General features: G+C 45.8%; 1 protein-coding gene and 1 long non-coding RNA gene across 3 annotated transcripts; one reads left to right on the forward strand and one right to left on the reverse strand.

Annotated features, from left to right (window-relative positions):
- Positions 1-24562: 24562 nt before the first annotated feature.
- Positions 24563-49378, reverse strand: CIMAP1C (ciliary microtubule associated protein 1C). 2 transcript variants are annotated; one of them, XM_083712245.1, is made up of 5 exons: positions 49124-49378; positions 30269-30438; positions 29131-29241; positions 28380-28493; positions 24563-25702 (listed from the first exon to the last, which is right to left on the reverse strand). In XM_083712245.1, exons 1-5 carry the CDS (start codon positions 49234-49236, stop codon positions 25218-25220), a joined length of 993 nt encoding a protein of 330 aa, XP_083568371.1. In that variant the 5' UTR covers positions 49237-49378; the 3' UTR covers positions 24563-25217. The 2 variants fall into 2 exon arrangements, with proteins under 2 accessions (XP_083568371.1, XP_083568372.1); XM_083712246.1 differs by having other exon boundaries at positions 49086-49378.
- Positions 27590-30499, forward strand: LOC310831577. The gene is made up of 2 exons (XR_014557911.1): positions 27590-28289; positions 30264-30499. It is a non-coding gene; the product is annotated as an uncharacterized lncRNA (long non-coding RNA).
- Positions 49379-72089: the final 22711 nt, after the last annotated feature.

Here is a 72089-nt window from a genome sequence, read left to right on the forward strand (position 1 = left end):
TCAAACATGTTTGAGGTGTAGTTTCATGGCGGTTGTGTCCGGGACAACTTCGGAGGTCCAGATGGGCTCAGAGGTGGTATCTGGTCTGGTCTGTTGGGCCCGATCCTGACCCCGATCTGGTCCGGTCTGTTGGGCCTGATCCTGACCCCGATCTGGTCCGGTCTGTTGGTCCTCGTCCTCGTTGATGTAGGAGGTTGCGGCGGGTGGCGGGGCATCAAAGGTGTAGTCCTCTCCCTGGCTCTCCTGCGCCTCCTGGGGTGGTGGTGCTGCCTTGCACCTAGTGTGATGTAGTCAGGCGTTCTTTTCTCCCACCTTCACAGCAGTAGGCGAGGTTAGAAGTACTTGGTACAGGCCCTCCCAGGCAGGTTGAAGGGGCAGCTTCTGGTACACTTTAACCAGGATCCAGTCCCTCGGGTGGAAGGAGTGTGCTGGGACGTTGATTGGTAGATTCTGTCCCTCTATGGCAGCATACTTGTGGAGATGTTGTAGCTGTTTTTGGAGCTGAATGACATAATTAGTAAGTTCTGCTTCCTCCATCTCAAGTTCTAAGAGGGGAAATAAAGTATTATAAACAGGGGGAGGGGGTCTCCCAAACAGAAGTTCAAAGGGGGACAGTTTTAACGGTCCAGTGGGGGCACTCCGAATATTATGGAGAACTAGTGGGAGTGCATTTACCCATTTTAGTCTGGTGGTACTACAAAGTTTCCCTATCTGTACCTTTACCTCTTGATTCATGCTCTCTACTTGTCCTGATGAGGCTGGGTGGTAGGGTGTATGGAATTCCCACTTTATTCGAAGAGCTTGGGCCTCCTGTTGGACTACCTCTGCAGTAAAGTGGGTTCCCCTGTCACTGTCCAGTCGATGGAGTACTCCATACCGGGGAATGATATCTTGTAAAAGGGCCCTGGCGAGTACTGAAGCGGTTGCCTTCTTGCAAGGGAATCCCTCCACCCAGGAGGAGAATTTGTCCACTATGATTAGGGCATGTTTGAACCCCTGACACTGGGGTAAGTCGATGAAATCCAGCTGTAAACTCTCAAAGGGAACAAAAGCCCAAGGCCTGGCTCCTGGGGGTCTTTTAGGCTCCCATTTGGGGTTGAAGTTTTGGCATGTTATGCAATTCTTTGAGGCTGCTGTGGCTGCAGCCGCTATCCCTGGAGCATACCAGCACCTTTGGACGTGGTCTTCCCTTTCCCCAATGTGTCTGTTGGTGGAGGACCCTCACAAATTTTGGAGTCCAGGCTTTTGGCATGACAGTTCTGCCGTCTGGGAGCCAGACACCATCTGTTTTGTTGGCGCCCATGGATTCCCACATTGTTTTTCCCTCTTCAGTGGCCGATTGGTACATTTGTTTGAAGTCAATGTCGGCAGGGAGTTGTATACCTTGGAACTCAGTCTCGTCCTCTGAGGTGCGTAGTGAGGCCATTTGGGCTGCCCTGTTGGCTTGCCTGTTACCTTTGGAGACTGAGTCCCTCCCCTTTGTATGTGTTCTGCAGTGGACGACAGCTATTGCTTTGGGCATGTGGATGGCTGTTAGTAACCTTTCCACTAGGGCGGCGTGGGAGAGCTGAGAACCAGCTGCGGTCAGGAAGCCTCTTTGGAGCCATATATGGCCAGTTGTGTGTACTAGTCCGAAGCAATATTTGCTGTCAGTGTAAATGGTTGTCCTTCTTCCTTCGCTAATCTCACAAGCCCTTATGAGGGCAATTAACTCTGCCACCTGGGCACTATATTGAGGGTTTATAGGGTTGGCTTCTAAGACTTCGAAGTCAGAGACTACGGCATATCCAGTCTTCCTTTCCCCATTTATGACTTTGGAACTGCCGTCTGTGTAGAGTATTAGATCAGGGTTTGCTAGAGGGAGGTGGTCTAAATCTTCTCGGGGTTTCTCAGCTTGGTGGACTATCTTTGTACAATCATGGTGCAGGGTGCCATCATCTGGGAGGGTGTAGGAGTGCAAATATCCAGAGATGTAGTGATCAGGTAGGATTGCTATGAGGAATTATAACAGATATAGGGTAAGCCATCTGTCAGCAATGAAAGCATTGCGTTGACTGGGTTTAAACTATTTTGATATGATTCTTGATCAATCTACACCCCTGCATCCCTGTTCTATTCCTCTCTTCTTCACATGTCATGTACACAGCAGTTGCTTCGCCAGGCAGGCATCCTGGGCCATAAAGATAGTGGGCAAGTTTCTTTGAAGCAGTTTCTTATATATTAATCTTAGGATGTTACTCTTAGGTCCAGGAAACAAATCTCACATGAAGGTTGTCAGGGGTTCAGGAGCAGAGACACAGGAGGGGGAGCAAATGGAGAGTGAGGAGGAGGAATCCGAGTGGGGTGGAGGCAGTGACAGTGGCCAGAGTCATTCCACGAGCCTCTCCAGCGAATCGGAAGATTCACAGAAGGGAGCGCCGATGGCCAGGGCAAGGGGGGCTCCAGGGGGAAAACCCCAGGAGGAAGGGGCCAGCAGGGACTCCCTGAGCAGCAGTTGGAAATCAGGACCAGCTTCCCCACCAGAGCGCAGTAGGGAGGGGGAGTCCCAGGAATCGGGACCAGTGTTCTCACCACCAGCGAGAGGAGATGAGTCAGGTTTGACCACGCCCACATCGGAGAGCGGGGAAACGGTCAGGAGGAAGGTTACCGGCTGGGCGCGCACGCCAAGTTCAAATGTACAGGCGAGCGGCACAGCAGGGAGCCCGGATAGGGAGCCAGGTCCTAAAGCCCGCCGGAAGGAAGGGCAAGACTCAGGGGGGTCAGCATCAGAAGAGTCCAGGAAGGAGGAAACCCCAGGGGGCAGAAGGACCCAGAGGAGGAAGGAACAGCGCAGGAGGTGGAGCCGGGCTAGGATCTTGAACTGGTGCGGAAGGGATAGTGACTCAGAGGGGACTTCGCCGATCTAGAGTCTAGACGTAGGGCTGCGCGCTCTGGGGTTTGAAATGGAAACTAAACTTCAATAAAGACTTTTGTACATTACATCAACCGGGCGTTGGTCCTCTGTGAGCTGGGACCTAGAGGCAGTCCTGACAAAGGTGATAATGATCCTTCTTATCATATGTACTGATTGTTTATTACCTCTAGGGTTGCCAGATGCTCTTCTTTGTAGTTCTGTTCTTTTTTTACCCCAGAAATATTTGTGCTTAATTAGTTTTAGTAGTTTAACTTGTCCCCACCTGGGTTTGTGGAAATGCTCAAAAGAAATCTGATTGGTTCTTATGAACACTCTGTAAAAAGTTCTTTTGTGAATAAAACGGCCTGGGCCAGGGGCTGCACATGGACAGGCACAGAGAGAGAGAGACGATTTATACGCACCCTTCTCAGAGTCTTGCTGGTTCAAGCCTCTGTGTGTATTCTTATTAATCAAAGTTCAATCCTTCCTTTACTTTGCGAACGCAACAGGAGGGGTAGTAAGGTTGCTGGGTTTAGGGAGTTGACCCGTTTAATAGTGACATTGGATGGAGTGAACAGGAGGGCTTCATAATGGTTTAGACATGGGTTTGAGAAGTGGTGGCAGCCCCTTAGAGTTAGAAGGGTTGAGACCGCGTGGGGAACATGGATTGTGATCTCATGTCCTAACACTGTCTCTTGAGCCTTTTGAAGGAGGAGCGCAGAGGCAGCAATGGCTCTCAAGCAACTCACTGCTCCCTTTGCAGTATTGAGTTGTAGACTGTAATATGCCACTGGCCTTTCTTGATCTCAGAAGGGCTGGATAAGAACTCCTGAGGCTGCCCCCATTTGTTCATGAATGAATAGGTTGAAAGGGATGCGATAGTCCGGGAGGCCCAAGGCGGGGGAAGATCGTAATTCCCTCTTAAGGCGTTCAAAGGAGTTATAGGCTTCCTCTCCCCAAACAAGTTCATCAGGATGATCTTGGTGATCATAGCTGACTGGGGTTTAGTTATTTCGCTGTAGCCGGTAATCCAAGCTTGACAGAAGCCTGCCATACCAAGGAAGCCCCGCAAAGGGGGATTTTGGTGACTGCCTCTATTCTGTCAGTTGCTAGGCTTCGGGTGCCTATCCCCAGGATATGTCTGAGGTATTTTACTTCCTGCTTTCAGTATTGCAGCTTCCTAGGGGACACCTTGTGTCCTTTATATGCTAGCTCGAGAAGGAGGTGTTTTGTGTCTAATTTACACGCCCCCTCGCTGGTAGAACATATTAAAATGTCATCTACATAGAGCAGATAGGTAGACCAGACGGATGTACATCCTGTAAATCCTGGTGTAATATTGCAGAAAATATAGCGGGTGATTCCGGATAACCCTGGGGTAGTCTGGTCCAGGTTAGTTAACTAGGTCCCCAGGTGAAGGCAAAGAGGAATTGACTATCAGGGGCTAGAGGGATACTGAAGAACGCAGAGCATAGATCTGCAGCGCTGTACCATGTAGTTCCTGTCAGGATTGCATTTAGAAGGTGCTGAACAAATTGTTCATTCACCCACAAATAGCAAAGCGAAGTGTACTAAGCCTAAACAAAGCAAAACAGGTTGTTTTGGGTTCCATCTACATAGAAAGAAGAATCTTGGATTTCAAGTCGTGTTCTTTGGTGTTAATGCACATTTACCCAGAAATCGCAAAGTGTATGTAATGAGACCAAAATAACAAAATACTGTTGTCAGAGCTGCCTCTAGGTCCCAGCTCACAGAGGACCAACGCTAGGCTGTGGTAATGTACAAAAGTCTTTATTAAAGTCCAATTTCCATTTCAAAGCCACAGCGTGCAGCACTACGTCTTGAACTCTAGATCGGCAAAGTCCCGTCTGAGTCTCCTCCCCCCTGACACCAGCTTAAGATCCTAGCCCTGCTCCACCTCTTGCGCTGCTCTCTCCTCCTCTGGGTCCTTCTGCCCGCTGGGGCATTGCCCTTTCTGGACTCTTCCGACGCTGAGTCGCTTAGCTCCTCCCCCTGCCTCCGGCGGGCTTTAGGACCCGGTTCCCAATCCTCATTCTCTGCTGTCCCGTGCTCCTGTACATTTGAACTTGCCTCTCGCGCCAACCCAGTGACCTTTCTCCTAACCGTCATACTACTTGTGTCACTGCTTCCCCCTTCCGGGACGCTGGCCGGATCTGACCTCCCCCCCGTTGTCTGACTCTCCGATGGAGGCGTGGTCAGCCCTGTCTCGTCTTCTCTTCCTGGTGGGGAATGCACTGGCCCCGATGCTTGGGACTCTTCCCCCCCACTCCGCTCTGGTGGGGAAGCTGGTCCTGATTTCCAACTACTGCTCTGGGAGTCCCTGCTGCTGCCTTGCTCCTGGGGCGTTCCCCTTGGGAACCCCCTACCCCTGGCCACCGGCGCCCCCTTCTGTGAATCTTCCGATTCGCTGGAGAGGCTCATGGAATCCCTCGGACCACTGTCATCTCCTACGCTCCCCTCGGATTCCTCCCCCTCGCTCTCCATCTCCTCTCTCCCCTGTGCCTCTGCTCCTGAACCCCTGACAACTGTCTTTTCGCTTCCATATGCGTAGAAATAAGACAAATAAGCTTTGATTGGGCTTATTTCAATTCGCATGGTGTTCTTTGGGTGTGCACCAGAATCACCCCCAACCAAAGCAAAAAGGTGTTTTGGCTTCCATCTACATAAAAAGAAGATGATAAAGCTCTGATTGGGCTTATTTCAAATTGGTGTTTTTGAGGTTAGAATGCACATTCACCCAAAAATCGCAGAGTGAAATATTTGTTATCAGCCCAAATCAAGCATAGGTGTTTTGGTTCCATCTCAATAGAAAGAGGACCAATAAGCTTTGATTGTTCTTTCGGTGTTCATTCACCCACAAATAGCAAAACAAAGTGTAATAAGGCTAAACAAAGCAAAACAGGTTGTTTTGGGTTCCATCTACATAGAAAGAAGAATCCTCTGTGGGCCTGAGGTGTTTGAGATCGCCTGAGCATTGATTGCGCCTGAAGCAGTCCAGGCAGCACTGTGGGACACGATTCAAGAGAAGCTCCTCAACCACTATGCGCCAAAGCCGTCCAAGATTGCTGCCCGCCATGCATTCTACCACCGGAACCAGTCAATTAACAACTACACTGCCACCCTCCGACAGGCTGCAATGCACTGCAAGTTCCGAGACTTAGATGATGCCCTGATGGATCGAATCGTCTTCGGGGTCCGGGACATCCGTCTGCAACGGTGTCTCCTTGCCAAACCAGACCTCACGCTGCAGAAAGCCATTGAGGAGGCCATGGCCTCGGAAGCTGCTGATCCTCAAGCCAGCAGCCCGCATCTTGCTAGGAAGCCAGTTCCAGTGCATCACGAAGAGGTCAGGAGTGAGGAGGCATCCTCAAGTGAAGACGATGACGTGCACCAGACAAAGTGGGAGCACAGGAAGTTCCAACAGAAGTCCAAAGGTCAATCAGAATGTGCCGGCTGCGGAGGCAACCATTCCTGTGCCAATTGTCAATTCAGAGATGCCATCTGTCGGAAGTGTTCCAGAAGGGGCCACATTGCTAAGGTCTGCCAATCGGCTCCGTCCGGCACCCCCCTTCACCGACTCGCAAGTCCAAGTCTTCACTCCAGTCCGCCAAGGAAAGCTGTTTCGCTCTCACCAACCGCCACTGCCTGTCTGGAACCACTATTGGCCAAACCGACTCGCCTACGTGACGCAAGCTAAACGTCACGGTGCTCATTGAAGGAGCTCCATGTGACATGGAGATTGACACTGGGTCTGCCCTGTCCATCGTGTCTTGGAGCACCATCAAAAGACTGGTACCCAGAGTGTCTAAAAGGCAACTCGACTCTCACCGCGTACACCTGAGAGACTACCAGGGAAACGACATTCCCGTGGTAGGCGTTGGCTGGTTCCGGATCGCCTTCAAGGATTTTTCAGGCCTGCTCTGACTGGTGGTGGTCGAAGGTCAGCGGCCAAGCCTCCTAGGGCTAGACTGGTTTGATGGAAGTCACCGGCATCAACTGCATCTCTAATGCAGAGACTGAGGGTCTGGTCAAAGACTTTGCTGAGGTTTTTGACGGCACTTGGCGCAATATACAGGTACGCCTTTAGCCTTGATCCACAAGTTGCCCCCATCAAGCTAAAGCCACGCCGGGTTCCCTTTGCTCTCAAGGCTAAGGTGGACGAACAACTGGACAAGCTGATCGCCCAAGGAGTTTTGGAGCCAGTTGACCACGCCAAGTGGGAAACCCCCATCAAGCCTGTCAAGCCAGACGGGTCGGTGACAATCTGCGCTAACTACAAGTGCACGATCAACAGGGCACTTCAGCAGCACGCTTATCTGGTTCCTGTTGTCCAACACCTGCTGCATTCCCTGGGTGAGGGTAAGGTCTTTGCTAAGCTGGACCTTGCCCAAGCCTATCAACAATTGCCCATTGATGATGCCACTGCTGAAGCCCAGACGATCCAAGAAGGGGCATTCCGTTGCCGCCAGTTGCAGTTTGGGGTGAGTGTGACTACTGGCATCTTCCAAAGCCTTATGGAGCGTCTCCTGCAAGGGCTTCCGGGCATGGTACCGTATTTTGATGACGTCTTGGTGTCTGCAGACTCACACCAGCAGCTGTTCGAGCGCCTCCGCACCGTGCTGACCAGGTTCCAGGAGGCCGGGCTCAAGGTAAAGTGCCAGATCGCCGTTCCACAGGTGGAGTTCCTGGGCTATCTTATTGATGCCTCCGGCCTTCACCCGACCACATCCAAGATCCGCACTATCCAGCAGGCCCCCATCCCAAAGAACAAGACGGAGTTGCAGGCATTCCTGGGACTGCTGAACTTTTATAACATGTCCCTGCCCCACAACACCACGGTGGCTGAGCCTCTCCACCGACTCCTCAGCACGAAGACACGTTGGTCCTGGGGTCATTGGGAGATGGCGGCTTTCAACACGGTCAAGGCTCTCCTTTCATTGGACAGTGTGCTGGTACAGTACAGTGAAGCCAGGCCGCTGGTCCTTACCTGCGACGCCTCACCTTCTGGCATCGGCGCTGTCCTTAGTCACCGTTTTCCAGACGGAAGAGAAGCACCACTCGCCTACTTTTCCAGGACGCTATCTCTGACTGAACGGAATTACAGCCAGCTCGACAAGGAGGCACTGGCACTTGTGGCTGGAGTGAAGAGGTTCCATGAATACCTCTACGGCAGGACTTTCGACCTCATCACCGACCATAAGCCGCTCCTGGGGCTCCTCGCCGGTGATCGACCAACTCCACCTGTCCTCTCGCCACGCATGCTGCGATGGACTGTTTTCCTGGCTACCTACCATTACCAGCTCGTCCATCACCCGGGGAAATCAATGGGCCATGCTGACGCCCTCAGCCATTGCCCTCTTCCAGCATTTGTGGAAGACCCAGCTCCTGCTTCATCGCTTCTCCTGACTGAGGATCTTCCAGCAGCGCCTGTATCGGCTGCCACTGTGGCCTCCGCATCTGCCGAGGATCACACCATCGGCTCATCGTGGCTGTCTGCTGTGGAGAGACCGTGTCGTGATTCCCCAAAGACTCTGTCAACGCATCCTTGAAGCTCTGCACGTTGGCCACCCGGGAATCATCAAAATGAAGGCGTTGGCTTGGTATTACGTCTGGTGGCCTAACATGGATGATGCCATCACTTCCTGGGTTTCCGCCTGTCAAGCATGCCAAGAATCGAGGCCCGCACCACCGGCAGCTAAGGGACACACCTGGGAGACGCCCAAGACACCCTGGTCAAGGGTGCACATCGATCTGGTCGGCCCCTTTCGCGGCCGGACCTTTATGGTAGTGGTGGACGCCTATTCCAAATGGCTGGAGGTGGCCCTGATGCCCTCCACCACTACCCAGGAAGTTATACGGGTGCTGCGAGGCCTCTTTGCAACGCATGGGTGTTTTGATGTTCTCATCTCTGACAACGGACCGCAGTTCACCTCAGGCACTTTTGAGCAATACCTTTTGGGACTGGGCATCCGCCATGCCCTAACAGCACCATTTCATCCATCCAGCAACGGGCAAGCAGAGAGAATAGTGCGCTCAGTAAAAGAGGCACTGGCACGCCTGGACCAGGGAGACTGGCATGAGCAGGTTGCTGAATACTTGTTCGTGCAACACATCAACACATTACCCCTCATGCAGCCACAGGGCGGAGTCCTGCTGAACTGCTTATGGGTCGCCACCTCAGGTCTCCGCTTGACCGGCTACACCCGAACTTTGCCGTGGCCAAACCCCCAGGCTGTGTCAACGCGCCACGATCATTTGTTCCAGGAAACCAGGTCTTTGCCCAGAACTTTGTGGGGGACATTCCTTGGGTGCCAGCCACAGTAGTGGGAGTCACTGGACCTCGCTCATACCAGGTGGCACTCGAAGACGGACGTTTGTGGCACCAGCACATAGACCAGCTTAGGCGCAGGGTTGGGGACTTGGACACTACCGCAGTGCCCCCAACTACGCTCATGGCTCTGGAACAGACACTTAAATATGACATAATAGGCATCACTGAAACCTGGTGGGATAAGTCCCACGATTGGAATGTAATAATGGAGGGATACAATCTATTTCAGGGACGCAGGTGGCGCTGTGGGTTAAAGCCTCAGCGCCTAGGACTTGCTGATCGAAAGGTCGGCGGTTCGAATCCCTGCGGCGGGGTGCGCTCCCGCTGCTCAGTCCCAGCGCCTGCCAACCTAGCAGTTCGAAAGACCTCCGGGTGCAAGTAGATAAATAGGGACCGCTTACCAGCGGGAAGGTAAACGGCGTTTCCGTGTGCAGCTCTGGCTCGCCAGAGCAGCGATGTCACGCTGGCCACGTGACCCGGAAGTGTCTCTGGACAGCGCTGGCCCCTGGCCTCTTAAGTGAGATGGGCGCACAACCCCAGAGTCTGTCAAGACTGGCCCGTACGGGCAGGGGTACCTTTACCTTTACCTTACAATCTATTTCATAGAAACAGACCAGACAAGAAAGGAGGAGGAGTGGCGTTATATGTCAGGGATGTGTATACCTGTGAAGAGAGCCAAGATGTAGAACCTCAAAGCCAAAGTGAGAGCATTTGGGTGAAAATTAAGGGAGAGAAGAATAACAGTGACCTCATTGTGGGAGTTTACTATAGATCCCCAAGCCAAACGGAGGACATAGATGATGCCTTCCTGGAACAGATGGCCAAGCATGCAAAAGGAAGGGAGATAGTAGTAATGGGGGACCTCAATTACCCGGATATTTGTTGGATGTCAAACTCAGCCAAGAGCCTAAGGTCAAACAGATTCCTCACTGGCCTTGGAGACAACTTCATTGTCCAGAAAGTGATAGAAGCAACAAGAGGAACAGCCATTTTAGATCTGGTCCTAACCAATGTTGATGACCTGGTTAGTGGGGTAGAAGTGGAAGGATAATGATCCTTCCACTTCTACCCCACTAACCAGGCGCGAGTGATCATGCTCTTCTGAAGTTTACTATACAGCGGAAAGGAGCAGCCAAGCATACTAGGACTCAATTTCTTGACTTTAAGAAAGCCGACTTCATAAAACTTAGGGAAGTGCTGGGTGAGATCCCATGGACAGTAATACTAAAAGGAAAGGGAGTTCATGATGGCTGGGAGTTTGTTAAGAGGGAGATAGTAAAAGCACAACTTCAGGCAATACCAATGAGAACGAAACATGGAAGGTGCCTAAAGAAGCCAGGGTGGCTTTTAACTGAGTTAAGATTAAAAAAGGATGTGTACAAAAAATGGAAAAGGGGGAAACCACCAAAGAGGAATTCAAACAAATAGCCAGCACGTGTAGACACAAAGTCAGAAAAGCTAAAGCACAGAATGAACTCAGGCTTGCTAGAGAGGTTAAAAGCAACAAAAAAGGCTGTCAGAGCGGCCCGAGGTCCCAGCTCACAAAGGACCAACGCCAGTTCCTTGTTATATACAAAAGTCTTTATTGAAGTTCAGTTTCGATTTCAAAGCCGTGGCGCGCAGCTCTACGTCTCAACCTCTAGACCGCTGAAGCTCCGTCTGAATCTCCTCTCCCCAGACACCAGTTTAAGACTCTAGCCTTGCTCCACCTCTTCCTTTGCTCTTTCCTCCTCTGGGCCCGCCTGTCCGCTGGGGTCTCGCTCTTTCTAGACTCTTCTGACGCTGAGTCCCCTGAGTCTTCCCCCTCCCTCCGGCGGGCTTTAGGACCTGGTTCCCAATCCGGGTTTCCTGCTGTGCCGCTTGCCTGTACATTCGAACTTGGCGCGCGCGCCCAGCCGGCAACCTTCCTCCTGACCGTTACACTGCTCCTGTCACTGCTTCCCCCTTCGGAGAGGCTAGCTGGACCTGACTTCCCCTCCGTTCCCTCACTCTGTGATGGAGGCGTGGCCAGCCCTGATTCGTCTTCTCTCCCTGCTGGAGGAGAAGCTGGCCCTGATACATGGGACTCTTCCCCCCCACTACGCTCTGGTGGGGGAACTGGTCCTGATCTCCCGCTGCTGCTTTGGGAGTCCCCGCTGGCCCCTTGCTTCTGGTGTGTCCCCCCTGGGACCCCCCTTGCCCTGGTCATCAGCGCCCCCCTCTGGGAATCTTCTTATTCGCTGGAGAAGCTCATGGAATCTCTCGGGCTACTTTCATACTCCCCTACGCTGCCCTCCGATTCTTCCCCTTCGCTCTCCATTTCCTCTCTCCCCTGTGCCTCTGCTCCTGAGCCCCTGACAAAGGCTTTTATGGGTATGTTCGTAGCAAAAGGAAGAACAAAGAAACAGTGGGGTCACTCAGAGGAGAAGATGGTGAAATGCAAACGGGGGACACAGAAAGGGCTGAACTCCTCAATGCCTTCTTTGCCTCAGTCTTCTCTGATAAAGAAAACAATGCCTGACCTGAAGAATTTGGAGCAAATGATTCAGCAGAGGAAACACAGCCCAGAATAACTAAGAAGAAGAAGAAGAGTTTGGATTTGATATCCCGCATTTCACTCCCCTTCAGGAGTCTCAAAGCGGCTAACATTCTCCTTTCCCTTCCTCCCCCACAACAAACACTCTGTGAGGTAAGTGGGGCTGAGAGACTTCAAAGAAGTGTGACTAGCCCAAGGTCACCCAGCAGCTGCATGTGGAGGAGCGGAGACTCGAGATAGTACAAGAATACTTGGCTAGTCTAGATGTATTCAAGTCTCCAGGGCCAGATGAACTGCATCCAAGAGTATTAAAAGAACTGACAGATGTTGTCAGGGGTTCAGAAGGAGAGACACAGGAGGGGGAGCAAATGGAGAGTGAGGAGGAGGAGTACGAGGGGGGCGCAGGCAGTGACAGTGGCCAGAGTTATTCCACAAGCCTCTCTAGCGAATCGGAGGACTCACAGAAGGGAGCCCCAGTGGCCAGAGCGAAGGGGGCTCCAGGGGGGAAGCCCCAGGAGGAAGGGGCTAGCGGGGAGTCCCTGAGCAGCAGTTGGAGATCAGGACCAGCGTCTCCACCAGAGCGCAGTGGGGAGGGGGAGTCCCAGGAGTCGGGACCAGTGTCCTCACCACCAGAGGGAGGAGAGGAGTCAGGTTTGGCAACGCCCACATCAGGAAGCGGGGAAACGGTCAGAAGGAAAGTCACCGGCTGGGCGCGCGCGCCAAGTTCAAATGTACAGGAGCGCGGCACAGCGGGGAGCCCGGGAAGGGAGCCAGGTCCTAAAGCCCGCCGGAGGGAGGGGCAAGACTCAGGAGGCTCAGCGTCAGAGGAGTCCAGGAAGCAGGGAACCCCAGAGGGCAGAAGGACCCAGCGAAGGAAAGAACAGCGCAAGAGGTGGAGCCGGGCTAGAATCTTAAACTGGTGTGGGTGGAGCAGTGAGTCAGAGGGGACTTAGCCGGTCTAGCGTCAAGACGTGGGTCTGCGCGCCCAGAGCTTGGAAATGGAAACTAAACTTTAATAAAGACTTTTGTATATAACATCCACTGGGCGTTGGTCCTCTGTGAGCTGGGACCTAGCGGCAGTCCTGACAGTAAGTCCCCTCTCACATTTTCCACCAATTCTACAACTTCGTGGAGTGTGGGAAAGCAGCGAGGGGTGAAGATTGGTGCTTCGCGAGCTCACGAAAACCAGGGAAATGACTACCGAAGAGAAGATAGCGAGTCTGCAAAACGCAGTGACGCAGCTGACTGCAGAAATTGCGGCGTCCAGAAAGAAGGAGCAGGAAGCAGCTGTTACCTGCCAGGATCTGCGAACCAGGTTAGAAGTGCTAACTACACAGAGGCTACCGGCCACCAGACCAGAAGGGATTGGGCTGGGGAACAGAGGAGGGAGCCTTGTGTCTCACTTCAGTGGGGACCTGCAGGAGTATCCTAACTTCAGAGCAGATGTACTATATGCACTGCAACTACTTGACAAGGACTTTAAAAATGAGGAAGAAAGAGTGGGATTTATTGTTTCGCATTTACGGGGAGAGGCGAAAACGTGGCTGCGCAATCTCTGGAGAGATAAGGATCCAGCCCTCCAAAATGCGGGTGCCTTCCTTAAAGTGATGGATGCGTGTTTTTTGTCTGAGATTGATGTGGATATCGCTAGGAAACAGATTCACGGACTAAGACAAGGTAGAGCCACTGTAAGGCAATATCACTCCCGCTTTCTTGCATTGGTGAACGCACTGGGGTGGGAGAGAGATTCGCCTGCCGTCAGAGATCTGTTCTGGGAGGGGCTAAACGGAGCTGTGAAAGACGAAATTGCAAGGGGGGAGAGACCCCAAACCACCAAGGACATTGTGGAGAGGGCACTCACCATTGGGGTTAGGCTGGAAGGACGCTCTTGGGACAAAGAGGAGGGGCATTGGGGCCGCACGCCAACGAAAGCACCACCCCCCTTTCCCAAGGAAGCGGCGCGCGCTCGATCCATGCCTCCGCTGGGAGGAGGAGAGGAGCCGATGGAGATAGGTGGTGCTAAGGCTCAGTCCACAGCCGGAGCCCTAACGCCGGGAGCAGTCAAAATGAAGCCTCCTAGAGGGACCAGGAAGTGCTACATCTGCGACAGTGCTCAGCACATGGCGAAAGAGTGTCCCCAGCGGTTTCACAAGCACACTGCAGCCGCAGCGACAGTAACAGAAGCAGTTCAGCAGAGTGAATCACAGCAGGAAAACTCCACTGTCTGGCTGGAAATGGAATCACTGGGGGCCAGCCAGACAAGTCAGTGAAGCAATCCCCAGTAAGGTTACAGCCCACAGACCCCCTCCCACCCAAACCAGTAGTGCAGCTCACCGCATCCCTTCAACTTCCCAATGGGCTCACTGTAGAGATCCCCATTACGATTGACTCTGGGAGCAATGCAGATTTTATAGGCATGGACTTCATCCAGCAACATGGCATAGCCCTTCTGCCAGCGACGGTACCTCTGAACGTTGTCACGGTGGACGGCAGGGAGCTACTGGGAGGGCAAGTGCTGCAGCAGACGCCGCCAATGGTGATGCGCATTGGTAATCACCGCGAAGTCATCAGCTTCAACGTCACCCGCCTGTCAGACACGCCCATTGTGTTGGGCATGAGTTGGCTGGACAGGCACAGCCCGGCATTGGCATGGTACCAGCGTCAACTGACCTTCTGCTCCTCCTACTGCGCAGAACACTGCATCCTCGTTAACCAAGAAGATGAGGGGCACGAAGACGGACCACAGCTGCACTTAGGCATGTTGCAAGCGGTACCCAACAAGTACAAAGAGTTTTTGGAGGTCTTCTGCGAGAAGGAAGCGGACAAGCTGCCTCCCCACAGACCCTACGACTGCAAGATTGACCTCCTGCCGGGGGCGACGCTCCCGACGGGGAAGCTGTATTCCATGTCTGAGGATGAATTGCAGGAGCTCAGGGAGTTCATAGATCACAACTTGAAGCGGGGATTCATCCGAGAGTCCAAGGCGGTGGGGGGCAGCCCTGTATTCTTTGTAAAGAAGCGGGACACGCCCCAAAAGAGGCTTGTAGTTGATTACCACGTCTTAAATGCGAAAACTAAGCCCTCAGCCTTCCCTATGCCCAAGATCGATGACCTGCTGGCGACGGTGAGGAAGGGTCGCATCTTTACCAAGTTGGATCTGCGCGGAGCGTACAATCTCATTCGCGTGAGGGAAGGTGATGAGTGGAAAACGGCCATGTTTACGCCGCTGGGCACCTATGAATATAGAGTTATGCCTTTTGGATTACAAAATGGCTCCCACTGTTTTCAAGCATTCATGCATCATGTCTTGGCGGGTCTTCTCTACAAGAAGTGCGTCTGCTTCCTGGACGACATCCTCATCTTCTCGGAGTCGCCGGAGGCTCACGAGAGAGATGTCAGGGAAGTCCTGCAGCGGCTGCGGGAGCACCGGCTTTACGCCAAGCTGGAGAAGTGCCAGTTCGACAAGACGGAGGTGGACTTCCTGGGCTACAAACTGTCCGACATGGGACTCGCCATGGACAGTACCAAGGTACGGGCAGTGCTGGACTGGAAGAGCCCACGCAATCGAAAGGAAGTCCAGAGGTTTGTCGGCTTTGCCAACTTTTATCGCAAGTTCATCAAGGGTTTCGCCATGCAGACAGCGGCCATCACTGACACCCTCAGTTCCAAGAAGAAGTTCATCTGGACGGAGCAGGCAGAGCAGTCCTTTCAGAAGCTCAAGCACCTCTTCGCGTCCGAGGAACACCTGCTACACGTGAACCCCAGCAGGCCCATGAGAGTGGAGACGGATGTGTCAGACAGGGCCGTGGGGGCCGTCCTGTTGCAGCAAACCCACCAGGGGGACTGGAGGCCGTGCGCTTTCTACTCCAGGAAACTCAGCAAGTCGGAGCAGAACTACACCATCTGGGACATGGAGTTACTGGCCATACATGCAGCCTTCAAGGCGTGGCGGCATTTCCTCGTCGGGGCCAAACACACGGTGCAGGTCCGTACAGACTATAAGAACTTGGAGTACTGGCGCACGGCGAGGTTCCTGAACCAGAGGCACATCTGCTGGGCGGAGTTCTTTGCAGATTTCGACTTCAGGATAGAATACATCCCTGGAAACAACAACATCATGGCGGACGCGCTGTCCAGGAAACCGCAGTATCTCGAAGAAGAGGCGCCGGCGGCGGCCAAGCATATTTTCGCACCAAAGGCGTGGGCATGTGCGTCAGCCACGGTGGACCTGGACGCGGTGCGTCGCGCGCTGCAGACGGACTCCTTCGCGCGAGCCAAGATGGAGGAGGTGCGTAGCGGAACGGCGAGGGACGACGACTTCCAAATACGCGACGGCCTGCTCATCCGCAAAGGAGCCCTCTACGTGCCGGGAGACAACCTCCGCGCGAGGGTCCTGCAACAGCTGCACGACGCGCCCAGCGCGGGACACTTCGGCAAGGAGAAGACGGTGGACCTAGTGGCCAGAGACTTTTGGTGGCCCAAGATGAGGGGGGATGTCGCGGAATACGTCAGGAGGTGCGACACCTGCCAAAGGGCCAAACCAGTACACCAGCCGCCGGCGGGCCTCTTGGAACCGCTACAGACACCGTTCGAGCCGTGGGAGAGGGTGGCCCTGGACTTTGTCACGGATCTGCCCAGCTCGAGAGGCAAGACGGCAGTACTCGTGGTAGTAGACTTGTTCACCAAGATGGCCCACTTCATTCCTTGCGCGAAGGTGGCCACAGCCGAGCAGACCGCCAGGCTGTTTATAGACCACGTGTTCAAGGTGCACGGCCTACCACGGTCCATCCTGTCCGACAGGGGGCGCCAGTTCATATCCAACTTCTGGCAAAAGCTGATGGGTTTCCTGAACGTCAAGGTCAGCCTGGCGTCGGCGCGACACCCGCAGACTAACGGACAGGCGGAGAGAGTCAACGCCATCATGCAGCAGTACCTGAGATGCTACGCGAACCAGCAGCCCTCGACCTGGGTGGACTACCTACCGCTAGCCGAGTTTGCCTACAACAACACGAAACACGTGTCCACGGGGGTGACACCGTTTTTCGCCAACAATGGGCGGCATCCCAGAACCTTCCCGGGTTTGGAGAAAGTGAGGGAGGGGGAGCCGCAGGGAGCAGAGGCCGTGGCAGCGGAGTTGCAGGAGATCCACGAGCAGCTCAGGAGGCAGTTAGAGATGGCGAAACAGGCTTACAAAGTGCAGGCAGACCGACACAGGAGGGTTGGGGAAGATATCCGGGTAGGAGACTGGGTCTGGTTAGCAGCCCAGGCAGTTCCGGCCAGATCGTTGGCCAAGAAGAAGCTCGGGCACAAGCAGCTAGGGCCTTACCAAATAGAGGCGCAGATCAACCCAGTGGCCTTCCGTTTAACACTCCCGGAGGGGTCCAGAATGCACCCGGTCTTTCATAGATCAGTGCTCACACCCTACAAAGAGCCCCACAGGTTTCAGGCACCAGGGACAGCGCCAGGCCCGCTCAGGGAAGCGCCCAAAAAGGGGGGGTCGCCGAGAAGGGGGCCACTCAACGAAGCCACTGAGATTTTAGACTCAAGGTGGGGGGAGGACGGGATTGAATATCTTCTCGCCACAGAGGACACCCCGGCCAGCGCCAACAGGTGGGTGCCGGATTACGCATTGGAGGAGCAGTTGCTCAAGGAAGAATTCCATACACTTTTCCCGCACAAGCCTATGCCGGCGGGCTTTTTCGATGATTGTCTGTTCACACCCACACTCTCGGCCAGCACTTTCCGGGGTTTCTCGTCAGCGGAGGACTCGGCTCCGGGAGGCAGCTCCCCAGAGGGCTCGCTCTCAGGGTTTGGCACGGGGGGATCTTATTGGTGGGAGGATCAACCCGAAGTGGGATGGCGCAGAGACGTGCCGGAGGGACCCTGCGAAGTGGCGGCACCTCAGGCGACAGGGGGAGAAGGGGTTGTGAGTGATTTGGGGGCGGCCTCAGATTTCGAACACACCGCCCAGGAGATGGAAGCGGAGGGAATCGCAGTAGACGAGCCCATGGAGGACTTTCCGGACTTCTCACGATGGCTGCACGCCTCGGGGGACGAACTGTATCCTGAACTCACCCCGACAACTCTAGAGCACCCGGAACCCGCACCTGAAGAGGGGGAAGGGGGAAGGGGGGGCTTCGAGGGGGGGATGGATGTCAGGGGTTCAGAAGGAGAGACACAGGAGGGGGAGCAAATGGAGAGTGAGGAGGAGGAGTACGAGGGGGGCGCAGGCAGTGACAGTGGCCAGAGTTATTCCACAAGCCTCTCTAGCGAATCGGAGGACTCACAGAAGGGAGCCCCGGTGGCCAGAGCGAAGGGGGCTCCAGGGGGGAAGCCCCAGGAGGAAGGGGCCAGCGGGGAGTCCCTGAGCAGCAGTTGGAGATCAGGACCAGCGTCTCCACCAGAGCGCAGTGGGGAGGGGGAGTCCCAGGAGTCGGGACCAGTGTCCTCACCACCAGAGGGAGGAGAGGAGTCAGGTTTGGCAACGCCCACATCAGGAAGCGGGGAAACGGTCAGAAGGAAAGTCACCGGCTGGGCGCACGCGCCAAGTTCAAATGTACAGGAGCGCGGCACAGCGGGGAGCCCGGGAAGGGAGCCAGGTCCTAAAGCCCGCCGGAGGGAGGGGCAAGACTCAGGAGGCTCAGCGTCAGAGGAGTCCAGGAAGGAGGGAACCCCAGAGGGCAGAAGGACCCAGCGAAGGAAAGAACAGTGCAAGAGGTGGAGCCGGGCTAGAATCTTAAACTGGTGTGGGTGGAGCAGTGAGTCAGAGGGGACTTAGCCGGTCTAGCGTCAAGACGTGGGTCTGCGCGCCCAGAGCTTGGAAATGGAAACTAAACTTTAATAAAGACTTTTGTATATAACATCCACTGGGCGTTGGTCCTCTGTGAGCTGGGACCTAGCGGCAGTCCTGACAAATGTGATCTCAGAACCACTGGCAGTCATCTTTGAGAATTCCTGGAGAACAGGCGAAGTCCCTGCAGACTGGAGGAGGGCAAATGTTGTCCCTATTTTCAAAAAGGGGAAAAGAGAGGGCCCAAATAATTACCGCCCAGTCAGTCTGACATCAATACCAGGGAAGATTCTGGAGCAGATCATTAAGCAAACAGTCTGTGAGCACCTAGAAAGGAATCCTGTGATCACCAATAGTCAGCATGGATTTCTGAAAAATAAGTCATGTCAGACTAACCTGATCTCGTTTTTTGACAGAATTACAAGCCTGGTAGATGAAGGGAACACGGTGGATGTAGCCTACCTTGATTTCAGCAAAGCATTTGACAAGATGCCCCATGATATTCTTGTAAAGAAGCTGGTAAAATGCGGTCTTGACTATGCTACCACTCAGTGGATTTGTAACTGGCTGACTGACTGAACCCAAAGGGTGCTCATCAATGGTTCCTCTTCATCCTGGAGAAGAGTGACTAGTGGGGTGCCACAGGGTTATGTCTTGGGCCCAGTCATATTCAACATCTTTATCAACGACTTGGATGATGGTCTCAAGGGCATCCTGATCAAATTTGCAGATGACACCAAACTGGGAGGGGTGGCTAACACCCCAGAGGACAGGATCACACTTCAAAACGATCTTGACAAATTAGAGAACTGGGCCAAAACAAACAAGATGAATTTTAACAGGGAGAAATGTAAAGTATTGCACTTGGGCAAAAAAAATGAGAGGCACAAATACAAGATGGGTGACACCTGGCTTGAGTACATGTGAAAAGGATCTAGGAGTCTTGGTTGACCACAAACTTGACATGAGCCAACAGTGTGACGCGGCAGCTAAAAAAGCCAATGCAATTCTGGGCTGCATCAATAGGAGTATAGCATCTAGATCAAGGAAAGTAATAGTGCCACTGTATTCTGCTCTGGTCAGACCTCACCTGGAGTACTGTGTCCAGTTCTGGGCACCACAGTTCAAGAAGGACACTGACAAACTGGAACGTGTCCAGAGGAGGGCAACCAAAATGGTCAAAGGCCTGGAAACGATGCCTTATGAGGAACGGCTAAGGGAGCTGGGCATGTTTAGCCTGGAGAAGAGGAGGTTAAGGGGTGATATGATAGCCATGTTCAAATATATAAAAGGATGTCACATAGAGGAGGGAGAAAGGTTGTTTTCTGCTGCTCCAGAGAAGCGGACACGGAGCAATGGATCCAAACTACAAGAAAGAAGATTCCACCTAAACATTAGGAAGAACTTCCTGACAGTAAGAGCTGTTTGACAGTGGAATTTGCTGCTAAGGAGTGTGGTGGAGTCTCCTTCTTTGGAGGTCTTTAAGCAGAGGCTTGACAACCATATGTCAGGAGTGCTCTGATGGTGTTTCCTGCTTGGCAGGGGGTTGGACTCGATGGCCCTTGTGGTCTCTTCCAAATCTATGATTCTATGATTCTACGAGGCTCCACCTACAACTCTCTCGCAAACTGCAGGTGTGGAGCCGAACGAAGCTGCTTCAGGGGGTCTGACGGACTTCCCACAGACTCAGACCACTGCCGTGCCTGACATTCCACCAACTCCACTTGTGGAGGTTCCATCCACAGCAGCGGTCCCAGGGGACTTGGTTTCTAGGGTCGCTCCACAGCCTCAGCAAGCGGAAGAACTTGCTGACAGTAAGAGCTGTTCGACAGTGGAATTTGCTGCCAAGGAGTGTGGTGGAGTCTCCTTCTTTGGAGGTCTTTAAGCAGAGGCTTGACAGTCATATGTCAGGAGTGCTCTGATGGTGTTTCCTGCTTGGCAGGGAGTTGGCTCGATGGCCCTTGTGGTCTCTTCCAACTCTATGATTCTATGATTCTATGATTCTAAGAATCGGGCAGCCCACTGGACCTGGGTACCGCTCCCCGGCAGTCTGGCAGAGTTTCCAAGCGCCCAACTTATTTAAAGGACTATGTTGTTGGACATGTAATACTGTTGGTCTAATGGAAGTATGTGAAATGTAACCAATATGCTTTTGTGCCTAATTGAACCATTACGTGTAGTGCTGTATAAAAGGAAACCATTACGATTGTAACTAACGCCTTATCTCGGTGAGGAGGGGTGTTATGTACTGAAGTTCTCACCCTGGGCCAGCAGGAGGATACTGTAGATAGTTATGCAAATAAGGGATCAAAAGTGACGTTCAGTGATTGGATAGTTTTAGAAAGTTGTTACAATTATGTGTACTGGAGCTCTATATAAGCAGGCTTACTGAACCCTTCAGCTCAGTTCTGTTCTGGCCTCTGAATAAACAAGAGCTGTTTGAAGAATCGCTGCGTAGTCTGATATGTTTACCCACAACTTAACACTAACCATAACCCTAAACGAAACAAGACCCTAACGCTAAGCCTCTGCCTAACCCTGACCCTGACAACCCCTTCATCTTACCCTTACCTTCTAATTCTAACCCCTAACCTTTTCCCACTAACCCTAACCCTAACCATCTCCCCCCAACCCAAACCCTCTTCCCATAACCCTAACACCCTAACCCTAAACCATACACTCTAAGCCTAAGCTTCACCCTAACTCTAACCCTAATGCTACCCCCAACACTAACCCTAAACGAAACAGAACCCCCAAGCCAACCTTAACCCTAACCCTAAACAAAACAAGATTTCTGAGATTCTAATGGTATTGTGTCAATTTTATGTTATTGATAATTTCAAAAAGGAAGCAAATCACTTTTAACCAAGGAAACCCAGGAGGAGACACAAAAACAATGAAAAACTATCACCATAATGACAAATTCACCACAAAACCTGAAAGAAGCAGAATAACCCAAAACAAAGAAGAAACATCAGAATCATTAAAACCAATTGAGGTGAAGCAGAGTCACCCTTAATAGAACAAACAACACCAAGAAAAGCAAAATCACTAGAAACATGACTTGCACACAATACATAGCAGATAAGTTTACACTGGTTTGGTTGTTTCTGGTGAAATTGCTTTTCAGTATTTAACTTGTTTCTTTGGGTTCTTTTCATGTAGTTTCTGTTTGGGGTGGTTTCCTTGGTTTGGGGTGGTTTACTTGCTTTTCAAAATTATCAGACATAAATATGACACTAATACCATCAGAAGGGCAAAAATTGGAAACCCACCCCAGAAATGACAAAACACCGGAGGATACACAAAAATGGTGAAAAGCCATCGCCAAAATGCCAAATTCTCCACAAAACACGATAGAAGCAGAATAACCCAAACCACAGAAAAAACCGTCATAATCATTGAGGAGAAGCAGAACACGCAACACAAGGAAAATCAAAATAACTAGAAACATAACATGTACGCAATATTTGCATATCAGTTTATACTGGTTTGAGGGTTTCTAATGAATTTGCTTTTTTCTTTGGGTTCTTTTCAAGTAGTTTGTTTGGGGTGGTTTCCTTGGTTTGGGGTGGTTTGCTTGCTTTTCGAAATTATCAGACATAAATATGACACGATACCATCAGAAGCACAAAAATTGGAATCCCCTCCCAGTAATGACAAGACACCAGTTTAGGGGGTTCTAATAAATTTGCTTCTCAGTATTTTGCTTGGTGTTCACAGGACCACAAGGTGATTGCTGTTATGTGTCGCCCTCTAGTGGCACCTTTAAAGATATTTATGTATCGCCACTGCATCGAGGCCTCTATTGCACGTGAAAGTTATGCCATGAAGCACACCTTGCAATCAATTTTTATTGACTGGAAATAGAGCTACTGCTGCTTACAGCGTCCCTGGGATCATTTCCCTCTCCTAAAATGATGTTAGCTGCGCTTTTTTCCCTCTCTTCCACCATGGAGTCCTACATGGAGGCACTTCCGCTAGTTATTTCCATCTCCTAAAATGGCGCCGGCGACGCTTTCTGCCCTCTTCCAAAATGGACTCACTTCCGTGGTTATTTCCCTCTCCTAAAATGGTGCCGGCGGCGCTTTCTTCCCTCTTCTATATTCCCTCACATCCGGAGCTCGAAGCAGGGACTGCCCACCCACCGAGCTCGGGGCACAGGCGCTGGGCTTGCTTCTATCTCCTCCCTGTCCCCGGGGGCTCTTTTCAAAAACCTCTTGCCCCAGCCCCAACGAGGTAATCGTCTCTTCCCGGTACAATGTATAATTTATTACCTTTCTTAAGATAGCTCCTTTTTAGGTCCCAAAATAATCTGCCAATGGTCATGGCCAATAGGCTTTACCTTGATGCTGCTAATGACCTACCATGCTAAATTTTACCAAAGACTAAAGAAAAATGCATTTTAAGAACAGAGGCTAATTTGGAAGCTGTCTTACATATGGAAAGCTTTCCTTTTCCAGACTTTAGAAGTTTTACGCATGCACACATTTAAAAAAGGTGTTTGATGAATTAATGGTTAAAAAGATAAACATAAAGGTAAAGGGTCCAGTCCATTAGGTCCAGTCGTGGCCGACTCTGGGGTTGCGGCGCACATCTCGCTTTATTGGCTGAGGGAGCTGGCGTACAACTTCCGGGTCATGTGGCCAGCATGACTAAGCCGCTTCTGGCGAACCAGAGCAGCTCACGGAAACGCCGTTTACCTACTTATTTATCTACTTGCACTTTGACGTGCTTTCAAACTGCTAGGTTGGCATACAGAGCTGTAAAAGCATTATTTTTAAAAAAGTGAACAGCCTATATTAAGTATGGGGAAAGGGTAAGGGTAATTTTCTGGTATTTTTAGCAGTCATTCAAATTACAGAACTAGGATTCTACGACAGCAGCTCATGCCACAGCTTTGGAATCCATTGTCATTTCTCAGAATATAGGAAGCTGCCTTATATAAGAACCACTAGTCCATCTAGATCAAAATTGCCAACACTGGCATAAGCTCTCCAGGCAAAAATCATTCCCAGTCCCAAGAGGCCCAGGTGGCCTCAGTAGCACAGAGAGCCTTCTGCCAGCTTCAGTTTGTGGCCCAGCTACGCCCCTATCTGCACAGGGATAGCCTCACTTCTGTGGCCTATACTCTGGTACCCTCTAGGTTGATTTACTGCAACATGTTATACATAATTCTGTCTTGGAAGACGGTTTGGAAACTTCAGCTGGTGCATTGGCCAGATTGCTCACCAGAACAAGATGGTTTGAGCATATAACACCAATCCTGGCACAGTTGCACTGACTACCGATTAGTTTCCGGGCCCAATTCAAAGTGCTAATGTTGAGCCTTACACGGCTCAGGACACTTAAGGGCCACTTCTCCCCATACAAACTGATCCAGACCTGCACCGTTCTAGTCTCTGAGGCCCTTCTCTATGCCACTCCTCCCAGAAAGATTTTGAGGGTGGCAACAAGAGAATGGACCTTTTCTATGGTGGGTCCCTGATATGGAATGCTTTCCCCAGAGAAGCTCACCTCGTGCTAATATAAGAATTAGAGACCCAAGGGGTGTGTGTGTGTGTGTATAGTTCTTCATTGTTTCACTGTTAACTGCATTTCACCTCTTGGATAGAATGCAGAAAGGGAAATATTTGTTTTCTGTGTGAGGTTCATGTGGCCTGCATTTTACAACCTGATGTACAAGACTGATGTGAAGTGCCATAATTTCACCACCAGCAGACAACAAGACAAATAACATACTTGCTGGCAGGAGACAAACTGTAGCAGAACAGAAATGGTGCTGCATGCAGCAAATAAGAGGTTAGGATAGAAAACGATACCTAAGCAGCCCAGTCTCACTCTCCCTTTCATACATTGAATCACCTGGGTATGGAGTGGGAAGGGATGCACAGAGATCATGAACATAATCAATGTAGCCTACATTTATCAATTGAGAGCATAATGAATGTGGTTTGATGATAGGCATGTTAGAAGGTACATTAGTCATCCCAAGCTGACAAAATCCAAAACTGCGATCTAAATTGGATTTATTTATTTATTTACTTACGCAAAGCAAGTAACATGCAAGCAAGTTACATAAATTCACTCTTTGGAAGGCTCTTCAATATACACTGGTAAAACACAATATTAAAAACAGCTCTCATTTTGCATTTCATTCTCAGTGTAAATAGAATAGTAGCAAGAAAAATAAATATTTATGGAGCTTTGTAAAAAAAAAAAGGTAATACTTATAAAATTATAAAACTGTTTCTTATATGAGCAAAAAGAGCATCTTAGCCTTCTTCCCAATAATCTTCTGCAACAGAAAGCGAATTAAGTGGCGGGGTGAGAAACACTTCACCCTATGCTAGCCAGTTCCTTAGAAATAAAAATAAAACACTAGTAATGCACACTGGAAGGAGGAAGAATAGAGAAAGGATTTTGCCAAGAACCAAGGCAGACCCCCTGCCTCACAAAGGAGGGCTTTCCTAAGTCAAGAGCTATCTAGTCCCCCTCCCCAATTACCTGACCCTGGCATAGCCCAAACGTGTTCAAAGTTCATCAGAATCTCTCCCTCTGAAACAAGCTATTTACACCTGCTTCCTGAGACTGTGTCACAATGGAATTATTTGGAGGTGGGTCTACCCAAAGGGGCAAGTCACCTCTGTGGCCTGTGAGTCCTCCCTCACTCTTTGAGTAAACAAACTGGAGGTGTGCCATGAGAATACTCAGAGTGACGAATCCCAAGACTGAACCGTGGGGCTCTGGGTTTGTCGGCGGTGACCAGCTCCGCATTGTAGTCAGGGGGTCCTGGTGTATAGTTCTTGCTGGAGGAAGCAAACCTTTGGGAGATGCTGTAGGATGGCTGGTGGCACAGGTAAACATCTGGTTCAGGTATGGTATACATTGCCGGGCCAGGCCCTCTCACCAGGTCTTTAGCATAGCCCCACACAGAGGCACTGGATGCCATTGAGAGGCAGGGAGCTGCAGGTTTGACAGGCAGCTTTGGACCCAGTGTCTGTGGAAGGGTGTATTGGTTGGGTGCTGGGTTTGGGCTGCTCACCCAGTAGTGCGTTCGAAGTCCCATAGTGTACGCTGGTGCATTCGACTCTTCAAGTGGGTGTATCTTCTCCACGTAATACTCATTTGGGGCAGGCGTACAAGATATAACTGCAAGCCAAGAGCAGATAGGTGACACCCCTCACTTGGTGCTCCCCACTGTCGAGCATGTGGATAAACCTGTGGGTACATCATATTCTACAGGAGCACAGGAGGAGGCAGGAATGATGGATGTAAAATCTGACAGGTGAGAAACATTGAGGCTTAAAGAGAAGGAGCAATCTGCCATGCAGGGTTTGTTTGTTTTTTAAGTTGCTGTTTTACGTGCTAATGTTAGGAGTAAAAAAAAAACCCACTTATTGATCTATTAGTAGATCCTAGTCTGCCATTGATGTTTCTCAAACGAAAGGGAAAAGCATTCCCCATGTATTTGCTACAATACTCTGCTCCTCCTTGTAGATGACAAGCCTTGCATATTCTCTCTCTCTCTCTCTAAATTTGAGAATTCTATTTGTTTTTAAGCTGAATCATTTGTAAACTGTTGTGACTTTGAGGATGTTGGAGGAAGAGGCAGTATCCTCCTTGCCTTGATTGAAAATCCCCCTCACTTTTTAAAATCATGGCATTGTCCTCCAATCTCCTCTCCTAGCAGCCTTTCCAACTAAGTGCATCACCTGTGGAGTTAAGAGTGCACTGCTATTAATCTCTTCCATGACATCTTCCCTTGCAATTCACTGTCATTTAGTGTTAATTCCATAGGTACCCTCCAGACTACTTCCTAGATTATGACTCTAAAGCAACATAACCCTCTTGTTTTCCCTTATGCTGTTTTTGGTGGCTCTCCTTTCTGTCCGTTCATCAGCCACATGCTCAACATCTTATGAGAGCCAGTGTGGTGTAGTGGTTAAGAGCGGTAGTCTTGTAATCTGGGAAACCAGGTTCGCGTCTCCGCTCCTCCACATGCAGCTGCTGGGTGACCTTGGGCTAGTCACACTTCTCTGAAGTCTCTCAGCCCCACTTACCTCACAGAGTGTTTGTTGTGGGGGAGGAAGGGAAGGAGAATGTTAGCCGCTTTGAGACTCCTGAAGGGGAGTGAAAGGCGGGATATCAAATCCAAACTCTTCTTCTTCTTCTTCTTATGGTCCCTTGGCAACAGGAAGATGAGACTTCCAGCGTGATTGACCAGAATGTTGCAACATGATTGCTGGCAGGAGTGAGACCTTGTCAGCATATAACACCTGTGCTCAAATATCTGCATTGGCTGCTGATTTGCTACCAGGCCAGGTTCAAGGTGTTACTATTAATATATAAAGCACATGGAAGAACCCTTTGCCTAGAGGACTGCCCTCTGTAAAGTAGGACACTTAGACACCCTAATGGTAAAAAGTGTTTTTCAACCCAGTTGACTTGGTGGAACATCAATCAGGAAAACTATATTTCCCCCAGTTCCTTGAATGCCCCTTTACCCAGAGCAGCCCCACTCGGTCAAGGCCAATAGCTGGAAAGCAATAGGGATCACACACACACACACAGAATGAATGGAGGGATGGATGGGCGTCACAGACGCTTTTAAACTACACTTTGATATCAGCCCAGACAATCTCCCACATCAAACAGCCCACTTAGGTAAGGTCTCTGTACATAGCTGGTTTTTCTGTCTGGTTCTTGTCACCCCCTACTCAGAAATAATTTTTTTATCAAAGAGTGAATAAACTTTTACAGCCTAGGGATAACACTCCCATGCAGTCAACCTTCCAGGGCCTGCAAACCAGTGGGGCTGGGACAAACAGTGAGTGTGGCTGATAAAAAAAGAGGGTGAGGCCACCTGTCTCTTTTTCATACGCTTGTCTCTGTAGTGCCAGATCTAGGGCAGTGCAGGCTGTTCCCCTGCTCAGGGGGCTGAGCCAAGGGAGCATAAAATAATAATAATATTGGTAGTAGCAATAGTAGTGGTAATAATAATAATAATAAGGGGGCATAAAATAATAATAATAGTAATAATATTGGTAGTAGCAATAGTAGTAGTAGTAATAATAATAACTAATATTTATATTCATGTGGGTACCTACTGAGAAACCCCATTAAAAAGCAACTGTACCAAAAGGAATTACTGTGGAAATAAAATATATTGGGGGAAGTGCCAAATTTTGTCCTCACTTAGAAAACCATATTACCAAAGTCTACCCCTGCTCTCTGTCATTCATACACAAATCCACATGCATGCAGGTAAAAGGTAAATGTAAGGTAAAGGACCTCTGTAAGTCCAGTCAAAGGCGTCTATGCGGTGTGGCGCTCATCTCGCTTCAGGCTGAAGGAGCAGACAGCTTTCTGGGTCATGTGGCCAGCATTCTGGTGCAACGGGACACTGTGATAGAAGCTAGAGTGCATGGAAACGCCGTTTACCTTCCCACTGGAACAGTACCTTTTTATCCACTTGCACAAGTATGCTTTCAAGCTGCTAGATTGGCAGAAGCTGGAACAGTGCAACGGGAGCTCACCCTGTCTCAGGGATTCGAACCACCAACCTTCTGCTCGGCAAGCCCAAGAGACTCAGTGGTTTAAGACCACAGCTCCACACATAATGCTCCCACACATACATTTTCATGCATAAGACACCTGCTTATTCACTCACACTCATTCTTTTTCTTTCCCTCTCTTGCATGTTCAGGGATTGACCAACAAGCCTTCTTTGCACAAGGTGAGAAAGAAACATTTTCATCACAAAATTGCACAGATGCCACTCCAGCCCCATCTTGACCATCATAGTATCTCTCATCTTTCAACTTACATGGCCGCTTTCTCTCTTGCACCATGCGGAATGAAACTGGTCTCCATATCCCTAGACGGGAAATGCTTGGGTCCACATAGTAGCAGGGCCCAGGACTCTCCGTGATTGAGATCACTTGCAAAGGAAAGAAGAATTGTCTGCATGAGGCATGGTGTGGATTCTGAGCTATTTAACTTGGTTGCAATGACTGACTTCCTGTCTGATATCAATTAAAGGCACCCACTAGCTAGATAGCAATGAATATGTTAAGCTCCGCCCCCTGCACATCCATTCATGTTATCCTTCAACATGGCTTAAGTGTAGATCATCCTCTTCCCACTAAGGTCCGCAGCTGTACAACTGAGAACCCTGATTTTGGTGCAGCCATAATTTTACTATGAAGGGCCCTAAATCAGCAGTATAAGACCCTCCAGCCCTTGCTGACTACAACTCATATCATTCTTGACCATGCTGACTGGGGCTGATGGGAGTTGTAGTCAAGAAACAACTACATTAGCCACCTACATGCAGTGCCATTGATCCAGTTGGAATGGAAACTTTGGAAAGCCACCCAGCTCTTGATCATGGATCATCCAGGTCCCATCAACTGTGGCCCCGATAATTAGAGAGTCCCAAAAACACAGGTTGTCAATCTCTGTTCAAATGTTTTGCCAGCAAATTTAACAGTTGTTTAGCCAGCTTCACCCTGTGGGTCAGTTAATGCTGTTGGGAAAACCCAAATAACACAAAATCTAATTTGTCAGCATCTTACATCTTTCACTGGATTTCACACGCATTGTGTAGGCTGGCTCAGCATACTTGGTGAAGTCATGGTCCTTAATGCCAGTGAGAGGCTGCCTACCATACTTCCCAGGTCCTGGCCCTGCAAGCGAACCACAAGGAGGGAGGGGGATAAAATAATGGGAAGACAACCTGGAACCATTAGCATTTGCAGATTATGAGCTGCCACACTGGGTAATAGTAAAAGGGCAAAATGGAATAATATATTGTGTTGAATAATATATTGAATAATATATTGGGTTGTGGAGCTACAGCTCTCCAGGTGTTGCTGCACTGCAACTCCCATCATCTCTGACCATTGAAATAGACTGGCTGGGGCTGATGGAAGTCCCACAACATACTTTTCTTCTCCCTCTGGTAAAATCTCGCTAGCCTTGGGCCAGGATATTTGCATTGCAATAGGAAGTGAGCATTACAAGGCACCTGAATTCTTCTGTGGCTCGGATTATAATTCAAGCCAGAGAAGATTTCCCATTTTACTCAACTCCCTATGCTCTGCCTGTAATCTCCCAACCCCCTTCCTTCATCCCCTTTAAACAAGCGTTACCCTGGTAGGACAACAGCAGTGGTGACATACCAGCCACAGGAAAAGGAAAACAAAAGGGGGAAAAATATTATTATTAGCCTGACTCCCTCCTTTGGCAATCTTCACAGAACTCTAGCCCAATGGTTGCCATAAATTTGATTTGAATTAATTTTATAATGAAATGATTTTAGAATGTTGTATTATTTTATTGTTGTTAGCTGCCCTGAGCCCAGCTTCGGCTGGGGAGGGCAAGATATAAATAAAATTTATTATTTATTATTATTTATTAACAAGGAAATATGCACTGTCTCGCATGCTAGCAGTACTCTTGGAAGAAAGTTCTGATGGTGACTGAGAAACGTAGATCAGTTTCCTTCTTTGGTTTCCACAAGAACAAAAAAGGAACCCTGAAGGATCGAGCCAGTCAGCCACCGAGTCCAGCATCCTGTTCTCACAGGGGCTAACCAGATGCCAGAGGGTCTTTCAACAATGCTGCTGAACACATCCAGATTGGCAAAGATATGGGTACCTCTGTATTCCTGATCTCCTTCTCTCTCTTGCCCCATCTATTCCCACAGCTCACCTTTATACTTGGCACTGATGGACGCATACTGCTTCTTGATGGCCGGCACTCTGGCTGGATGCTTAGAGATACCAGAAAGACAACTAACAGGCTGAGCTGCACCTTTGGCTCTTGAAGTTAGCATTGGAGTGTGCCCACTGCAGTGGGGAGTCGTATGTGTCACCAGTGCTCTGGGGAATGAAAGTAAATGAATGAATGCAAGTCCAACCTGCAATAAAATGTTGCACCATGGAGTGTTGCAGCTCAGGGTTCCAGCTACTCCGTTCTACCCCACCCCAAACAGTATTCAATTTCCACTAAGTATGCTAAGTTCACATTGGGCTATTTGGGGAGGGGGGAGTGTTCTCCTCTAAGGGATCCTATCCTATCCTACCTTCAAACCTTGCCGTTTTCTCCAGGCTTGCTGAGCCCTCCATCTTGCACAGATGGTGCTGTTTTGGCCACATAAGGACCATAAGTGCTAAAAGAATGGAGATTGCTGCTTGTTTGTGTGATTTAAGGGCATGCCCCTAGGCCAGGGTAACCAACATCCCAAGAGCTTGTTGGACTCCAACTCCCATCAGCCCCAGTCACCATGGGATAGAATCATAGAATAGAATCATAGAGTTGGAAGAGACCACAAGGGCCAGGAAACACCATCAGAGCACTCCTGACATATGGTTGTCAAGCCTCTGCTTAAAGACCTCCAAAGAAGGAGACTCCACCACACTCCTTGGCAGCAAATTCCACTGTCGAACAGCTCTTACTTTCAGGAAGTTCTTCCTATGTTTAGGTGGAATCTTCTTTCTTGTAGTTTGGATCCATTGCTCCGTGTCCGGTTCTCTGGAGCAGCAGAAAACAACCTTTCTCCCTCCTCTATGTGACATCCTTTTATATATTTGAACATGGCTATCATATCACCCCTTAACCTCCTCTTCTCCAGGCTAAACATGCCCATCTCCCTTAGCCGTTCCTCATAAGGCATCGTTTCCAGGCCTTTGACCATTTTGGTTGCCCTCCTCTGGACACGTTCCAGTTTGTCCTTTTTTAAAAAAAATGATATTTATTAAGAATTTAGAGATTACAAAAAGAGAAAAAGAAAACAAACAGCAAAAAAATTAACAACATATACATTACAATATATAAAAAATAGACAGAAAAAAGAAAAAAAGAAAAAGAAAAATACAGCAATAACAATGAAAAAATATAAAATAAAACATACATCTAATATTCCATCTCTTTGTCTTTCATTTACTTGTTTCATCGACCTCCTCACACCTCCCTTTTTGTATTCTAGTTTAGTTATTTGTTTCAGCAAATTCCATCTTTCTCAATTTTTATTGGATAATTTATTTTAACAGTCTAACCTATCAATTAACTCTGCATATCCTTTTCATCTTTCACAAAATTCTGTCATTCAATTTACCTTAATTTATTTTAACCTTATCTTACGATAAAATACCTTAAATCCTAGAACTTAATACTAGTATACTAGGGCACAGAAGGTGCTGTGCCTCACAGAGTGGAACTTTAATACATAACAAATTTGGTTATTTATTTAACTGATATCTGTAACAACTTCAAACTCTATGTTTAAACCACACCTACCTCTACTAAAGTTGGATTAGGCCGCCAAGTGGCCGAAGTACTTTGAAGATTTTGAAGACATTAGAGACACTGAAAAGGCTGAGACTGAGATTAAATTCGGTCAGGCTAATATAATCTGTTTGAAATAACTCAGGTAACACTCCTCTTTTCCCCCCCCTTTCTTTTCTTTGTATAACAAATTGTAAATGTTAAAGCTGTAAACCCCCTGTTCAAGGGGCTGTATCTCTATGTATTTAAATGTGCCTAACAGTGGGTTAAACTCCTATCCACTGAGCGTTTCTGGAGAAGGAATTGATTTTTGATAACTTCTATTGTCCTCTAGATATTTTTGATAACCCTTACTACCCTTTAGACATTCTTGGGAGAAAAGATTGTGAGCCCTTTAAGGGAGAGATCTTGTACAAAAGGGAATACGGGAAAACTGGGACACAATGTGGGGAAAAGATGGGAAAAAAACGGGGGGGGGGACCCCAAGTGAAAGAAAGCCATCCCGACAAGAAGAGATCAAAGATCTAGATATTCTGTGGTTGAAAATTAAGGAAGAGTTTAAGCAAAATGAAAACCATATGGAAAAGAAAATGGAAGAAATACAGGAATTAATAGATAGGAAGATAGAGGGAGCGGTAGGAGAACTCTCTGCTAAAATTCAAGACCTATCTATTAAATCAAAGATATGTGAGGAAACTAACAAAAAAATTCAAAAAGAGATGAGAGAACAGAAAAAAGAAACAGAAAGGGTAAAGGAAGAAATGAGAGAAATGAACAAAACACAGGAACAAATATGGGATAACTTAGCGATGACAGAAATGCGACAGAAACAACTTCATCTTAAATTTAGAGGAATAGGGGAAGAAACTAAAGAGAATATAAAAGAAAAGATGATTAAGGAAATAGCTAAATGGCTAGAATTGGAAGAGGAAGAAGTGGCGAGTACATTGGAGAATGCTTTCAGAATAAAAAAAAGATCCCAGCAACACAGGTCAAAAAAACCCCTTGGGGACTGTTTGGTAATTCTAAACTCAATTGAGATGAAGAACCTAATATTAAAAACTAGCTATCACAAAAAACTGATAATTGATGACAGACCAATTATTGTACTCAAAGAAATACCAGTCAGGCTTTTACGTAAAAGGGAAGGATACAGACAGATTACCGGGGTTCTGAGGAGAAATAACATACAATATAGATGGGAATTCCCGGAAGGGATTGCCTTCTTCTTTAAAGACAAAAGATTTAAACTGACAGACACCAATGAGGTGGAAAAATTTCTGAGAAGGTATGAGAAAGAACTTGGCAAGGTAGAGGATAGGACAAGAGATAGAGAGGGAGCAAAGGAGGAAATAAAAAAGAGAAAGAGAGAGAGGAAGGAAAAACATGAGAGACAGGAGGGAAACAAAGCGGGGGAGGCGGAGGAAGAGGAAACAGGAAAGGAGGAGGGAGTGGCGGGGAGTGAGGAGGAGGAAGAGGAAAACTATTCGGGGAACGGGAATCTAGAGACATAAACTTGGAAATTTTAACGGATTAAACAGAACTTTGTGTTAACGATGTCATTAAATGTTATAACTTGGAATGTAAACGGTTTGAATGAAAAATCAAAAAGGAATAAAATAGAGAAAGTTGTGAGGAATAAAAATTATGATGTGATTTGCTGGCAAGAGACACATGTAGCTAAAAAACACAAACATATATTGATAAACTAAAGGTTAGGAGTAGAATTTATCAATTCGGATGTAAATAAAAAAAGAGGGCTGGTGATTTATGTGAAAGAGAAATGGGAGCCCAAAATAATATGTAAGGATACGGAAGGAAGGATTCTGGGGGTCCAAATTAACTACCAAGGGGAAAAATTTAACGTAGTGACTGTGTATGCACCCAACACAAACAAAGCGGAATTTTTCCAAAAACTGGAACAAGTGCTACTAGAACTAGAAAATCACAAATTAATTCTGCTTGGAGACTTGAATGGAGTCCCCGTACCAGAGTTGGATAGAAATGAGAAAAAGAGGAAAGGGAACCAAGGGAAACTCCCAAAATCTTTCGACAATCTTAAAGTGAATTTAGACTTAATAGATATTTGGAGATATAAAAACCCAAGAATGAAACAATTCACGCACTTCTCAGAACCTCATCAAAGCTGGGGTAGAATTGATCAGATATGGATTTCAAGAGAACTATCGATAAGAACAATGAAATGTGAAATCCAACCCAGAACCCTCTCGGACCACAACCCAATTGTATTGGAAATAAAAGGTAAAACAATAGGCCCATATAGATGGAGAATGAATGAATATCTATTCGAAATTGATGAAATAATAGAAAAGGCAAAAAACACCCTGAAAGAATATTTCGACACAAACTTGAATAAAGAAACAAAAATTGATATAGTTTGGGATGCGAGCAAGGCGGTACTAAGAGGATTTTTAATCCAACAGAATAAATATAGGAAAAAACCAAGAGAATCAAAGAAAGACGAAATACTTAAACAATTAAGAGACTGTGAGGAGAAACTAACAGCAGATCCAAGGGATGAGAAGACCAAACAAATTGTTAAAGTGTTACAGATAGAATATTCGACATTAATAAACCAAGAAGTAGAATGGAGAATTAAGTCAATGAAGCAAAAGTATTTTGAATCTGCTAATAAAACGGGGCGTTTACTGGCATGGCAATTAAGAAAAAGGAAAAACCAGAATATAATTAACAAAATCAAAATAGAAGAGGAAATAATAGAAGACCCCGGTAAAATAGAGGAAAAATTCTTACAATTTTATGAAAATCTTTACAAAAAGGAAGAGGAAGACGCTGTAGAAATAGAAAAGTATTTGGGAAGGAATAAGAAGGAGCAACTGACGGACGACGAAAAAACATATTTAAATAAATCAATAACAATAGACGAGGTTAAGGAAGCAATTAAAAAAATGAAGCCAGGGAAAGCACCAGGACCGGACGGCCTGTCACAAAAATACTATAAAGTTTTAGAAGAACATCTGGCTCCGGTCCTCCGTGATGTAATGAACAATACCGTACAAGGAGGAGGGATACCCAACTCTTGGAAGGAAGCCTATATAACGCTAATCCCCAAACCAGAGTCGGATAAATTAGATATTAGAAATTATAGACCGATTTCACTACTCAATAATGACTATAAGATCTTTGCGGAAATAATGGCCAGCAGGCTCAAAAAATATCTATCAAAAGCTATCCATAAAGACCAAGCTGGATTTCTACCAAATAGATATCTAAATGATAATGTAAGACATATAGTGAACGTCATCGAGTACTTGGAATTTAAGAGTGATACCCCTGCAGCCTTAATTTTTATTGATGCCGAAAAGGCATTTGACAATGTATCTTGGGGTTTCCTACTAAAGTGCATGCAGGGAGTCGGAATGGAGGGGCCATTTATGGAAGGCATAAGGGCAATTTACTCGGGACAGAAAGCCAAGATGATTATTAATAACAACTTAACTAACTCGTTTGAGATCACGAAGGGCACAAGACAGGGTTGCCCCCTGTCTCCCCTCTTGTTTATTATGATGTTAGAAACAATCACAAATAATATAAGGGAAACCCCGGAAATAAAAGGAATTAGTATTGGAGAGAAAGAATACAAACTAAAAGCCTACGCAGATGATTTGGTAGTAACATTAAGAGACCCAGTAGAGCATTTGGATAAACTTATGGAGTTGCTGGAAGAATTTGGGAAGCTGGCTGGCTTTAAACTGAATAAAGCTAAAACCAAGATGTTAACAAAAAATATATCGGAAGATCAAAGAAACCAGATTGAGCAAAAAAGAGGAATTAAAGTAGTGAAAAAGGTGAAGTATTTAGGTATTTGGATTACCACGAAAAATATAAATTTAGTGGAAGATAATTATATAAAGACCTGGAAGGAAATAAAAAAGGATTTGGAGATCTGGAGCCGGTTAAAGCTCTCATGGTCAGGGAGGATGGCAGTAATCAAGATGAGCATCCTTCCAAGGCTGCTGTTCTTGTTGTTTAAGGACTGGCAGAAAACCCTGTCCAGATTTATTTGGCAGGGAAAAAGAGCAAGAATTAAATTCAAATTGCTTACAGACCGAAAAGATAGAGGAGGGTTCGCAGTTCCAAACCTGAAATTGTACTATGAGGCCGCATGTTTGTGTTGGATTAGGGAGTGGATTGTGTTGAAAAATACTGACCTGTTGGATCTGGAGGGATTCGATGCTAGATTTGGCTGGCACGTGTACCTGTGGCAGGGTAAGGAAAGGGCACATAAAGGATTTACCAACCATGTCTTTAGGGGAGCGCTATTCGAGGTATGGCATAGAAATAAGAGACTTTTGGAAAAAGACACCCCATGGTGGCTATCGCCAATTGATATTATTACAACTAAGAAAACCAACATGGAAGGGCAAAGATGGACTTATGAGGAAATATTGATAAGATCAGATAAAGGGTGGAGACTCAAACCCTATGAGGAAATAAAAAACAAATTAACGACCTGGCTGCAATACTATCAGATTAATGCGGTATGGACTGAGCATAAAAAAATAGGGATGAGCGAGAGAAAGTCCAGATATCAGGCGGAAATAATAGAAGGGGAATCAAAACTCCTATCTAAAATGTATAAATTACTACTGGATTGGGACACCAAGGACGAAGAAGTGAAGGAAGTTATGACCAAGTGGGCCATGGACCTTGGATATAACTTAGAATTTGAAAGATGGGAGAAACTTTGGAACAAGGACATGAAATTTACAGCATGTGTTGGACTCCGAGAAAATTTACAAAAAATGATGTACAGGTGGTATATAACCCCTGTGAAATTGGAAAAAATGTTTAAGTCCGGGGACAAGATTTGCTGGAAGTGTAAATCAAAAGAGGGTGACTTCTTCCACATGTGGTGGACATGTGGAGAAGTGAAGAGGTTTTGGGGACTTGTCTATGATGAACTAAAAAAGATCCTGAAATACACCTTCCCTAAAAAACCCGAGGCTTTTCTCCTGGGAATGGTTGGGGAGGAGATAAGGCGAGAAGACCAAACCATGTTCCAATATGCAACGGCAGCAGCCAGGTTACTCTTAGCGCAAAACTGGAAAACCCCTATTATCCCAACTATCAAAGAATGGCAATCCAAGCTACTTGAATACACGGAGCTAGCAATGATGACACAGAAGATCAGGCATCAGAAAAATGTTAAATTCATTAACGATTGGAATAAATTCCTTACATATATAGAAAAAAACATAGGAAATATCAAAATTACAGTAGGTACAATATAAAATCTGAGAGGTACTGATTTAGATGGTAATAAGAAACCGCAGAGATATAAGGTTAAAATAGAGCTCAAACCGTGATGGAGGGAAGTCTTTTAATGTAAGTGGTATGTGTTTATTTATGTTACATGTGTGTTGTTTTGTTTGTTTTGTTTTGTTGTTTAATTTGTGGTGAAAATTAATAATAATAAAAAAAAAAATCCTAGAACTTAATACTTATTTATACATAACTCCTAAAATCATTTCTACTAAAGCCAAATGATTTCATTCCACCATTTTTCCTAATTCCCAAAGTAAATTTTACCCTAATTCCCCCCCAAATTTTTTAAAAGCTTTCTTCCAATCTTCTTCCAACGTCTCTTCTTCCTGGTCTCGGGTTATGTCAGACCTTACTGTCCATTCCATCTAGTCCATCAACCTGGTAGTCTTATGTCCGAGGCTCTTAAGTCTTTTCCATGTCTCTTTTGCGGTTCTTCTTCTTGTTTATACCAGCACTTTGCCTTGTCTTTTGTTGGTCTCTTTCTTAATTTCTTTCCTTTCTCATTGAGGAGTAGGTCTCGGGGAAACTCCAACCCCAAAATATCTCCATCTCCCCTCAACAGATCAGCCCATTCCCCACAGTCCCATTCCCCACAGTCAGCCGGGTAGTCCAGAAAATGTTTAAATGCATGTTTCAAAGTCCCTCCAAAATTAAGGACCCCCACAACTCCAGACCCCCCCTGGCCCACTCCAGGTTCAATCTTCAAAAACAGCGGCTTATGCTCCTGCAGGGCCTCGGTTCTATCCATTTGTGTTGCTTGAGGTTCAGCAGCAACCTCCTCCTTTGTCTTCTGCATTTGCACTTGCCCTGTCAAAACAGGTTCCTGGGTTGGGTCCTGAGTGGTTTCTATATAAGTATTCACTGTTTGTCCAAAATTTTGAACTGCCACAGTCATCAAATTTATCTTCTCATGCATCTGCTCCAGCAAAGCGTTTGTCTTGCAAAAAGCAAGCACCAAAGCTTCTTCTATATCCATTTTTGTTCAAGGTCAGAGTCTGGTCTCACGATCCTTATCTCCACAGCTGTGAAATCCCCAGATCGACTCCAGCAACAATTTAACAAGCTCCCTCTAGAGGGAACAATTTCCATTTGTATCCATCTTTTGAAGGCAAGTCCAGCAAAAGAAAGTTACTTTCATTTTTTGTTTCTTTTAAATGCAAAAGGTAACTTTGGAATCAATTTGTTTCTCTTCTTTAACTATCTGTCAAAGAACATTCCATTCACAGTTGATGGGCTTCCCCAAAAGTTTCTGTCTCTGACACCCCGTTCCCAGGTTTGAGACGGTGGAAATTTATCTTTCTTTACTCTCTCTCCGCAGGCTTAAACAATAAAAATTCCCCCTCTTTTCCCCTGCTTCCAAGAGGGGTTTGGTTGCTTAAAAATGAAGGAAATTTAGGTCTTTATATACAACTTTCCAGACTTTGGCTTGCACAATTTTTGCTTCAGTCTATATACAAAAAGCGGAAGGCGGACTTCCTGTTTAGACCTTCCCGCTTCAATGCCAAATTAAAGTCTATCTTAATCCAATTTTCCGTTCTACTCATGGGTACTTGTTTAGAGTCCAATTGTCCACAGGAAAAGGTCAGCGCTCTCCGGCAACGGCTGTGCGGCTTCACTCCTTAAAAATAGCGGGCGATTCAAGACACCGCGCTGCTCACCCCACGTCGCTTCGGATCCCCGAAAAAGGGGTTTCCCTGCAAGTAGGGGAGGCGCTCCTGGTGTCAGCCGAATCCCACGTTCCCAGGCTTCCTCCGCCTGGGATTTTTAAGGGGTCTCCGCCTTCACCGCGGCGGCAAGACCCGATTTTCACGGAGCGGGTTCCTCTGAGTCAGAGGAATTCCGCCATTGCCGATGGCACTAACCCGGAAGTCTCGCGTTCCAGTTTGTCAGTGTCCTTCTTGAACTGTGGTGCCCAGAACTGGACACAGTACTCCAGGTGAGGTCTGACCAGAGCAGAATACAGTGGCACTATTACTTCCCTTGATCTAGATGCTATACTCCTATTGATGCAGCCCAGAATTGCATTGGCTTTTTTAGCTGCCGTGTCACACTGTTGGCTCATGTCAAGTTTGTGGTCAACCAAGATTCCTAGATCTCAAGCCAGGTGTCACCCATCTTGTATTTGTGCCTCTCATTTTTTTTGCCCAAGTGCAATACTTTACATTTCTTCCTGTTAAAATTCATCTTGTTTGTTTTGGCCCAGTTCTCTAATCTGTCAAGGTTGTTTTGAAGTGTGATCCTGTCCTCTGGGGTGTTAGCCACCCCTCCCAGTTTGGTGTCATCTGCAAATTTGATCAGGATGCCCTTGAGACCATCATCCAAGTCGTTGATAAAGAAGAAGAAGAAGAAGAAGAAGAAGAAGAGTTTGGATTTGATATCCCGCCTTTCATTCCCTTTAAGGAGTCTCAAAGCAGCTAACATTCTCCTTTCCCTTCCTCCCCCACAACAAACACTCTGTGAGGTGAGTGGGGCTGAGAGACTTCAGAGAAGTGTGACTGGCCCAAGGTCACCCAGCAGCTGCATGTGGAGGAGCGGAGACGCGAACCCGGTTACCCAGGATTACGAGACTACCGCTCTTAACCACTACACCACACTGGCTCTCAGACCGGGCCCAAGACAGAACCCTGTGGCACCCCACTAGTCACTCTTCTCCAGGATGAAGAGGAACCATTGATGAACCCCCATTTTGGGTTCGGTCAGTCAGCCAGTTACAAATTCACTGAGTGGTAGCATAGTCAAGACCGCATTTTACCGGCTTCTTTACAAGAATATCATGGGGCACCTTGTCAAATGCCTTGCTGAAATCAAGGTAGGCTACATCCACTGCGTTCCCTTCATCTACCAGGCTTGTAATTCTGTCAAAAAACGAGATCAGGTTAGTCTGACATGACTTATTTTTCAGAAATCCATGCTGACTATTGGTGATCACAGCATTCCTTTCTAGGTGCTCACAGACTGTTTGCTTAATGATCTGCTCCAGAATCTTCCCTGGACTGACTTGGCGGTAATTATTTGGGTCCTCTCTTTTCCCCTTTTCGAAAATGGGGACAACATTTGCCCTCCTCCAGTCTGCCGGGACTTCGCCTGTTCTTCAGGAATTCTCAAAGATGACTGCCAGTGGTTCTGAGATCACATCTGCCAGTTCTTTTAATACTCTTGGATGCAGTTCATCTGGCCCTGGAGACTTGAATACATCTAAACAAGCCAGGTTTTCCTTAGTTATTCTGGGCTGTGTTTCCTCTGCTGAATCATTTGCTCCAGATTCTTCAGGTCGGGCATTGTTTTCTTTATCGGAGAAGACTGAGGCAAAGAAGGCATTGAGGAGTTCAGCCCTTTCTGTGTCCCCTGTTTGCATTTCACCATCTTCTCCTCTGAGTGACCCCACTGTTTCTTTGTTCTTCCTTTTGCTACGAACATACCCATAAAAGCCCTTTTTGTTGCTTTTAACCTCTCTAGCAAGCCTGAGTTCATTCTGTGCTTTAGCTTTTCTGACTTTGTGTCTACACGTGCTCGCTATTTGTTTGAATTCCTCTTTGGTGGTTTCCCCCCTTTTCCATTTTTTGTACACATCCTTTTTTAATCTTAACTCAGTTAAAAGTTCTTTAGATAGCCACCCTGGCTTCTTTAGGCACCTTCCATGTTTCCGTCTCATTGGTATTGCCTGAAGTTGTGCTTTTACTATCTCCCTCTTAACAAACTCCCAGCCATCATGAACTCCCTTTCCTTTTAGTATTACTGTCCATGGGATCTCACCCAGCACTTCCCTAGGTTTTATGAAGTCGGCTTTCTTAAAGTCAATAAATTGAGTCCTAGTATGCTTGGCTGCTCCTTTCTGCTGTATAGTAAAGTTCAGAAGAGCATGATCACTCGCGCCTAATGATGATGGGAGTTTTAGTCCAACAACAGACAGAGAAGAGCCCCTTTGCAGCCCCTGCACTGCAAGGGCTGAGGGAATGAGGGTGAATCCAGAGGTCTGGGTGCCTTTGTTTATTTAAACCAGGAATGGGAGGCTCAGCCCAGGAGCCACATGCCACCAACCAGACCTCTCTCTCTCTCTGACCATTAGCACTCTCTCCGGGTCACAAGCCTCCCTGCCCCTGCTTTGTGCCCTCTTCAAGTGCTTTAGCCTGGCTGGAAAGCCTCCTGCTTTCCTGGATGAAGATGGGGGCAGGGGTAGGTATAGAAACTTGGGGGGTTTGTGGAGCTGGATTATAGCCTAATGCACAAAGAGTCCCTCCTGTTGCTCCACCCACTTTTTGTACAATCAAAACTTTATTAGCAAAGCCAACAGGCCACAGCTATACAAGAATTAAAAATAGAAATAAGGATAGAAGGGAGAAAAGAGCAAGCAAAAGGAGGTCCGTCAGATGAACAAGTCTGTCACTCAGATGGTGGCCCTCAATTTCATAGCTCTTTCGATGTACCTCGCGACCTTCTCTGTTATCTGACTATCCGTATCAGATAAGAGGAAATACAGTGTGATGTCTGGTGAACGGCCGGGGTTGGAGAGAATGAGTGGAGTAATAATCTCATTCCTTAGGTCTTTGTAAAGGGGGCAGGATAGGAAGACGTGGGACACTGTTTCCGTGTTACCATCTCCACATGGGCAGAGTCGTTTTTCAAATGGAGTCTTTTGGTAGCGACCTTCGAGTACGGCAGAAGGGAGAACATCCCATCTAGCCAATGTAAAGGCACGTCTGTATTTTGGGATGGTTAATTTAAACAAATATGAAGCTGGAGAGTCAAAATGAGAAGGGGGAAAGTAGGTATACCATGGGCACAGTTTCTTTAAGATAGTCAGGTTGTTTTGCCGTTCAATGTCTTTCAGGCGCTGGCCTATTAGACTCTTTGCTTTAATGAGGCCCATTGATAGTAGGGACTGTGAATGCAGACCGCATGTAAGAAGTTTTTGATGCACAGTTTTGAACCACTTGCTTTTGTGGGGGTCTTGCATTACTAGAGGCAGTAGACCAGGTGGATTTAGATTAAGACGAAGCCAGTAGTTGAATGTTCTTTGCCAGGTCTGAGTTTCTACAGATGGAAGGCAGGCCTCGAGTCGTAATGCTGCGTTTGGAACACAGGAGGGGACGCCGAATATCTGCCTTAGGAATTTAGACTGAACAGTTTCAAGACTGGAGCAGTGGTTCCCCGTCCAGATTTGTGCCCCATACAGTAACTGCGCCAGAGGTTTGGCTTGAAAGACTTCAAAGGCTGCTGGGATGTATCTGCCCCCCTTCGTATAAAAGAAGCGAGACAGCATCTTAATACTTTGAGCTGCTTTTTCTTTGGCACATTTTTGATGGACATCCCAGGACCCGGTCGACTGGAAAACGATACCCAGATATTTGAAGGCTTTAACCTGTTCAATTGTCTGGTTATCCATCCTCCAGCTGTACTGTCTGTGTTTCCTTGCAAAAACCATAATTTTGGTTTTCTGATAGTTTATTACCAGTTGCTCTCTCCTGCAGTATGCTGAAAATTCACCTATGAGCCTATTTAAGCCTATTCTTGTTCGAGATAGGAGTATCGCATCATCAGCATACAAAAGTACTGATATTGATTTGTCAGCCAGTTTGGGGGCGTGGAAGTCCAGAGATGACAAACAATTAACCATATCATTGATGTAAAAGTTGAATAAAACTGGGGCCAAGATGCAACCTTGCTTGACCCCCTTGCAGACAGGAACTGGTCCTATAAGATGGCCATTTGACGAAGTTCTTACATGCAGCACCGTGTCTTTATATAAACAGCTGATCAGAAATAATAGTCTTTTGTCTATACTTGATGTGCTCAATTTATCCCAGAGTCTTGCACGTGGAATTGAATCGAAAGCAGCCTTTAGATCGATAAAGGCTGCATATAGCACCCCACGGGATTTTTTGGCATATTTGTCAATTAAATAGGCTAGGGTGAAGCAATGGTCTATGGTGGACCTGCCTTGCCTGAAACCCGCTTGCTCTTCCGCTAGAATAGCTTCAGTTTCGAGCCAGCTAGTTAGCTTAATATAAAGATGTTTGGCATATAGTTTGCTGGGTATAGGCAGAAGACTGATTGGTCTATAACTCGCCGGGTCTGGCATAGGTCCTTTTTTATAGATTGGAATAACTATTGCCTCAGTCCAACCATCTGGGAGTAAACCCGTGGAGTCGATCCAAGAAAATAAAGACGCCAGCAGGGGGGCCCACCAGCCAATGTTGGACTTCAGAAGTTCGGCAGGGATGTAGTCATTCCCTGGGGCCTTGTTGTTCTTTAATTGTGCGATTAAGTTCTCAACTTCCTTTACAGTTACTGGTGGCCAATGAGGTAGGTCCTCCAATTGAATACATAATTTGTAGTGTTGGGCTTCCTGGTCATAGAACAAAGATTGAAAATGGCGCAACCACTCCATTGGTTCCACTGTACAGATGGAATTAGTACGCTCCTGGTCCAGTAGACCAGATATGGTTCGCCAAAAGCAAGTAGTATCTTTCTCGTGCGATGCCTTAACCAGACTGTGCCATGCGGCTCTTTCAGCTTCCAGTTTCTTTCTCCTTAGTAATTGTTTGTAAGACCTTCTCAGATAAATATAAACATTAAGTAGGAGGGCAGTCCCTGATTTCCTATATCTCTGGTAGGCTGTTCTCATTTGTCTCCTTGTTTGCCTGCACTCCAGGTCAAACCAGCTAGCTCCGTCCTTTGCCCTCTTTGTAGCGGCGCTATGTATCACTGTTGTTAAATGGGATTTCAATCTTTCCAAAAGTAATTTAAAGCGTTCCATAATCGCATCTACTGAATTGCCTGACACAATAGCGGAGCGAATAAGCTTTAACTCCGCTGACTGAAGAAGGAGGGTTAGATTTTCATTCAGTATTGGGGACCATTTGAGTCTTTTGGGAGCAGGTATACCCAAATTTACAGAAGGTATATATTGTGGCTCGGCAATAGAATAGTCAAAAGGCCGACCTGCAAGCTCTAAAATTAGAGGTAGGTGATCACTCAGAGTATTGTGGCCCACTTGGAACTTCCTTACAGAGCTGTGAGCAAATCTTGAGATTAGAATATAATCTATAACGCTTCCCCCAGCCTTGGAAAAATGGGTATATTCCCCGGGGCGATCCCCCTCTATGTTGCCGTTTAATATCAGCAGTTCCCTCCGTCTGGCAGCCTGCACTAAGCAGAGACCTGAAAAATTACTTCTTCTATCTTTGGACAGTCGTGTCGCACCAATATCCGTCTGTTCTTCAGGGTCCATAAATAGGTTGAAGTGAGTGTATAGACTGTTGTCATCTGTTCCTATACTAGCGTTAAAGTCTCCACACACAATAGTCAGGGCAGACGGGTAAGTAGATTCGAAAGGCTCTAAAAACGCCTCTAGCTCAGCCCAAATAGCCTTGACCGCGGGGTTTTTTTGGCCTGGGGGAATATAGACATTGACCAGCAAAAGAGTAGTTCTCTTGAAGCTAAGTAGAGCGGCTGTTGCTAGAGAATTGCAGCTGGGTAGGGCTGTTAGAGAATGCGCCAGCTCCGTGGAAATGAAGCAAGCTAGGCCACCACTAGATCTGCCGCCCCTTAAAGATGGAGAGGCAGGCAGGTAGTGGCAGTTATACCCATTGAGAAATATAGGGTCATTCTGCCATGTCTCCTGAAAGAAGATGATGTCAAATTGCTTAAGGTAGCACAAAAATTGTTGGTTGTTTTTCTTGGCGTGCCAACCCGCGATATTCCAAGACAGCACTTTTAGGCCCCGGGCCCTTCGGGGAGCTGGATCTATGTCACCACCACGTCCAGCAATTCTTTGGTGTCTAAAAAAACACACCCATTGGCTCTTTTCGAGGATGACTGCTTGGAGAGAGTGTAATGATCCTCTCTTCTTGGTGATTTGGGGCTAGATTTTGGAGTTGGGGGGGAAGCTAATTCATTCGGAGACAATTTAAGATAGGTGTGCCAGGCGCTTTGAGATTTCACACCTTGATTTGGTCTTACTTTATTGTACATCACAGGGGGCTCTGATTGTAATTCCACGTCTACACATTTAAAGGTGCCTCCCACCGTCCTCCTAACCACTAGACATTTGGGAGATATGGGCTGCACATAAGGGTCCTTCATTGTCTCACCTTGGTCATCCTTTTTTTCTAGTCTGCTTCGAAGTAAATCAAGTCTTTTCAGGATCTCAGTTTGAGCTGGAGAGTGCAGTGACCAGAATCGCTTTATCAGTGAGAGTTCTTCCTCCAAAACGGAGTCCTCACTATCACACGTTGAGAGGCCAGACGCCAGTTGGATGTGGAGCTTCCTTTTTTTCATTTGGCACTGTTTGATGGAGATGATCCTGCTGGAAACTATGCTTTCTATTTTGATGGTTTTGGTGGTTGTTTTTTTCCCTTTTGTGAACTTCCATTCCTATGCCCTTGGGCCCCATCAGAGAGGTTAAAGGTGCTCTATTTTCAAATATTCTTAATAGGACTATTCTTTCTTTTTTGAATAGGTTTTTAGCTCTAAAAATAAAGCTGGCCAGACTATGATCTAAAAAAGTAATCAGTGCTCGTACCGAGCAATCATCTTGATGTAGATACTCTATAGCGGCTATGTCAATTGCTTTTACTACCCCCGGTAAAATGCCACTTATGATGGACAAAAAGTGGTCTATACGGTCCGACCCTGCATAAAATCTAGGCGGTTTAGGGTAATTAGCAAAGACAAGCTTTTGTGGGATTAGGACTAAACTCCATTCTCTTTTGGGACACAACATCTGTCGAGCTTGAGAGGAGTGGTTCCCCTCAATAGCTTGGGTCGCCAGCTCACCTCTGTCTACAGATTCTGTGCTGGCCATAAGAGGACTCTGGGGCGGTATAACTGTAGATGGATTAGTTCCTTTGTCCCAGCTCGGTGTTGGTTCTTCAAAGCTTGGTTTAGATTCTTTTGTGAGTGTATCTACTTTACGTGTCTCTTTGATGGCACTCGAGTTGGATTTGTTTGTTCCATTTGTAGAAAGGGATGGAAGAAGGTTAAAGAGCTTCTGCCAATATTTTTTACAGGTACGGTGAGTTGTCTTAAGCCGCCTTAGGTTTTTCATATTTTTGCTTTTCTTCATCTTAGGCTCGGCTTTTTTCCTCCGGGGTTTGCTGGGGAGTGGTAGATCCGGGCTGGCTAGGGGATTTGTATTCTGGACTGAAGCGCTCACATGTTGTTTGAAATTATCCACTAGGGTCAGGAGAAGCCCGTTTGTTATCGATAAGAAATTTTTGACGTTAAGGAGATCCGTAGAAATCTGGTATATCTGCTCCTGAAGATAATCACCCCGCATTTCTGTTCCGCTGTCATTGGCTTTCAACCAGTGGGTTGAAAGGTTGCTTCCAGGTTCCAGCGGTGACAAATGAGGATTAGCATCAGGTGTGTTGGCTGTATTAGCCTTTGTAGCATTCTCTGCTATGGCAAGTTCTTGGGCCAAATTTGTTGGATGGTTTGTCCTCTTGTTGTTTGTTTGCAAGTCCTTTAGCTGTGTTGACCAATCCAACACTGTGAGTGGCAAAGGCATAGCTACCTCTAGAATACTCTCATTCTGAGTTCTCTTACTCGAGTCTTTTTGAGGAAAGTAGCTGGTAATTTTACTTTGTCTCCTTCGGCGCTCCATCGGGCTCTGTGGTGAATTAGGCAAGATTCCTTGGTCCTTGTATTTTTTCCTGGTGAGGACCATAGTGGGTATGTAGGTATATATGGATATATGGTAGGGGGTGCTTGCTTAACGGCGACTTATCTTTTGTTCTAAGCTGGAGTAATCAATAGCAGAAATGCCGATTTGTGGAAGTTGCCTCTAGACCTCTCCAATCTCTTCAACTTGTTAGTTTCTCCAGCAATTTACATCGGGGCTTGTGAGGTATCAATCATTTAAAATGTTGGAAAATATTACTGGCCCTAGGCTTTCATACTATAACTTGTTTCTTTTAAAATTCAACTAGGTCTTTCTCCCTCATTCAGCAGCCTCACGGTGTAACCGGTAAAGTATCTAGGCAGTATAACAAAAACAAAAGTCCCTTGGAATAATTATCGAGTTGAACTTGCCTTGTGTTTCTTGGAGTTGTAGCTGCTTCAGTTCCTTCCTTTTTGTTTTTTTTTATGGATAAAAAGCTCGGCGTCCTTCCAGGGGAGTAGCTGACTCCCCCGTCTGCTAATTACCAGCTCCGTGAAGATAGGGCGGCTTGCCGAACCTCTTTTGGATAAAAATAGGCCTTTGGCAGTTAATAAAAAAAGATAATAGTTTAAAACTACTAAGCTCAGTTTAAAAAAAAAACTTTAAAAGTGCTAGAAAATACTGATAAATCTATATTATCAACGCGGAGCACAAAATAGAGCTACCACCAACGACGCCATCTTGGGTTGATCCACCCACTTTTTGTCTCTAACCCCATTCAACACTGATACATGGCCCTCAGATGGTTATCAAATATGGCCCTTGCACTAAAAAAAAAACAAAGGTTATCCACCCCTGATTTTACTCTAAAAAAAAAGGTTATCCCCCCCAGCCTGCCTTTCAACAACAAGGTCCCCAAGGCAGCCCAGAACAATTTAAAATGAACAACATGGAATGAAATTGCAACCATAAAATATGCAACCATAAAATACAAGCAGCTCAAGCAACAGTAGCACGATCCCAAACAGCAGAAGGAAAACAATAGAGATGATTAATAGCAAAATAGCCATGTAGAAAACACACCAAAAGAAACATGCAAGGGGAACCAGCAGGCAGGAGTTGGGGAAATAGTTTCATGTGTGTTGATAGCATTAAGCAAAGCCCCAATAAACAGCGCTTAGTTTAACTATGGAACTCCCTCCCACAGGAGGCAGTGCTGACCACCAACATGGATGGCTTTTAAAGAGGACTGGATAAATTCACAGAGGAGGATAAAGCTATCAATGACAACTAGTCAGGATGACTATGTCCTGCTTCTGAATACCAGTTGCTGGAAACATGGGAGGAGAGTGCTTGGATCCTGCTTGCAGGTTTCCCACAGGCATCTGGTTGGTCACTGTGAGAACAGAATGCTGAACTAGATGCCCTTTGGCCAGATCCAACAGATTCTTATGTTCTTACGTTCTTATTTGTTGGCAGCAAAGCACACTCACCATTAATGTGTGGAATTTGCTGCCACAAGACTTGTTGAACCTAGGATAACTCAGTTGGTGCAGCATGGGACTCTTAATCTCGGGGTCATGGGTTCGAGCACCATGTTGGGTAAAAGATTCCTGCATGGCAGGGGGTTAGACTAGATGGCACTCATGGGCCTTCCCAACTCTACAGTTCTGTGATTCTATGATGGACGAAAGGCTAGATAGGGATCTCCAACCTTTTCAGTAACATGCATTTGGGGACCCATTTCTTCATCATTGACCATATATTTGCATGGTGGAAGTATTGGTGGAAGTCCTGACCCACCAGCTGAAGACCTAGATGGCATTGAAGGGGGAGTATTTATTTAGCTAGTTGTTTTCTTACATTTATATCCTGCTTATATTTGGCATGTAAGCTGCTGCCTGCCCTTTTCCAGGTACCAAAATACTGATTCCAGACATTCCAAGCATAAGTCTGACCTTTCCTCCCTGGAAAACCACAACTGTGTCCACCCCAATCAGAGAGCCCTTCAGGATAGAGGAGCAGAATGAAGGGAGCACCACCTCCAGAGCATGAGACCAGGCCTGATCCCTCACCCTGAGCACTTTGGAGGGGGTGGGGAATAAAACTTAAATACATGGCACAAAAACAATGCCTTTTGTCATCTCCTTGTTAGTGGCATGGTCTGTGGGGCAGCATCTGGAGAATACAAACAATTTCTTCTGTGTCTTTCTAATTCTTTGGAGGGGCTGCAATGCCACATTTCTAAGAGAGGTGGCAACTGGCCTTTGCTTCCTAACCCTAATCATGCTAATACACAGCAAACAAAGGTCTTAGGATTTCAGTTACCAATCAAAGTAGTAATTGGTTGTGTCATTCACCCATACCGCTGATGCTGCTTCTCTGGATGGAATGGAAATCTGGATGTAGATTTCAAATAAGGAGTGGGGATGTTACTCAGCTTTCCAATTCCTCCTCTACCCCCTCCTTTTTGGAACATAAACAATGCTCATGTTGCAATTCGCTCCCAGGTTGCCCAGGTGATGCTGATGCAAGTGTGGAACCAGACTTGTTTATTTCCATATTACCATGGTTCTGGCAGAATACTCTCCCTCCCTCCCTCCCTCCCTCCCTCCCTCTCTCTCTCTCTCTCTCTCTCTCTCTCTCTCTCTTTGTGTACTGCTAATACAAGTCCTCCTTCCTTGCAAGTTACCAGCCACGGGGGGGGGGGGGGGAGAGAGAGAGAGCCACAACCCCCAAATACCACATTTCGTTTCATAAGACCCATGGGCATAGCTAAGGGGGGGGGGGACAGAGGGCAGCTGCTCCCTATCAAATAAAACAATAGAAATACTTAACTGACCAATCATGTCAGTTCTGCTCCACTAACAAAAGTCCTCACTATGCCCATGCTAATACCATGATCCCCATTCCTTTGCCTTCATATGATTCATTGATTTTTTGTTCTATTTTTTCGTTCTATTTGCAGCATTTGTATTCTAACCTCCCCCCATTCCCAGGAGCTCAGAGAGGGGTGTTTGCAGAGGCTGCCTGGGCAACAATGACCACATCTCAGTTAAAATGAAACAAAAAGTCCAGAAAGCATAAAAAAATGAACCCCAAAGCAAAAGAGAATGTGTCTCAATATGAACAGAGGGATGGAGGGAAAATTCAGTTCCCTTAACATGAAACTGACCCAATTCACCCTTCCTTAAACAAAAGGCACACTGAAACACAGCTTTCTTTTGAAATTTGGACTTCTTGGAATTTTGCCACATGGTTCTCCAACAAAAAACAATGTGGACATACGTCAGGGAAAAGTGTGCATCAAAAATACATATATTTGTGGCAATAACAAACAGAAATGTGTTATTTTGGGGAAAATTGCTTGGAAAGAAATTAGGGGAAATGAGAACTAAAATTTTTTTTGTGTGTGTGTTTATTGGCTTATATAAACAAGAATAACATTATACAAGTTTTCTCGTGTCATTTGTATGTCACAAAAATAGCATAATAATTGTGGAAAAATATCTACAACATATGTTTCATTATTAGTGATCAATGTGTAAGTTCTTGAGAGCCAGTGTGGTGTAGTGGTTAAGAGTGGTAGTCTCGTAATCTGGGGAACCGGGTTCGCGTCTCCGCTCCTCCACATGCAACTGCTGGGTGACCTTGGGCTCATCACACTTCTCTGAAGTCTCTCAGCCTCACTCACCTCACAGAGTGTTTGTTGTGGGGAAGGAAAGGAAAGGAGAATGTTAGCCGCTTTGAGACTTCTTAAAGGTAGTGAAAGGCGGGATATCAAATCCAAAACTCTTCTTATGATTTGGTTTAAACAATTAGGAAGAAGAAGAAAAAGAAAAAAGAGGGAGAGGGAGAGGGGGGAGTGGCAAGCGGGGTGGGGTTGGGTGGTTATGCTTCTCTTATTCTACTTACCGTATTTTTCACTCTATAAGACACACTTTTCCCTTCCTAAAAAGTAAGGGGAAATGTGTGTGCGTCTTATGGAGCAAATGCAGGCAGGAGGCTCTGCTCAGTGCTCCTTTTAAAGAGCCGTGTGGAGCTTGTGTGGCTCTTGGGGGCTTTTCCCCGGGGAAAGAGCACTTCGCAGGCTCTTTAAAGGGAGCACGGGTCTTGGGGGAGCCTTAGCCATGCGCAGGTTCTCCCGGGCAACAGGAGCCTTCATCCTGCTGCCGGGGGCTGCATGTGGCTATCCCAGAAGCCAGGACAGCAAGCGGGATCACTGCGATCTCGCTTGCTGTCCTGGCTTCTGGGATTCAGAATATTTTTTTTCTTGTTTCCTCCTCAAAAAACTAGGTGCGTTTTATGGTCTGGTGCATCTTATAGAGCAAAAAAATACGGTAGTGTGTGTGAGGGGTTGTGTCAGCATTACTTGTATGAGTTCTCTTACTATTCACTTGCTGTATGGGAAATTATACTTAAAATTATATAGAACACAATAACTATACAGTGGTACCTTGGGTTACAGACGCTTCAGGTTACATACCCTTCAGGTTACAGACTCTGCTAACCTGGAAGTAGTACCTCGGGTTAAGAACTTTGCTTCAGGACAGAAATTGCACGGCGGAAGTGGGAGGCCCCTTTAGCTAAAGTGGTACCTCAGGTTAAGAACAGTTTCCGGTTAAGAATGGACCTCCGGAATGAATTAAGTTCTTAACCCGAGGTACCACTGTATATGAAAATGAAAAATGGATATGTAGGTCAACATTTAATTACCCTAGAATCGTTTTATCCAATTCATCCGAGCAGAAGCAACAACCACTGGACATGCACCCCAGATGATCTTAGGATTCAACATGCTAATTTCCAGCAATATTCTCACACTTGCAATTGCCAGTAGTGTGGCACCTCTGTTTTTGGTTCAATATAACAATTTAAACATTGTATATTTGTTTATTAAGGGTTTCCCCCCAAAGCTAAGTACAACAAAATAAAATACAGATACAGAAGTATGCAAAGGAACACAAATGAAACACAAAAATTTACTTTGCTGGGGGCAGCATGGAGGAAAAAGAAAAATTGATGTCCTCAGAAGGCATGTAAAAGGTGAGTTTAGGTAAGTGCATCAGTTAGACAAGCCATATGTTCTGAAAAACCATGGGTACAATTTAAAAAACCCACTTTTTTCTTACAACAGCCTTTCAAGATAGGCCAGTATCACTTTCCTAACATAGCAGTGAGGTGACTGAGACTGAGAGGGAAGGTTCTTGCATCAAGTCCCAAAATACGTAAGAAGCTGCCTCGATACTCGCTCAGAATATCTGAATGGAATTAAATCTATCTATTCCAAACAATACGCTAGATTAATAATTAACAATACTTTAACGGAAAGAATTGAGATAACGAAGGGGAAAAGACAGGGCTGCCTGCTATCGCCATTATTATTCATAACGACACTAGATGTTCTGCTGAAAAAAATAACTGAAACCAAAAGAGTAAAAGGTATAGAAATTGGTTTAAAAGAATACAAATATAAAGCTTTTGCAGATGATGTAGTGTTGACGTTGGAACAACTAATAAATAGTTCAATTGAGGCAATGGAAAAAATAGAAGAATATGGTCATCTTGCTGGATTTAAACTTAATAAAAGCAAAACGAAACTACTAACAAAAAACATGGATGGTAAAGAAATAGAAGAGTTACAAATGAAAACAGGACTAACAATTGCAAAAAAAGTAAAATACTTGGGGGTATGGCTAACAACAAAAAACATCAACTTATATAAAGATAATTATGAAAAGGTGTGGACAGAGATTAAACAAGACCTGGAAATTTGGACCAGAATGAAATTATCGTTGATGGGCAGAATTGCTGCTATTAAAATGAATGTGCTCCCGAAACTGTTATTCTTATTCCAGACCATTCCTATTATATGTGGAACGAAACAATTTGACATCTGGCAAAAATGTATTTCTAAATATATCTGGCTGGGAAAGAAACCTAGGATCAAATATAAAATCATGACTGATGAAAAAGAAAGAGGTGGATTCTCCCAGCCAGATCTAAAAATTTATTATGAAGCATCTTGTTTTTGTTGGTTGCGTGATTGGATAGCATTAGACAATGAGGAGGTACTAGATTTAGAGGGATTCGATAATAGATACAGGTGGCACGCCTACCTGTGGTACGGAAAGACAAAAGTTCACAGAGGGTTTCTGCACCACATCATTAGAAAATCCTTGTATGAGGTATGGACTAGACATAAAAATCTATTAGAACGTAAAACTCCGTGTTGGGTCTCACCATTAGAGGCATTTGCAGTAAAAAAGAAAAACATGGGAAAGGACCAATAGAGAGCTATTGGTGGAAGTGGATGGTAAATTAAAGTTAAAATCATTCAAAGAATTGAGAGGGAAATTAACCAATTGGTTACAATACCACCAATTACAAGATATCTTTAAGAAATACAATAAAAGCAATGGTTTTAGTAACATCCAATCAAAGATTAAATCAGAACTGCTGGGTAGTAATAAGAAAATTATATAAAAAATGTATAAGGTACTACTAGAGTGCAAAACAAAGGATGAGGCGGTAAAGAGTGTGATGATAAGATGGGCACAGGATCTGGGGCATAATATTGATTTTGAGAGGTGGGAGGTAATGTGGAATAAAACAATCAAATTTACTGCATGTGTGGCACTTAAAGAAAATTTAATGAAAATGATGTACTGTTGGTACATCACACCAAGTAAATTAGCCAAAATGTATAGAAGCCAAAATAAATTATGTTGGAAATGTAGGGAAGAAGAAGGGAATTTCCTACATATGTGATGGACTTGTACCAAAGATAAAATCTTCTGGGATACTATTTATAATGAATTTAAAAAGTTCAATACCTATTTTAATTCATTATAAATAGTAAAAAGTCAGAAGTATTGTTATTAGGATTAATTGACGAGGAAATCCACCAAAAAGATGTTAACCTATTCATGTACTCCACAACGGCGGCAAGAATCCTCCTGGCCCAAAGATGGAAACAGCAAGAGCTCCCCACTCTAGACGAATGGCAGATAAAGAAAACAATGCCTGACCTGAAGAATCTGGAGCAAATGATTCAGCAGAGGAAACACAGACCACAATAACTAAGGAGATAGAACAAGAATACTTGGCTAGTTTAGATGTATTCAAGTCTCCAGGGCCAGATGAACTGCATCCAAGAGTATTAAAAGAACTGACAGATGTGATCTCAGAACCACTGGCAGTCATCTTTGAGAATTCCTGGAGAACAGGCGAAGTCCCAGCAGACTGGAGGAGGGCAAATGTTGTCCCTATTTTCAAAAAGGGGAAAAGAGAGGGCCCAAATAATTACCGCCCAGTCAGTCTGACATCAATACCAGGGAAGCTTCTGGAGCAAATCATTAAGCAAACAGTCTGTGAGCACCTAGAAAGGAATGCTGCGATCACCAATAGTCAGCATGGATTTCTGAAAAATAAGTCATGTCAGACTAACCTGATCTCGTTTTTTGACAGAATTACAAGCCTGGTAGATGAAGGGAACGCAGTGGATGTAGCCTACCTTGATTTCAGCAAGGCATTTGGCAAGGTGCCCCATGATATTCTTGTAAAGAAGCTGGTAAAATGCGGTCTTAACTATGCTACCACTCAGTGGATTTGCAACTGGCTGACTGACTGAACCCAAAGGGTGCTCATCAATGGTTCCTCTTCATCCTGGAGAAGAGTGACTAGTGGGGTGCCACAGGGTTATGTCTTGGGCCCGGTCTTATTCAACATCTTTATCAAGGGCATCCTGATCAAATTTGCAGATGACACCAAACTGGGAGGGGTGGCTAACACCCCAGAGGACAGGATCACACTTCAAAACGATCTTGACAGATTAGAGAACTGGGCCAAAACAAACAAGATGAATTTTAACAGGGAGAAATGTAAAGTATTGCACTTGGGCAAAAAAAATGAGAGGCACAAATACAAGATGGGTGACACCTGGCTTGAGTACATGTGAAAAGGATCTAGGAGTCTTGGTTGACCACAAACTTGACATGAGCCAACAGTGTGACGCGGCAGCTAAAAAAGCCAATGCAATTCTGGGCTGCATCAATAGGAGTATAGCATCTAGATCAAGGAAAGTAATAGTGCCACTGTATTCTGCTCAGGTCAGACCTCACCTGGAGTACTGTGTCCAGTTCTGGGCATCACAGTTCAAGAAGGACACTGACAAACTGGAACGTGTCCAGAGGAGGGCAACCAAAATGGTCAAAGGCCTGGAAACGATGCCTTATGAGGAACGGCTAAGGGAGCTGGGCATGTTTAGCCTGGAGAAGAGGAGGTTAAGGGGTGATATGATAGCCATGTTCAAATATATAAAAGGATGTCACATAGAGGAGGAGGGAGAAAGGTTGTTTTCTGCTGCTCCAGAGAACCGGACACGAAGCAATGGATCCAAACTACAAGAAAGAAGAGTCCACCTAAACATTAGGAAGAACTTCCTGACAGTAAGAGCTGTTTGACAGTGGAATTTGCTGCCAAGGAGTGTGGTGGAGTCTCCTTCTTTGGAGGTCTTAAAGCAGAGGCTTGACAACCATATGTCAGGAGTGCTCTGATGGTGTTTCCTGCTTGGCAGGGGGTTGGACTCGATGGCCCTTGTGGTCTCTTCCAACTCTATGATTCTATGATTCTAATGCTGCAGAAGAAAGAACTGGGATTCAAAATGACCTTAACAGATTAGAGAACGGGGCCCAGGCTAACAAAATGAATTTCAATAGGTACAAATGTAAGATTCTCCACTTAGGCAGGAAGAACCAGATGCATAAATGGGGGTCACCTGGCTTACTAGCAGTAAATGTGAAAGGAGCTTAACATGTGTGATGCAGCTGCAAAAAAGAAAGAAAGCTAATGTCATCGTAGGCTGCATCAACAGTAGAGTGTCCCCATCAAGGGAAGTAATAGTCCCATTCTATTCTGCCTTGGTGAGACCACACCTGGAATACTGTGTCCAATTCTGGGCACCATAATTTAAGAAGGACATTGACAAGCTGGAAAGTGTGCAGAGGCGGGCAACCAAGATGATCAAGGGTCTGGAAACCAAGCCTTATGAGGAACGGTTGAAGGAGCTGGGTATTCTTAACCTAGAAAAGAGGAGACAGAGATTTCATAGCCATCTTCAAATATCTCAAGGGCTGTCTCATGGAAGATGGAGCAAGCTTGTTTTCTCCTACTCTGGAGGGTAGGACTCAAACCAATGCCTTCAAGTTACATTAAAGGAGATTCCAACTAAACATCAGGAAGAACTTTCTGACAGAAGAGCTGTTCAACACTGGAATGTTCTTCCTTGGCAGGTAGTGGATTCTTCTTCCTTGGAGGTTTTTAAATAGAGGTTGGATGGTCATCTGTCATGGATGCTTTAGCTGAGATTCCTGCATTGCAGGGGGTTGGACTAGAGGACCCTTGGGGCTCCCTTCCAACTCTCCAGTTCTGTGATTCTATGTCTGAACAGGCCAGTGTCAGTTGCAGATTTGGAGAATTCAAGTTTCAGTTGGTGTCAGGCTGCCAGGCGAGGCTTACCTTCCCCCTCTCTGTGGCTAACAGGATGAAGCGAAAGCAGTCTTTTGCCACAGTAGAGAGGTTTATTGAACACAGCACAAACATTCAGCGTCCATTCTCATTGTGCAGGTGCTCCCAATTAAGTTCCTCCCACTTCCCTCTAGTTACTTCCGTCTTCCTGTCTCCTCACCACGTGATCCCTTCACCACTGAGCCTTCTGAGAGGCTGCCCTATCTAGAGGCGTGGCTCTAGGGCTCATGGGAAGCAAGAGCTGTTCGACAGTGGAATTTGCTGCCAAGGAGTGTGGTGGAGTCTCCTTCTTTGGAGGTCTTAAAGCAGAGGCTTGACAACCACATGTCAGGAGTGCTCTGATGGTGTTTCCTGCTTGGCAGGGGGTTGGACTTGATGGCCCTTGTGGTCTCTTCCAACTCTTATGATTCTATGATTCTAAGATGGTAGAGTACGTGGAACTGGCAAAGTTGATGGAGAAAATTAGGAACCGACTCGCTGAAAGATTTCAAAGGGACTGAAGCAAATTTATAAATTATTTGAAAGAAAGTTGTAAACACCTAAAAACGTGAAATGTTTTGTAATATTTTACGTGAAATGTTTTGTAATGTGGAAAGAAGGAGCTAATTTACAAATGAAAGGATGATTGTTAAATGATTATATATGGTAAAGAAATGTGACAAATATGTTAAAATAATAGGAAAGTCAGAAAGACTGATGGAAAGAAGTCGATACTCGCTTGGAGTAGTAATGTAAGCCAGGGATATGTATTATAAAATGAAATGAAATATGGAAAATTCAATAAAAATCAGTTACAGATAGGTAGCCGTGTTGGTCTGCCATAGTCAAAACAAAAAAAATTCCTTCCAGTAGCACCTTAAAGACCAACTAAGTTAGTTCTTGGTATGAGCTTTCGTGTGCATGTATCTGAAGAAGTGTGCATGCACACGAAAGCTCATACCAAGAACTAACTTAGTTGGTCTTTAAGGTGCTACTGGAAGGAATTTTTTTTGTTTTGTCAATAAAAATCATGATTTAAAAAACAACAACAACAACAGAATATCTGTCTGCATAGCCCTGATGGGGTCTCAGGGAGTGACAATTCTTCCCTAGCTCTTATTTAATCAGAGATGCCAGGGAAGGGACCTGGGACCTTCTGCATGCCACTGAGCTACAATGTTTTCCCCTCAAATACATAAATATGTGGTGAAGAGATTTGTCATTTGAAGAGAGAATTTTCCATGTTTGTGTACTGATAATCTGATCAAGTGACCAGAGCCTGATTTCATGATGGCTCAAGATAGACTCAGCAGACCATTGGGGGTTGGGGTGTAGCATGAGGACACAGCCCAGGAAAGCCTGTTACTGTGGTTTCAGCTGACAATGACAGTCAAGGCCAAAGAAACAGATGCTCAGACTGATACAAAGTAATGTGACCATGGCATGTGTTGCCTCACCACTTGTATCATGTATCTCAGGAACAAAGGAAGCCGACACCATTCTATGTGGCCAAAGAATGGAAATGGAGATAAGCACAGCTGTGGTCACCTTGTCAAATATCAACACAGCAGTCTGTTTGTCTTATGCCCGCTCTAGCTGTCAGCTGAAATGGCCTGTGCTGCTATTATGTCATCCTGGCCACCCTGAAAGGTTTTTTGTCATCATGAAATTTCTCCCCACAGGGCAGAGCCTGCTGTTAAGTAGAGGGAGGTGATCACCCAATGAGGCAGAATGTTGGAAGATTCAGGACACCTAAAAGGAGGTACTTTTTCATGCAGCACACACTTAAACTGTGGAACTCCTTCCCACAAGAGGCAATGATGGCCACCAGCATGGATGGCTTTAAAAGAGGATTAGGCAAATTCATGAAGGATGGCTGCTAGCCAGGATGGCTCTGCTCTGCCTCCACAGTCCTTCTCAATTCCCGGTGCTGGAGACACGGGAGGGGAGGCGCCTCTTGTGCTTGAATCCTGCTTGTGGGTTTCCCACAGGCATCTGGTTGGCCACTGTGAGAATGGAATGCTGGACTAGATGGACCTGATCTTACATTTTTATGGCTGTTCCAGGTGGCAAATGCTGTGAGTCAGGCAGAGGCGGGGCTAGCTGCTCCAGCACCCAGAGTGGTGCACATCTGTGCACCCAGGGGTGGGAGGAGCCGCCCACGGAGGCAGCGCGGTGAGCATCCCATGGGGCAGGGCAGTGAGCACAGGGGCGCCACCACCCATGGTGAGCGTCCCAGGGGGGTGACACAGCAATGTATGACACCCAGGGCAGAGAGCCCGTGGAGTTAGGCAGTGGCAACTGGATGTTGGAGAATGGAGGTTTGCATCCCAGATGGCCTAAGCTAGCCTGCTGCCCTCAAACGTAGTAGAGGGCAGTGGAAGAAAGATTCAGCTACCTGTCTGTTCAGCTGTCTCTGTACATGGACTAGGGGTGGGGTGGGCCTTTATCAAATCCTTTAGGTCAGGCAGCAGTATATCTTGGACCAGTTCCGCTGGAAGGGCAATACCCTAGAAATTAATAAATGGTAAGATTTTGAATATTGGGCATTTAAAGAAGATTGAAGGCCAGTGGAAAAATGCAGGCTAAGCTTTATTTCCAAGCCAAGACCTCACCTGGAATAAAGGTGTTAACATGACCAGACTCTCCACGTGTCCCTATTTCTCAGGGACAGTCCCAGAATTACAGAAGCCATCCCAGTTTTTTATTTGATCCTGGAATGACCCATTTTTCCTTAGGACGTGACATTTTTCATTGCAGAAATGGTGAAGGGTATGGAGTTAGGCAACCCTTGAGCCAAGGAAATAAGTAACTAGACAACCTTTAAAAGACATCTGAAGGCATCCCTGTGTAAGGTTTTTTTCAAAATGTTTAATGTTTATGTTTTTAAATAAGACAACCCAGTCAGATGAGGTATAAATAACATATTATATATTATATTGCATTGCATTGCATTGCATTCATATTATATTATATTATATTATATTATATTATATTATATTATATTATATTATAATATCATATTATATTATTATTTATTGTTATTACACAAAAGAACATCCCTGTTTTCATCAGAGAAATGTTGGAGGGTATGCATGATGAATGATGTTGATGGCCCATCTAAGAGGATGAATATTGGGCCTGGACAGACAGAGGTTGCCATTTGTAAAAGGAAAATTCCTGGACTCACTTGGATTGCCAAACAAAGACAAGAAAACAGGAGCAAAACAGCAGCCAGTAGGGTTTCATCTTTATTCAAAAGTGTTGCTATAGGACTCCCACCCAACCGCATGGGAGAAGCAGGAAGAAGTCCTAAACAAAGGAAGGTTTTTACTTTTATCAGGTTCCAAAAGTTACTAGTAACACCCCTAAAACTACATCACACTTACATCCTAAGTACATCACACTTTGGGAGGATCTGGGTGCAGTAACCTGAGCATCAGGGCTTGCCCCCACCCTTCCCTTGACCTGCACCATGCACCCATCAAGTGATACGTTTCCCTGTTTCCCAGCCAAGTTAACCACACCCTTTTGCCTTGATCTGAGTTTGCTATTATTTCTGAAATAGCTATCTGTCTGGCACCCAGGTGTCAGGATGCCAGAGGGGCTGCTGAGTACATGGGTTCATGTTTTAGGGATTATGACTCCCAAGCTCTCCCCTTGGTAGCCATTTCCTTCCTGAATAGAATGGCGTAAATCTGACACTGGAGTGATGTTATATGAATTTCTGAAGTTTTCCCATTGAGGACAAATATTTATCAGTGAATTGTTACAGGCTGTTTGAATAGAGCTAGGAAAAAATTGTGTGATGAAGCATTTTGTGGGGACATTTGTATGTTGTGTGCTGGAGGGAGTAACTCCCTCCCCAACCTTTATAAAAAGCTGGGTAACACCATGGTGATGGGAAGGTGTTTGAGGTGACAGGAAATATTATGCTAATAATGCTAAAAACAAATATTGTGCAGAATTTCAGCAAAATGCTACAGAACAAGCTCTCTTTCAAAGCAAAATAAGTTGTTGCATACAAATGGCACTTCTTGCAATGCCTGCTGGTGACCACTGCAAGAATAAAAGTACACACGGATACACCCCAAAAATCCCTTTTATGGCAATCTAAGTGTGTGGCTCATGTAACTGGCTAGCTCTCAAAATAGTTTGCATTTGTAGCAGCTCTGAAAACTGTGTGGCCCAGAGACACTTCTACAGGCAACAGCCTGGCATGGCAGCCAAGCCACACCTCTCCAAATTCAGTTGCCGCTTCACAGGACTTTTCAGGAGTAAAGGGGTGGGAGGAGGAGGAGGAGGAGGCCATGCCAGATAAATTGAGGGAGAGTCTTGAGAACTGGACTGTGGCACAATTTATGTGGCAGGGGCAGGGGAACCAAGCCAGGTGGCTGCCCAACATGTTTCACATAGTTTGGTTCTTTTTCAGGGTCTTGTTTATTCCCCCTTTTTAAACCCAGAAACGAAGGAAGTAGGCTTATTGAGTCAGGCCTGTTGGTCCATTCTAGCTCAGGTTTAGTGACAGGGTTTCTCCCATATCCTACCTGAGCATTCAGCAGTATTATTTTTCACATCTCACATCTGCCTTAAATGTACTAGGAAGCCTTTGCAAAGCTTCTCTCTCTCTCTCTCCCCTCCCCCAAATGCGGGGATAAAAATATTGCTCTACTTTATAGGGCTGCTGTGGTCTTAACATAATTCAGCACAGTGCTTTGGACACCTAAAAACAACATTTAGATGCTTAATAATAAACAAATGCATAAATTAAAACAATCAATACCATTCTGTTATTTTTAGTAGTGGTAGTAACAGTAGTATTGGCACATCTCTGTTCTAATGACTCAGGTTATAAATGACTCAGCTTGTAAATAACTGCAAAGCGTTATTTTTTACACATGCAAACACCCTGGAATTGCTGAAAGAATCAGCTACTAGTCTCGTTCCACGGGTTGGGAGGTTGTAGCATGCAATGAACAGAGACTTGGTCTGGGGGATATGCAAAGTATTGATCCTGGGGAGCTTTTTTCAGCACTGGCGCATGTGCCAGTGAAATGACCGCTCCACTGGTGTGACTTGCCCCAACTTTATTATAATATTTTAGATGCTTCCTTTTGCCAAGGCTGATGTTTAATTTCGTTTTTTATGTTGTTAGTGAGAATTATTTTGCTAATTATGCTTTAGGTATGTTTTGCCCTTTTTTTGTAAACCACCCCCTGGTATCTATTTTAAGCAAGGAGCAGACTATGAAACTCTCCACATAAATTAAAAATATATAAAAACTGAGCAAGTGCGGGGAGCAAGCCAGGAAGGACTGGGACCATGGTAGGTGGATAGAATGCTGAGCAGAAGCTAAATGGAAACCTTTGTCAACTTGGTGTGCTCTTGGACTACAGTGTGTTCTTGGACTACAGTTCTTATCTGCCCCATTCGGTGTGGCAATGATGGGAGCTGACATCCAACAATATCTGCAGGGTTCCAGCATAGCAAAGTCTGAGCCAGACTAATTCCTCCTCAGGAGCAAAAACCTGCTTGTGAACAGAGGCCTATTTATGGGCAAGGCAAGTGGGGCACATAGGTAGCTGGTAGAGGTGGAAGGCTGCACATGAAAAGCTCATGGTGGGTGGCATGTAGGAATCCCCCCGCCCCTGAAATTTTGCTAGCCAAGAATTGTATTTATTTTTTGCTTTGTCTTTTACATTTACCGTTGGATATTAGGGGGTGGGGAGCATTGCCACGCATAAACTAATGGAAGACCTGTATGGCCTACTTTCCTTCTTGAAAACGTAATTGTCAGGACTGCCGCTAGGTCCCAGCTCACAGAGGACCAACGCCCAGTGGATGTTATATACAAAAGTCTTTATTAAAGTTTAGTTTCCATTTCCAAGCTCTGGGCGCGCAGACCCACGTCTCGACGCTAGACCGGCTAAGTCCCCTCTGACTCACTGCTCCACCCACACCAGTTTAAGATTCTAGCCCGGCTCCATCTCTTGCGCTGCTCTTTCCTGCGCTGGGTCCTTCTGCCCTCTGGGGTTCCCTCCTTCCTGGACTCCTCTGACGCGGAGCCTCCTGAGTCTTGCCCCTCCCTCCGGCGGGCTTTAGGACCTGGCTCCCTTCCCGGGCTCCCCGCTGTGCCGCGCTCCTGTACATTTGAACTTGGCGCGCGCGCCCAGCCGGTGACTTTCCTTCTGACCGTTTCCCCGCTTCCTGATGTGGGCGTTGCCAAACCTGACTCCTCTCCTCCCTCTGGTGGTGAGGACACTGGTCCCGACTCCTGGGACTCCCCCTCCCCACTACGCTCTGGTGGAGACGCTGGTCCTGATCTCCAGCTGCTGCTCAGGGACTCCCCGCTGGCCCCTTCCTCCTGGGGCTTCCCCCCTGGACCCCCCTTCGCTCTGGCCACCGGGGCTCCCTTCTGTGAGTCCTCCGATTCGCTAGAGAGGCTTGTGGAATAACTCTGGCCACTGTCACTGCCTGCGCCCCCCTCGTACTCCTCCTCCTCCCTCTCCATTTGCTCCCCCTCCTGTGTCTCTCCTTCTGAACCCCTGACAGTAATAAACAAAAATCTGCCCTTATTCCCTTGTAAGGGACACAAGAGCCATTATAGAGTCCTTTGCAGGTTCTCCATCGGTTGGGGAAAATAACAGAGGCCAACCAGAGAATATTGAGAAGCTAGTAAACCTGATCTTTATGGAACTGTTGCAACAGGGTGCTCCCCTCACACGCAGGAGGAGGAGGACCCTGAACCAAGGTGTGCCAGCCCTTATATAAACATTTTAAATTGCCCGCCCTAGAGTCCAAGACCACCCCTGGAAACATCACATACATCACAGAAGGGGTGTAACTCAAGACCACCACCCCAGATACATCATACCTACATCACAGAAAGGGCGTTCTACAACAGAAATCTGAGTGCGTTGTTTACCTCCTGCCTGGCAGGTTACCTGTTAATGCTTACTTGATTGGATACCCTGGGGAGCTTGGCCAGTCTTTTATAATGATAAATACTTAGTTCCTGAGCCAACCCTATTCATTAGTTCACAGATAAATACTTAGTTCACAGGCTCACCCTATTCATACACAGACATACGCTTAAGACCGGATTTGTGAATGAAAAGACAATGGGGAGGTTTTTCCATTTTCCTTGACCTTGCAGAGGAATCATTTAGTCAGTTTGGGAGTCAAAATGGTTTCAGGGCTGTTTTCCTGTGCTGATTCAGACATATGGTTTATATATTTATGTACATGTTTGCTTGGTACATTTATGAACATTTATTTTATATATATATATATATATATATATATATATATATATATATATGACCTTAATTTTTTTATTTCAAAAACCATTGCTGAGAAAAGTAAAGTTTCTTAATTTTAAAAATTTAGATTGACATGTTTGTATTGCAATTAAGACAATCAAGAAAAGGTTGCTTAAAACCATTTCACATGCATATTTTCTCATTTCCCCAATCTCCCCATCTCCCTTTAGCATCACCCTTACAAATCTGGCAGTTGTTAATTTCGTTTTGGTCAAACAAAGAGGATGTTAATGTCCAGCTGAGTTTTATTTTATTTATTTTACAAAATGTCAAAAGGAAGAAAAGAGATGGACTCTGGAGTCTAAAGTATCTAGAAGGTAGCATGTTGGAAAAAGCAATTGTATGGCAGTAGTTTGTGTAATTATTCAGCATGGAGGATGCTTTTAAAAAAAAAAATCCCACCCATTTAGAAAGGGGGTGGTAAGATTGACAAATACCAAGAATCCCCAAGCCCTGCAAAGTGAGGATTGCCAAATATCTTCAATCTCTTGCAGCCAAAATAGGGATGTTTGACTTGAAGGGCTGGTTGCCAACATCCTTTTTAAGGGTGGTGCAAAGTGGGGAGACCTCCAATGAATCACTTTCAGTTGAGCATAAATCCGCCACCATTGCCTCTTCCCCCGCATCGGTCCAGATGTTGAGTCAGAAAGAAAAACAAAGCTGCAGCTTAGGCAAGGCAAAGAAATCCACTGTCTCTCCAGAGAGAACAAACTTCTTGAGAGCTGCCTTCCCTTCTGGAGGGCTGGCTGCTGCCTTTAAATGAAGACCATACAGGGCTTGGTTAAGAGGAGAGCTGGATGCAACAGGTGTTGTTTATTCATTTCCATGTATGTATGTAGCAGGAAAACCCCCCCAATCATTCAGTTTCTACAAACTTCACATTGTTACCGGAAAAATCCGAGGGCTCCCTTGGACAAAACAAAGACACCAACCAGGATAACCTGGAGCAAAACAGCAGCCTGTAGGCTTGGCCTTTATTGAACTGTTGCAACAGGGTGTTCCCCTCACTTGCAAGAGAGAGGAAAGACCCAGAAGAATAGTGTGCAAGGTCTTATAAAAACTTTTGAAATTCCCCTCCTCTAGGTCAAGCCCACCCCCAGAAACATCATGCATACATTACAGAAAGGAGGGGTTGAGGGAGGAGTTGGTGGTAACCTGAGTGTCTTGTCTCCTGGCTGGTTCCTCCTTTCCCCCCTCCCCATGAGTCACTTCCAGGAGACAATGGGGAGTTTGCAGTTTCCTGCCCCCAGAGGGAAGATCTGATCATTGTCCTTTGTTTCAGTCCATGCTGAATCCACTCCCATATGCAAGTTCTTTGTGATTTTGATTGTCTTCTGTCTGGGATCATCAGGGTTGGCATAACAACAGGGCAGGGCTCCTGTGGATGTGCTGAGATGGTGAAGGGATTATGGCTGACCAGAACCAAGCCACCCCCTTTTGATAGTCCTTGTCATATGGAATAAAATAAAAATGGAACAGTGCAAATCCGATGTATGGTTGATTTTTCTATGAATTTATAACAGAAGTGTGGCGTATGTACTGCGTATGAATGTGAGTGTGAGTGTGTGTGAAGTTTGTACAAACTGGATGATTGGGGGGGGGGGTTTCCTGCTACAACATACACTCACACTCACACACACTACATACACTACACTTCTGTTATAAATTCATAGAAAATCAACCATACATCGGATTTGCACTGTTCCACTTTTATTTTACTCCACGAAGGAAGGACTACAAAATGGGGAAGGTTTCATACAGGCCACCATAATCCCTTGAGCATACCAGCACATCCACAGGAGCCCTGCCCAGTTGCTATGCCAACCCTGATGGTCCTAGACAGAAGACCATCAACAACACAATGGACTGCATACACGAGTGGATTCTATAACAAAAGAACAGTGATTGGATTCCCCCTCAGGGGGCAGGAAACTGTGACTACCTTTTGTCTTCTGAAATTGACTCATGGGGAGGGGGAGAAGGGAACCAGCCAGGTGACAGGACACTCAGGTTAGCACCACCACCCCTCCCTCAACCCCTCCTTTCTGTGATGTATGCATGATGTTTCTGGGGGTGGGCTTGACCTACAGGATGGGAATTTCAAAAGTTTTTATAAGGCCTTGCACACCATTTTTCTGTGTCTTTTCTCTCTCCTGCAAGTGAGGGGAGCACCCTGTTGCAACAGTTCAATAAAGGCCAAGCCTACAGGCTGCTGATTTGCTCCAATTTACTCTGGTTGGTGTCTTTACTTTTTGTCCAAGGGAGCCCTTGGATTTTTCTGGTAACACCTAGCATTTCACTAGCCTAGCCTCATGGCCAATTGCTAGCACTGGGTGGGTGGGTGGCTGAGCCCAGGGAGGCAGGTGGAAACAGTTAAGCTGCTGTTGCTTTGAATGTGCCTATGTCTTCTGTTATAGCACAGCAGAGGTGCCTATGTCTTCTGCTATAGCACAGCAGAGACACCTGGCTTGAGAGCAGTACATGTGAAAAGGATCTAGGAGTCTTGGTTGACCACAAACTTGACATGAGCCAACAGTGTGACGCGGCAGCTAAAAAAGCCAATGCAATTCTGGGCTGCATCAATAGGAGTATAGTATCTAGATTAAGGGAAGTAATAGTGCCACTGTATTCTGCTCTGGTCAGACCTCACCTGGAGTACTGTGTCCAGTTCTAGGCACCACAGTTCAAGAAGGACACTGACAAACTGGAACGTGTCCAGAGGAGGGCAACCAAAATGGTCAAAGGCCTGGAAACGATGCCTTATGAGGAACGGCTAAGGGAGCTGGTCATGTTTAGCCTGGAGAAGAGGAGATTAAGGGGTGATATGATAGCCATGTTCAAATATATAAAAGGATGTCACATAGAGGAGGGAGAAAGGTTGTTTTCTGCTGCTCCAGAGAACCGGACACGGAGCAATGGATCCAAACTACAAGAAAGAAGATTCCACCTAAACATTAGGAAGAACTTCCTGACAGTAAGAGCTGTTCGGCAGTGGAATTTGCTGCCAAGGAGTGTGGTGGAGTCTCCTTCTTTGGAGGTATTTAAGCAGAGGCTTGACAACCATATGTCAGGAGTGCTCTGATGGTGTTTCCTGCTTGATAGGGGGTTGGACTCGATGGCCCTTGAGGTCTCTTCCAACTCTATGATTCTATGATTCTATGAGGTAGCCAAAATGACACCCTCTTTATGTGGTTGGGACTCTCACTCCCATCAGTCCCAGCCAGCATGGTCAATGGTCAGGTGTGATGGGAGTTGTGGTCTAATCTAATGACAGATAGGTAGCTGTGTTGGTCTGCCATAGTCAAAACAAAATTTTCCCCCCCTTCCAGGTATCTGAAGAAGTGTGCATGCACACGAAAGCTCATACCAAGAACTAACTTAGTTGGTCTTTAAGGTGCTACTGGAAGGAAGGTATCTGAAGAAGTGTGCATGCATACGAAAGCTCATACCAAGAACTAACTTAGTTGGTCTTTAAGGTGCTACTGGAAGGAAAAATTTTGTTTTGTTTTGACTAATGAGTGAGTGAAGTCATCTCCCCAGCCATACACTGAAACCACTATTAATAGGACTTCAATAGTGCTGGGAACTGTAGTTCTGTGAGGTCAACATCATTAACAAGTACAGTTCATTAAGTGCTCAAACCCTTCTCATGCCTCTCACCCTGACTCTGTTGCAGGAGCCTGCCAGTCAGTAATCACACAGTTGAAAGATGGAGCTACTTGTGTAATTGATCTATGGTGCTAAATGTTTAGGTACAGTAAATACTAGGTTGTTTTATTGGTTCTGTATAGTTTGTATTTTGTTTTTAAGGGGCGGGATCAGGGCTGCCTGGGAGTGGGGCCCCAGCCAACACGATGGCTGGGACAAGTTCCACAGGGGCGGAAGCACTGGGACATCCGATCTCGGTGATCATGGGCAGGAGGCGGAGTTACGCTAAGACCAGACTGTGTCATTACCGAGGAGGCAGGTTTAGTCGTTGTTTGAAGACTATCCCTGCCTCCGGGTCTGGCCTTGACCGGATGGATACTGGAATCAACAGGGGAAACCCACATGACCTGAGGGTGTTGCTGTGTAATGCCAGGTCAATGATGAATAAAACCACTGCCATCCACGACCTGATTGTGGATGGAGGATTTGACCTGGCATGTGTGACAGAGACCTGGTTGGAGGAAGCAGATGGGCCTGTCCTTGCTGCCGTTTGCCCACTGGGTTTCTCTCACGCACAGCAACCCAGGTCATGTGGGCGGGGAGGGGGGGTTGCAGTGATTTTTAGGAAGTCATTAGTTTGCATCAGGCGTCCTACTGGGAAGACCCAGTTTTCTGAGTGCATGTTCTGGAAGTTGGGCAATGGGGGCAGTACAGGATTCCTTTTGGTGTACTGACCTCCCCGCTGCACCAAGGATTCCCTGTCCGAGCTGCTTCAGGTCGTGGCGGATGTTCTCCTGGAGACACCTAGCTTGGTTGTCCTAGGGGATTTTAACATCCATGCCGACACGACCTTACAAGGAGCTGCTCGGGACTTCGTGGAAAGCATGGCCTCCATGGGGCTGTCCCTGAATAAGTTGGGCCCAACTCATAGTCATGGACATGCCTTAGACCTGGTATTCACCTCTAGTGACGTGGGTGATCTGACACTAAGTAAAAGTGAAACCAAAGAAGTGCCATGGTCAGATCACTTCCTGGTGCAACTGGACTTCTCCGCGACCCTTCCCCTCTGCAGGGAGGTGGGACCAATTCGGATGGTCCGCCCCCGCCACTTAATGGATCCAAATGGTTTCCAGAGATTGGTAGGGGATGCTTTATCCCATGTTGATGGCCTTTCAGCTGATTCCCTGGTGGCCCGCTGGAATGCGGAGTTAACCAGGGCTATTGACTGTCTGGCTCCGAAGCGCCCTCTCCGATTGCATGGAGCCCGGACAGCCCCGTGGTTTTCTTCAGGCTGAGGGCAATGAAACAATCGCTGAGACGGCTAGAGCGTCGGTGGCAGAAAACTCACTCCGAATCTGACCGGACACAGGTTAGAGCTCAACGTCGAGCCTACCAAGTGGCGATAGCGACGGCGAAGAAGACTTTCTTCACCGCCTCTATTGCATCTGCAGAAAATAGTAGCAGGAAACTCTTTCAGGTGGTCCGCAATTTAACGGAACCACCTTTACCACCAGGGCCTTGTAAAGACCCCAAGATCTCCTGCAACGATTTTGCAAAGTTTTTTGCAGATAAAATCACTCATATTCGGAAGGAGCTAGACACCACTGTGGGAGCAGGGCTGGGGCGGGAGAGTGCTAGAGCCCTGTCTGGTCAAGTTGCATGGAATCAGTTTCAATCCGTTACCCCCGAGGATGTGGACAGGCTGCTTGGACGCGTGAAACCAACCACCTGTCTCCTTGATCCTTGCCCATCCTGGCTAATAAAAGCAAGCCGGGAAGGGCTGGGCGATGGGCTCTGCGGGGTGGTGAATGCTTCCCTCACGTTGGTTCCAAATTTTCCCCGTTAATTTATCCATTTCTGCATATTCCATCAGTTTCATTCTCCATTCTTCCCTCGTCGGCATTTCTTCCTGTTTCCATTTCTGGGCCATCAAAATTCTAGCTGCTGTCACATCCTTCTTTTTAATTTCATTCCCTAATATTCCTAATAAAAATGCTTCTGGTTTCTTAACAAAAGTATATTTCAACATTTTCTTCATCTCATTATAAATCATTTCCCAGAAACCTTTTACTTTCTTACACTCCCACCACATGTGATAAAATGTTCCTTCTTTTTCCTGACATTTCCAACATTTATTACTGACTTTATACATCTTACCAAGTTTCACTGGTGTTACATACCATCTATACATCATTTTCATAACATTTTCTTTTATTGTAGTGCATGCAGTGAATTTCATTCATTCTTTCCACAATTTTATCCACTCATCAAATTGTATATTATAACCAAAATCTTTGGCCCACTGAATCATAACTGATTTTACTTCTTTGTCCTTTGTATGCCACTCAAGTAAAAATTTATACATTTTTGATAAAATTTTAACATCACTATTCAAGATTTCTTGATGAAACCTAGATTTCTTTTCCTGAAAACCTCTTTCTGACATCTCTTTTTTGAACATTGCATTCAACTGAAAATAGTGCAACCAATCATTCACATTTTAACTTCTTCATATGGTTTCAATTTCCATTTATTACCTTCTTTGATTATCAAATTCTCATATGTAATCCATCTCCCTGTCATCTTGATCTTTTTCACACTCATTATTTCCAATGGTGATAGCCAATATGGAGTTTTAAACACTAATAAATTTTTATACCTATTCCAGACTTCAATCAACGATCCTCTAAAGATGTGGTTTTCAAAACCTTTATGCACTCTATTCTTTTCACACCATAAATACACGTGCCAACTGAATCTATTATCATAACCTTCTAAATCCAACAATTCTGTGTTTTCTAACTTTATCCATTCTTTCACCCAGCAAAGACACAAAGCTTCATAATATAACTTTAAATCTGGCAGGGCAAAGCCTCCTCTATCTTTTGCATCTGTTAATATCTTAAATTTTATGCTTGGCTTCTTGCCCTGCCAGATATATCTTGACGTTATTCTTTGCCATTCTTTAAATATTGTCACACCTTTAATTATTGGAATTGTTTGAAACAGAAACAACATTTTCGGTAGCACACTCATCTTTATTGTTGCAATTCTTCCCCATAAGGATAGTTTCATTCTTCCCCACATATCTAGTTCACGTTTAATTTTATTCCATATTGGTACATAATTGTTTTGAAACAGGTCAATACTCCTGGGAGTTAACGTAATCCCTAAATACTTAACTTTCTTAACCACATTCATCTGTTTGTTGCTGTATTCTTTCTATTGTCTCTTGATCCATATTCTTAGCAATTATTTTAGTTTTTTTCCTATTTAACTTAAAGCCGGACACCTGACCAAAATGTTCTATCTCTTCTAACACCTCTTTGACACTCTGCATAGGATCTTCTATAGTTATAACCAAGTCATTGGCAAAGGCTTTAACCTTGTATTCATTACAACCAACTGTCACACCTTTTATTTTGTCATTATTTCTTAGTGTTTTTAGGAAGACTTCTAGGACCGAAATGAATAATAACGGAGATAAAGGACACCCTTGTCTTGTACCCTTAGTTATGGCAATATTTTCTGTTATAACATTGTTAACAATTAATTTTGCTCTCTGCTCTGAATATATTGCCTTTATACCACTCAGAAAAGATTGACCCATATCCATATATTCCAAATTCTTTAACATAAATTCCCAAGAAATATTATCTAAGGCCTTCTCAGCATCCACAAATATCAACATCGCTTGTTTATCCTTCCTGTTTGACAGATACTCTATTATATTGATTATATTTCTTATGTTATCTTTCATCTGCCTACCAAGAAGGAAACCTGTTTGATCCTTATGAATCATTTCCTTTAATACCTTTTTCATCCTATTTGCTAAAACATTTGCAAACATTTTATAGTCATTATTCAATAATGAAATTGGCCCGTAATTTTTAACCTGTGTTTGGGAATAAATGTTATATATGCTTCTTTCCAGGTCTCAGGTATTTCTCCTTCTTTCAATATGTTATTCATTACTTCTTTCAATGGTACAAGTAGAGTGTGTTTCATTTCTTTATAATATCTTGCACTGAATCCATCTGGTCCCGGCGACTTCCCACTCTTCAAATCCTTTATTGCCATTTGAATTTCTTCTAATTCTATTGGTTCATTCAGTTTAATTTTATTACTCTTTGATATTTTTTTGCACCTTTTTCTTCATTAAATACTCCTCCATTGTCTTTATGTTGAGTTTCTCTTTTCTTTTATATAGATCTCGGTAAAAGTCCACAAAACCTTTCCTTATTCCTTTCGGATTCTCAATCTCTTGATCTTCTATTTTGATTTTATTAATTATGTTCTGTTCTTTCCTTTTTTTAATTTGCCAAGCTAGCCATTTCCCTGATTTATTTGCAAATTCAAAATTCTTTTGTTTCATTCTTCTTATATTCCATTCTACTTCTTTATTGATTATCATCGCAAATTGTGTCTGGAACATTTTTATACTTTGCTTGACCTTTTCATCCTTAGGTCTTATAGTTATTTTTTTTTCATTCTCCATTATTTGTCTTAAAATTTCTTTTTTCCCTTTTTCTCTCATTCTATTTTTTATTGCATTTTGTTGAATGAAGAATCCTCTCATAACAGCTTTGCTTGCATCCCAAACCATACTCATCTTTGTTCCTTTGTTAACACTATTTACAAAATAGTCCACTAAACATTTAGATGTCCACTATCTTCTGATCATCTAAAAGACTTTCATTTAGTCTCCACCGAAAAGATTTTTCTTCTTCATTCCCTCTTAAAATAGCTTTAACCGCATTGTGATCTGATAGAACTTTAGGTTGAATCTCAGTCTTTATTATTCTTGTGGTTATTTCACTATCTGATCAGTTCGTGACATTGATTGATTTACTTC

This window comes from Podarcis gaigeae (genome assembly GCF_964106915.1).
Source record: "Podarcis gaigeae genome assembly, chromosome: 14".
Taxonomy (NCBI): Eukaryota; Metazoa; Chordata; class Lepidosauria; order Squamata; family Lacertidae; genus Podarcis; species Podarcis gaigeae.

What these genes read in the sequence shown, in the direction of transcription:
- CIMAP1C (XM_083712245.1), bottom strand. Translation starts at nt 49,236, where the DNA reads ATGTTCCAAAAAGGAGGGGGTAGAGGAGGAATTGGAAAGCTGAGTAAC. An exon ending in TGTGAAATCCAGTGAAAGAT is followed by an intron (nt 28,494 to 29,130) that starts GTAAGATGCTGA and finishes TTCCTTTGCAAG; the next exon opens with TGATCTCAATCACGGAGAGT. An exon ending in GCAAGAGAGAAAGCGGCCAT is followed by an intron (nt 25,703 to 28,379) that starts GTAAGTTGAAAG and finishes CTTGGCTTGCAG; the next exon opens with TTATATCTTGTACGCCTGCC.